This window comes from Ursus maritimus, unplaced genomic scaffold (genome assembly GCF_017311325.1).
Source record: "Ursus maritimus isolate PB19 unplaced genomic scaffold, ASM1731132v1 scaffold_16, whole genome shotgun sequence".
Lineage (NCBI taxonomy): Eukaryota > Metazoa > Chordata > Mammalia > Carnivora > Ursidae > Ursus > Ursus maritimus.
In genome coordinates this window covers 58504814-58576902 of record NW_024424008.1, presented here as the reverse complement: position 1 = coordinate 58576902, position 72089 = coordinate 58504814, and the positions used below count along the sequence as shown (strand labels likewise).

The window sequence follows — 72089 nt, the reverse complement described above, 5'->3', positions numbered from 1 at the left end:
TCAAGGCCAGAAGCATCCAGGAGGTGGACACAGCTGCATGTGTGCTGAGACCCCTACATGTTGATTCCTTCAAGTCTGACCACAAGAGCCATGAGTTCTAGCTCTCAGCGGTTTCAAGATGCCATAAGCAATATAGTCAATTTCACTATTCCACCTAAAACCATGTGGAGCATGGCTCCAACCCTGGGATCAGCAATGAGCAATTTAAAAATGTAATACACCTGGGCCTACCTTACACCACTACTGAGATCCTAGAAGTTGGCTGGGTTTTGACCAGCAAGGGAAATGATGTCATCTTTGTCTAGCCCAGCACCATCCACAAAACAAATGATATTCCCCTTTACTTTTATGTAGGTCATGTCATTTCCAAAAGATGCATTTTTTTAATTTGTTGTCCCTGGAAAATACGTGTTTTTATAGGTGACTCGAATTGTCCTGGAAATTTATCGTGGCATCCCAACAGATGACTTGTCTTTCCAGAGTTTCATCAAACGGTTTCCATGCAACCTAAGTAGCCTGGTTTTCATAGACCCATAGAAGCCTAAATTCTCTCCCATCCTCTAAACGTGACGGTCCTCAAAAAACAAAACAAAACAACCCCTTCAAAAATGTTAATTTGCTCCTTAAATATATTCTAGTATAGAAACTGCTACCTATTAAACGTCAATGCCCCAGCTCCAGGCTGACCATCAGTAAAGGTCACTGCGGGTTGGGCCCAATAAAATTTCCAAGTAGAAGCATCATCCACAGAGTCAGTCACAACACAGTCCAACTTTTATCTTGCTGTCTGACATGAGTTTCTTGCTCTTGGATTCCTGCATGATCCGCCATCTTTCAGAGATTAACTAAACTCCGTTGGACTTGGCTGACAAGAGTGGGGGCCTGAGCACAAGGACTCACAGATGGTTTTGGCCTGTGTTGTCACAGGGCAACGACATCTCAAACAAAAACCAGGCCCAGAGGAGTCTGACAGGGTGACTGAAAGGGGAGGAGAAAGAGGTTTGATAGAGATTTAATCCTGTATTAGCAAAAACCCAGAGAAAAGGCCCACACTTTGTGTGTGTGTGTGTGTGTGTGTGTGTGTGTGTGCGCGCGCGTGCGCGCACAGGTGTTTATGCTCTATGTGGATATGAGTTCCTCAAGATCACAGACAGTGTTTTATCCATCTTTGTCTCCCCAGTATCTAGTGTTAACACGTTATATACACTGCGTGTTCAATAAATGATTATTAAGTGGACTGCATTTTGGGCCAGGGTTTAGGCCTTGGAAAGCCCTCTCTGTACCATATCCTGAGAACTCCTGCCATGGCAGCAGTCTCAGAGCTCTAGTGTATTTGGTTTCAAGCATTCTCTAGCATGATGACTAACTCTCATACAATCCCAGGCACAATTTTACCAATGTAGATATTAGGAGACATATTGGGTCCAACTGCCATGTCAGTTTTGTACCCAGAACTCCACAGGCTTATAAAATCCATTCTATTGGAAAACAGAATGGCCTTATATTAATTTCTAAACTTTATACAACAATTCAGCAAAATGAGACAAGGCCTAACACGTCAAGCCTACAGGTTGCCTTTCCGGTCTCATGATGAAGCCAATAAATACAACACATACATCCCCTACTACCAATTGTTCAAGTCACAACATTAAGACCAGAGCTAGATTAAAAATAAGTAAATGGGCCACGACTTCCACCCCACCCACAAAATGATCCAGGCGGGAAACTCCTACTTGCCCATTGTGCAATTGAACCTTGCTAAAGATAGAAACCTCTGGGTGGGGAGGTTTTTATTCAAATAAACACCTAAGGATGATGTTCCATGAGAAATCTCCTGAGCAAGGCAGCATAGCAGCACACCCACCTGCCTGGGAAAGACCCAGACTCTGTGTCACCTGTAATGAGCTGCTGTGGACTCCCACAGATGACAGAGCACAGCACCCATCCACCCCAGCTCCACTGCTGTAACTGGGGCAGACTTTAGTGGCACAAGTTCCTCCTCTGTGGACCCTCTGCTCATTACATCTAAATGCTACATCAGATGATCTCAGTTCCTTCAGCTGCCACCTCCATTGATCCCATGGTAATTTGTTAAATACAAGTTTTATCCAAAAATAATGGAGCTCGAGTCATGACTAACATGTATCGAGCACTATGGGCTAGCCATGATGCTAAGCACTGTACAAATCATGCATTTAATCCCACCAGAAACACAACGAGGTAGACACTCTTACTGCCATCCTTACTTTAGACAGACGGCTGAAAACATCGAAGCCCAGATCCCTGAATTTCTAAGCTTGTGCTTTATCATTATGTAACATTGCTGTGGCAAGTGTCACCAAACACTTTACTTCCTTCATTGCAACAATTAATTGGTGCCAAACTACCTGGGCAAGGATCCCCATGATTGGGAAGCCCGTGAGGACTTCCTGGATTAATCCAAACAAGGTTATTACCTGAAATGCTGTACGTCTCTCTGTATGTCATTCCACTACACTATTAGTCATAGTGCTCCAGAGTTGATTAACTGGTGAGAAATGCTTTATTTGCCTGTGACAAAGCTGCATATCAGAGTAGTTTTCCTTGAGCAGTGCTTGGTTGGTACTCTACTAAAAGAAAACAGATGTCTGATGATGGAGATATTTAGAAAAGCTTTTTCAGTTAGCAGAGCATGAGGTCACACATCTTGGTGTACTTACAAGCTTGGCAGTCGTAACGGTAACCATGATGAAGCACAAAAGAAGTGCCTGGAGATGGGAAAGAGCCAACAAGGCTTCTTGAAAGAACCCCTGTGAGCGTCACACCAGACAGTCATTTTTAGACATCTTAAAAGGGCTTGGGTGTCAAATCAGGCTTCCCAACAAACTCTGGGTATGTTTATCAGAAGATGGAAGGTGGTTGAGAGAGAGAAGAGAAAGAGAGAAAGGTTGGTAACAGCCGGGAGAAAGTGAAGAAAATAGTCTACTGATATAGACTAGCACCCAAGAACAAAGATATTTACTCTGCTAAGATTGAAGAGGAAGAGGAGGGGGGTGGGTGGCATATTCACCGTAATGAGCTAATGCCTAGGGTGATGACCCTTGACGGTCTCTCTTCTCTGGGGCAGTGGGAGAGCCAGAAGCACATTGTTCAAAACATGGCGGGTAGGGGAGATGGAAAAGAGAAAAGTTTTACAGGTAGTCGCTGTGGACCAGAGGAAGCAAGAATGATACCGAATTACAGATAATAGGCTGTGGTTTTCATTATATCACACAAATTATTTAATGAATTAAGGTTTTCTTCAGAATGCTCTGTGGATGCTGAAGTGCAGAGATCTGTGGATTTGTGACAGGAGGGAAATTAGTAGAATAGAAAAGGGTGAAATTGAGCCAAATCGTAGGGGTAGCAGAAAGCGTAATTAAAAAAGAACTGTAGTCTGAGGGAGTGAGAAGAGTTGAGAACCTGTATACATTCATTCATTCATTTCACAATCTTTTATCGAAGATCTATTGGATAATAGTCATCTGCAAAGTGCTGTCTATGTAAGGGTGAATGAGATCCTGCCCTGGATTAAACATTAACCAGTGGCAAGGCTGTCACTAATTGCTGTGGAACACATATATACACATGTGCTTTGGAACAGTTCGTTCTAAGAGGTGCCAAGTCTGTCTCACACTCAGACAAGAGAATCAGAGAAAAAAGCTGGAGTCATTCTGAGAGCGGATAGATCCAAACAGTCCAATGACGTACAACAGAGATGACTACTGACATAAATAGAGGCCAAAGATCATGAGAGGGGAGGGATTGGAAGTGGTGCGTGATCCTGAAAGGTCTGGGACTCAGGAGAGCTGGGAATCCAGGTTGAATCCAGCCATTGGAAATGCCCTTCCTTGAATTTAGAGAAAGGATATAATTTGGTGTGGGGGCTAAACTCTCTAGCTTTACCCCATCCCCTTCCATTCCTCACATGGGATTGTAGGTACCTACCTAGAATGGTCTGGGATTAGGACTATTTTAGGTGAGGGAGTCAAATAAAAGGAGTAAAAATCATTGCTTCAGCAACAACCAGCCAGGGATCCATGTCCATGTAGTCTGGTCGGCCTAGTGCCAATATTAATATTATACTGATGTTCTTGGAAGGATGAATCTAGACTATGTACACTAATCTGAAGAATAACACAAAGACAAAAATATACATGACCTGTGTCCTTGGCGATTATCATTTAGGTGTTTATTGCCTATCTTCTTCCAACTAGACGATAAGTTACATGAGGGCAGGGACCCTGTCTGTCTTGTGTGTTGCTATCTTTCTGGTGCCTGGAACAGTGCCTGTACATAACAGTCGCTGGGGAGGTTGTTTCAGACGGCTTCGACAATGCCAGTAGATGGTGACACATGAAGACAGCAGAATGGCAGCAGGCATGAACTCTGCTGTGGGGATTGGGTAAGTCTTCAGAAAGAAGGTGGCAGTTGAGCTTGAAGAGTGGGTACGACTTTGTGAAGTGGAATGGAAAGGGAAGACTATTCCAGAAAGGGTGGGATACCATAAATAAAGGCAAAGTATCATAAAGAAAATGACATGTTCGGGAGATAATGAAAAGTTTACTTTTTTTTGAGAGAGAGAGAGAATGAGCAGGGGCAGGGGTGCAGAGGGAGAGGGAGAGAGAATCTTAAGCAGACTCCATACCCAGCACAGAGCTGAATGCGGGGCTCGATCCCACCATCCTGAGATCATGACCTGAGCTGAAATCGAGAGTCAGATGCTTTATGAACTCGGTGCTATGTGGAATTTGAGAAACAAGGCAGAGGATCATAGGGGAAGACAGAAAAAAATGAAACAAGATGAAACCAGAAAGTGAGAAAACCGTAAGAGACTCTTAATCTCAGGGTTGCTGGAGTAGAGGGGGTGGGAGGGATGGGGTGGCTGGGTGATGGACACTGGGGGGGGTATATGTTGTGGTGAGCACTGTGTATTGTATAAGACTGATGAATCACAGACCTGTACCCCTGAAACAAATAATACATTATGTGTTAATTAAAAAAAAAAGTCAGATGCTTAACCAACTGAGCCACCCAGGCGCCTTTGAAAAGTTTTCTTTTTGAACATTGATACTTCTTAAGAGTGGGCAGTATTAGTGCAGAGTAAACTTTCTTCCAGACCTTACTTTGTGCAATAGTTGTGAAACAAGGACCACAGGGAATGCGCATCAATTAAACTACTTGTAGAAGACTATGGAGTGAAATTCTTATGTGGATAATCCTGCCCATAGTGAATGGCTCCTACCTGTGGCCGTGGTCTAGCTTTTCCCCAGAGGTTTATTCAAGGAAGTAGGAAGAAACTGGAGAGGTGAGAGAAAAGGTAACAGTGGCTAATGTTTTTTAACAAAAAGTTAGAAAGATCCAAGTTAAAGGTTATTTAATGTGATGAGGCAACACCACAAATGTTCACCATTTCAAGATTAGCACAAACCCAACCTGTCATGAAAACGGATCAGTGGCCGTGGAACCTTCAGAGACCTACTTAGTGAACATCTGCTATACAGCAAGCACTCTGCCTACTTGCCTCACTTAATCCTCAGAACAATCCAGGGAGTCAGGATCGCCATTCTCCAGGCTACAGAGGCACAGAATGGCTAGGGAACCGGGGTGGTAGATAAGCTGAGATCGAGGCCGACCTGGAGGCTCACCCTCTTTCCCTGACCCCACGCTACCTCTAAGATAAGAGGCGTCATTCCACATGCAGCCCAGCACAGAGAGCGTTCAGTGCGTCACTCTGGGCCACTCCTGTTGCACTGTGAAGCAGTGCTCCCTGAAGAGCCCCAGACCACGGTGTGTATCATCCATCCATTACAATTAACCCCGGGGTGAAGATACTGTTTCCGAAGCCCTGGTTGAAACGCAGATATGTGACCTGGGAGGCCTGACAGCATCTCTCAATTACACCTAATTAAAGGGCTGGCTCTTGGAGAACTTGACCCGGCTGGTCCAGGAGTCGGGAAAGGCGGGCGCTGCCGGCGCACCCGGGAGGCTGGTCCCCAGGCACAGGAAAGCAGGTGGGGCGCGCGTGCCTGGATTTCGGGAATCGCTCGGTGAGGCCGCAAGGGCCGGAGCTGAGCTAAAGCAAACTTTGCCTTCTGGACAATTCTCTGCGGAGCAAGCGAGGCGCACACCTTGCCCCTCATTGCAGGGCTTGCTGCAGGACAGACAGGTGTCCGGGTCCCCGCGCCTCCCGCAAGTCTGCCCGGCGCAACCCAAGCGGGCCACCGCGGCCGCGCCCCCGCTCTGGCCCCCAGCAGCTATCCCTCCCCCGGCCCCGCGCCCGCGCCCCCGACTGGGGACTGGGCATGCTCAGTCGCCGCCCGCATCGCGCTCCCAGGGAAGCCTCCGCACGCCCTCCGCGGGCTGCTCTCGGTCGCCTCCCCGCCGCCAGCCGCCCGGCTGCCTCCCGGCTCGTTCCGCTCCCCGCGACCCAGATTCCTGGCCCGCCCCCGCCCCCGCCCCGCCCGCAGCCAGTGCGGCAGCCGCGGCCACCCAGTGCAGCCGCGGCGCGGGGGACGGACGGACCGCGTCCAGCGCCGCCGGCGAGCGCGCAGCACGAGCGCCTGCGGAGGGCGGGGATGGAGACCCGGCCGCTGCGCGCCGGGACCTGCTGAGCTTCCCGCCGCCGCCGGGGTCCGGGTGAGTCGCCGCGCCTGGGGCCGACCCCGGAGGTGCAGAGGGGCGAGAGGCGAATGCCCTTGGAGAGCTGGGAGGTGGTGATGAGGACGCGGCACCGTGCGAGCTGCGTTGCGTCTGGGGCGCAGCGGAGAGGTCGGGGCTGTGGCCAGAGAGGGGCTGGAATGAGAGTAAGCCCAGCCTCGGTGCAGGGCTTCAGGGGCAACCAGGACCGTCATCCTTTCCCCCTCCGCCCCCCCAGAACTAACGCCCGCGGGGCTGCGGGGCCGCGCGGGAGGCAGTTTGCGTCTCGGCCGGGACACGGGTCACCTAGCGACCGAACCGGGGCTCTGGAGGAGGCATCCCTGGCAGAGGCCAACATGGGAGGCGGGGACACTAAGGGCGGCCTGGCCCCGGCGAGTGACCGACCCGGGTCCTGCCCTCCACCCCAGCGCCGCGGCCTTGGGCCCCAGGGGCGGTGCGGAGCTGCGGGGCAGGGGGTCTTCCGCGCTGCGGTCCCCGAGGGGCTCCTGCAACTGCTGGGAAACTCCGCACTTGCGAGAGCACCTCTTTCCCGGGCAGGTAGAATCGAACAGGCGTGTGGGGAGCGACGGGCGGCGGAGCTGCTAAATGCGAACAGTGGAGTGTGGCGGTGGTGGGGGGTGCTGTTGCGAGTGCCTTTTTCCCCAAGTGTGGGTGCGGGCTGCTCGTACTCGGCGTGCTCCTGCTCCACCTCTCAGTGGCGAGTCCGGTAACACGCCTTGTGAATATTTCAGGAACGACCTCGCAGGCTCGCTTGCTTCAGATCAAGTTTAACGAGTGTGTGTTTGTCAGCCCCGCTGCTCTGCACAGCCAGGTAGAAGCCCCTTGCCTTAAGCTTTCCAAATTTCCTTCCTTTCTCGCGCCAACTAGGAAAATGCCGCTACTAACCCCCGGTGAGCTTTGGCATGGTCTCATAAATTGAGTGTGTCATTTGGAGAGGCCGGTTTTGGGCGGGCATCCAGGCATTGTTCTGCATCTCTGCAGTGTGTGCGTGTTGTGCCGGTAGCTTGACAACCGTCCTTAACCGGAGCTGCCAATATGGTGGAAAGCAGGTACTGTGCTTGTGTCGGGATAAACGTCTTAATTCATTATCCTCCTGTGACACCGGCAGTTAGGACGGACCTAGTCATTCTCTCCCTAGAAGTTGAAGCTGAGATCAGTCCAGTTGAAATTCTGAGGAAGGTACACCCGTATCCCTCTCCTTAGGGAAGTGTTTATCTCTCCCTAATGCTTTCATGGGAATAAGGAATGAGCAATCACTGTCAAGAACGCTGAAAGAACACATTAGTGTGGCAAACTTTCAGGACTGGAACAGGCTGTCCCTTGCACTCCCACTGCACCATCACCATCGGTAGACCCGCGCACACAGCAGTTTCCCTGGTGGTACTCCTTTGCAGAGGAAACCTGCGCTCCTTTCCTTACTGAGACAGGTATGTCTTGTAAAGACCTGTGAGGAATCCTTCGGTTGACCGAGGTTGCAAGCCTCCAAGATTTACAGGAAACTGAAAGAGGGGACTCTTTCCGCTTTCCACCCATTCACACTGAAGCTAACGCGCTTGGGTTTCCAGACGTTTCACATGTAGGGAAGGCTTCTCCCACAAAGACCCTCAGCAGTTACATCACAGGCTCCAGCTCTGCCTGCCACGCTGCTTCTCCTGGCCTGTGAGTGAGGACAGTGTGTCTCCCTGTGCTGGATTAGTGAAGGCAAGAAACCCGCAAATGAAAGACTTACTTATTTTCAATATTGTGTTTTGCGGGTTTAACTGAAAATATGAAAAAATTTAAAATTATTATTAACACATGTAGATAGGACTTGACGCAGGCATAGTAATAACGAATATCAGCTTTGTAAGAGATTTTGAGCAATGCTACAGTGTTCTTTCTGCTAAAATTATTAATAGATATTAGAAAGGAATTCTATAAATTAGTAAAATAAATGGAAATTATATATAGTAAACAACATTTCCTAAAGCATGTTACTGAGATGTTCGGAAAAAACCCAGCTGCATTAAAAGACATAAAATCTGCCCAACTGAGAAATTTGCAGAGCTGGGACACAAACCTCCAAGTGCCCTAAAGAAGCATCTTTAGAATTCTTAAGGAGTCACTGGTAGAATTGTCAGACTTAGCAAGTAAAAATAGAGGCTGCCCAGTTAAATGTGAATTTCAGATAAACAATGAATAATTGTTTTTAGTTTATGCCCCATGCACTACTTGCGACATACTTATTATTCTTAAAAAAAATTGTTTATTTGAAAATCAGTTTTGATGGAGCAGCTTGTATTTCATCTAGCAACTCTAGTCACTGGAAATTTCTCACTCCTCGTTTTTGGGTCACTTATGGGTTGAAAATAAAGTGGAGCAGGAATCATATGCTGTTCTGCAGACAATCTGGGACAAGCTCATTTCTGGTTCAAGCTATTGAAAATAACTCATGCTTAAAAGTTAGTAGTTTCAGTTCAACACATATTTGTTGAGTACCTCTGCTTGCTAGGCTTAGTGAGAGGTGCCAAAGCTGTGAAGATGAGTAGGGACAGTGTGTGTGAGGGGGAATCTACGCCATGAGACATGAAACTTGCTATGCCAAGTGTGTGTAGGAGCCTGGGAGCAACACTGAATTCTGCTGGGCAGCTCCAGTCACAGAGATGACCAGCACTTTTGACGGGTCTGGCCTTGAATAACAGAGTGAGATATTATCCTTATTCTGGGAGGACAACCACCTCTCGATTTATACCTAGTGGAGGGGAGCCAGAAGTTGAAGGGTTTTACTTGATGTCCTCAGTCAGAGGACAGAGTGGCCTGCTGAGGAGGGAAGTGAGAAGGAGATTCAAAAAGAAAGACTTTAAAGAGTTGCTGATGGGAGGGAACTGAGATGGGGCAAGTGCAGGGCCCACTAAATGGTACTTGGGTGAATGCATCTCACTGCATTTAAAAAAGAAGTTGGTCTGCCCTTTGACTAATACCCAATGTCCTGCTTCACTATTCTGCTACCATCCTGGTTTCCTCAGGTAAACAGTCATGAAGTAACACTGGAGTGTAACACTTATATAGTATTTTGTATGAAAGTATTTTGTATTTAAGTGTAATATTGGAGATGTTGATCAATATTCAGTTGCTTCTGGCACAACTTCTGACAGGACTGGCAGATGTTTTAGTTTTAGCAAATCTACTGCCTCAAGTAGGAAAAGATACTAACTTGCAATCATTTTCTGATGTCGTCCAGCTATCTTTAAGGAAGCAGATTCTGATGGTGGAAAGAATGTAGATTTTACAGAAATAGCACTATGTGAAAATGACCATATGCTCGTAGTACCAGAGAGTACCTACTCAGAATATTCCAAATGCAATTAATTCCAAAAAATAGCACACTGCTTACATTCGTGTCTTTGAAAGCCCAGCGGCGTGCCTTCACTATTAATCAGCACAGGAAGTTTGCAGAGAAGTTGAAGATCAAATCATTCCAGGCCATGTAGAGAACTCAAAGATTCCAGTTTGTCAGTCTCCAGCGAAGGACACAGAGTGCCATTCTAGACAGCACTTCTGGCAACAACCGTAGTTATCTGAGGGGCCATCTTCAGAAGAGGATCATATGTTTGAGTATCCAGATGGTTAAATTTCCACTTCATATTTTATAATAAGTCTCAAAAATCATAAAAATTACTCTATGCTAAAATGCATAATGAAGTAGTTAATTAGGGCCTTTCTTATCAAAGGATTATCCTTTAAAATAGGGCAAAAAAAAAAAGTTCTATTTCAGGTGTTTGTACCATTCCTCTTTGTAGTGTCTGCCAAACATGTGTTGCCTTATAATTCTGATAGATGAGAAAAAAAGTGATCTAGGACATACTGAACTTACTAAAATTTCCAGGCAATTAGAGCATAGGTTTTATTTTCAGCCAGATTTCCCATGGAAATGGCTTATTAAAGAAAGGCTTACTGCAGTGGTCTCTAATGACAGCTTCTGTGCACTATCACCCCGAGAGAGCTTTAACTGAAACTGTATGCTCGGTTCACATTCTAAGTCCTCAGTAAATACTCTGACTTTAAAGAACCTGAAGAGAGTGTGTTCTTGCATCCCAGGAGCTTTGAACACTCCAGCGCTCTTATGCTGACCACAAGCAAGTCTTATTTCACATCAGTTTCTGTGCTGTAAATTGAAAGATGGGCGCATTAAAAAAAAAAATTATGCCAACTCCACTCCTCTATGTCTATAAAATAAATGTTAGCTGTTACTACTCTTTTAAGGGATAAATAACTTCATTTTCAGGGTAATTAGACAATTTGTATATTGTCTATATACCCTCTGCTGTTTTAGACACCATTGAAATAATTCACAATTTGCTCTGTTTCATTTTTTGCTTTTTTGATACAAAGAGAGATGATTGTGGTAAATGCTTAAGAAGAGCTCATTAAAACCCTTTAAAAAAATCAGTCTCAAACAAGCTAATAACTGCAGAATTCAAAGGTCTTTACATAGTTTTTAAATGTAGTTTCCATTTTAATTATTGGTATTAGGACTTGGTTAATTAGAATGCTTAGTATAAGAGCTTATTTCAGCTGCTGTAACTCTCCCTCCCATTTCCCTCGTACAAGTAGATGGCAAAAAACTGCCATATGTTTTGAAGGTTTCATTCATGGTGAAACTAATAATTTATTTATCCCACAGTTGCTTTTTGGCTTAGCAAATATCAATGACATCATAAACTCTGTGTCCCCCCCCTTTTTTTTTATATCACGAGTTGGCATTATCAATATAAATCAATCTCTGCAATGAATTTACTCTACAAGTACATTTCTTCCGTTTTCCTTTAGAAGAAGAAGAAGAATGTTCCACCCTTTAGAATTAAGAAGCCAGATTTTCTGAAGATTCTACATTCCAGTAGAACACTTTAATTTTAATTAGATTTTCTTTGGTCTTAGAATCCATTTAAGTTAGCAAAAAACTTAAAACAATTGTTTTTATTCAAGAAGTTAAATCATACATTCTCTTACAATGGTAAGCATTTATCAAAGTTGTTTTAATTAAAAGGTGCGTTATGCACATCATTAATTTTTAAAAACTACATTAAAATGCCTAATGTAGAATTTTAACTTTCATATTGACTCACGTACCATGTGTACGTAGCCCAATAGTAAACCGTTACTGCAGCATATGAAAATCAAGACTTACAAAAGGATTGGGTGAGAGTTTTTGCTTCACTGAAGAGTTCTGTATGTATCAGAAATTTCTCCTACTACTCCTTTAAATTGTAGATAACCTAGAGTATTTAAAATAGAGCCAGACCATCAGATTTTTTTGCCTTGACCCTGACATTTCTACAATTTTATCAATAACTCAGGTATGCTTAGACTATTATATGTATATTAGGTTTGCTGATGATGCCAAGTTCAAAGCACTAGTGAATTTGAATGACAATCACTATTAAACTTGATACCCCTGAGCCCAGAGCAAGGGCTGAAACTAAGACTATGTTTAAAAAGAATAGATGTTGGCTTCATTAAGTTCTAAAATCAGTTGCCCAAGGACATGGAATGGAATTCCTAGTTTAACAACAGTTTGGGTTTTAAGAAAGTTTTAGGTCACTTGAGTTTTAACCAACAAGAAAAAGAAATTAATGCTATCCTTCGTGAGATTCATAGACGAACAGAGTCCGTATCAGAAACAAACAACATAACACACTATACACCAAACAGTGCATTGTGGACCCCTGTTAGGGATGTAATAAGGGGGACTGCCTTTTTGGGTTGGACGCTGGCTCACGTGACCTTAATAGCACCTCCTAAATCTTATTATGCAGTTTAAACTGAGCTCCCAGGCACTTATACATGAGTCTGCCAATGTCTAACTCAGCCTGATCCAGTAATATTTATGTGACATGTAACTATTATATATCCTTTTGTTGATTTATAGTGAATATCTATCCTTATTCTTTTCTACTTAATGATTATTCCCTAGATAATTAATCAATCATCACTTAAAGTAAGTGCATCTATTCTGTGACCACCACCGGGTTAAATTTAAAAGGCTATTTCCAGGTATTCATTCATTATCTAAGATCATAATTGAAATTCTTAGTTCAAAATGGTATGTATTGGGGCGCCTGGGTGGCTCAGTCATTAAGTGTCTGCCTTTGGCTCAGGTCATGATCCCAGCGTTCTGGAATCGAGCCCCACATCAGGCTCCCTGCTTGGCAGGAGGCCTGCTTCTAACCTCTCCCACTCCCCGTGCTTGTGTTCCCTTTCTCGCTGCCTCTCTGTCAAATAAATAAAATCTTTAAAAAAAAATGGTATGTATTTTGAATAGCCATAAAATAGGCATGTGTCCAGTCTTTAATATAAAATTGCACAGTACCCCTCATCAACTTAGACAAAGATGGATGGCAAACGTGTTCCCTCAGTGTACTTGCTGTGTACTCCATTACTCTGCGTTGTATTCTGGCTTTCAAAAGTATTTCTTTATAGAGTCGAGTGGACACTTGTTCTTTTTGAACGCTGCCATCTGAACCCATTTCCCATGTTGGGGGCTGTCCCACATTTTGAGGCAGTGCCCACTCCCCACTACAGGAGCTAAAATGCTAGCTACATCATGCTTCCATCTGGGGCCCATGACCCAGGCTCTGCCCCAGGTCAGACAGGTGTTCCAGACAGCAACAGCCCTTGCCCCCTGCTGGGGGATCAGCGGGGCCTGCTCCCGAGTCTGGACCTGGTGGCAGCAGAAGAGCTGTCTCTACTGGACCGGCTCCATGCCATCATTTTCAGGGTTATTTTTGGCTACATAACCTCTAAACCTAGTTCTCTGGCCCTCCTGGAGAGTCTATGGGTTACCTTCAGAACAAATTCCTTTTCGCTAAAATAGGCAGAGCTAGTTTCTGTTCCTTGTGATAAGAAATCCTGTTAGAGGGTGCAGGTCTGTGCTTATGCTGGCATGTTAGTCACTAGGACCTACTGAACATGATGCACTCTGAAAAGCACAAAAGGGAACGTTTGTTCATTTTCTGAGAATTTCTGGAATAAGGCACCTTGCTTGGCATTGGACAGAAGAGGCACATGAAGCTGGTGTTTTCAAATTAGTGCTATGGGGACAAGTTGGAGGAGGTTGTCCAACTGTCAAACAAGAGGGAGGCAGATATCATTTTGTGGGTTTCCTGATTCTGAAGATTGATTTAGCATGGGGATAAAGGGTTGGGATAAGAAAGGATGCTCTTTAGGAAGATACTGTGTTTCATCAATTCCAAGAGGCCATTTTTTTTCATGTTAACATTTCTGAAATTAGGAAACATTGTTAGAGTATGTCATATTTTAATTGCCACTTCTTTCTCCTAAACCCATCTACCATATTTCACCAAATATGTCATTGATATACACTAGCACATGTTTTAACCACTAAGAAACAAGCTCCATAAATATTTTAATTTTTTTTGAGAGAGAGAGAAAAAATGGAGAGGGAGAGAATCTCAAACAGGCTCCACGCTTAGCACAGAGCCCAACGCAGGGCTCTAATCATGACCCTGAGATCATGATCTGAGCTGAAATCAAAAGAGAGACGCTTAACCAACTGAGCCACCCAGCCCGCCCCTCAGTAAATATTTTAAAATGGTGACACCTAACACCATATGGAGGCTCTAAAGAATTTAAAATTCCTAAGAGAACTAAGTCAGTCATGGAAGTGGTGTGGGTTAGACACCAAACTGCTGTTCATTTTTGTTGCAGTCTCCCAAAGCTGTTAAAGAGTAATAAATTTACCTCTAACTTCTGTTATGAAAAAAGTCAGGTGCTAATCATCATTGCTTGGCTGTAAAAAAATGCCTCTTATGGTTACAGTGATTCTCAATTTTGTTGAAGGCACCTTTTTTTTTTTTTGGTAAGTTTTTATTTGGAAAATGTCAAATATATACAAAAGTAGACAGAACAGTATAATGGATCCCAATATTCAAAAATCATCAACTCATGACCAGTATTGTTTAATTTTTAACCTATTGTCTGCCCACCCCATTTTATTTTGAAGCATATCCTAGACACATATCATACTACTTGTAAATATTTGTGTATGTATCTGTAAAATATACTGACTTTTCAGAAACATAATCACAATATCATTACTACATTCCTGAAAAATTTATCTATAATTTGTGGAATCTTTTTTTAATAACAAATTTTGTATTCATTACTTAGGTTTTAAGGTGCTTTTTTTCTTTGGAGGTTTTTAAAAAGAAAACCAAATTAGGTTCATTTCCATGTCCATTGATTTCTTAAGAGATTAATATGATGCTGGTAGGTTATAGTGCAGCTTTGGAGTAGAACTGACCTTGACTTTCCATTCTGTAGCCTTCTTATGAATGTGTTTTCCAGTTGAGAATTTGTATAAATATACTGCTGTTCTTGCCATTTCCAAAGCAATCTTCAGAAAACTCATATCTATCCCTTTTTATTTTCATTCCTAAAAGGAGGGTTCATAATTACTGTATCAAATGACTTGGACATTCTGTTACATTACTGACCCATATTAGCATGTGTTAACGCAAACTCTGAGACTCTCCTGTTGAAGATTTCCGGTGCGTCTACATCTGTGTCACATCCAGCACTCAACCTGCAGCTGATGGCCTAGTTGGATACTGTTCTAGAAGTAAGGTGGCTTTTTGAATCCATCCACTTGTTGCAGGCAGTACTCTGGTTCCTTAAGCCTTTCTCTTTCTTTCTTTCTCTCCTTTCTGTCTGTCTGTCTGTTCTGTATGGGTTCACCGAGCTTAGGGCACTGGACCTCAGGAGGCTGGAAGCCTCTGTGTGACATCTTCTTTAAATTTAAGTTTTTGTTTCTATCAGAGTAATACCCATCAGTTAAAACATCATATAATTTTCAGTCAAATAATTTGTCAGTTCATTTTTTTCATGAAGACATCCTTTGCTAAGCCCCCACTCACCATCGTCCTGAGAATTCCTTTCACCTTTCTCAAATATGAGATCTTCTGATTCCTGGGTCCAGTGTCTTCTCATTCTCTACCTTCATTTTGATGGAATGCTTCCTTCGGAAACTCCTAAAAAGCCATGCTTGGGAGGTACATGAAAGGCTTGTGTGTCTGAAATTGTCTTCATTCTCACCTCATACTTAATATTTTGGCTGGATATAGAAATCTAAATTGGAGAGAATTTTTTCTCATAATTTTTATTCTTGCTTCCATGTTCCTACTGACAAACTGGATGATCTGATTCTTAGCTCTTTGTATGCGAACTGTCTGTTTTTATTCCCCCACTGGAAACATTTATGTTGTGAAATTTCATCATGATATGCCATGAGGGTCTTTTGTTGCTTAAGGAGCTGGGTATCTCTTGGGCCGTTTTGATCTGGAGGCTAGGGTTCCTCAGTTCTTGGAATTTCTTGTATTATTTCTTCAGTAATTTTTTCACATAGTTTCTCACTTTTATTTCTCTCTGGAATATCTGTTGTTTGAATGTTGAATCTTTTCCTCCCATTTTTCATCTTTTTGTCAATTTCTATTCAGCAGATTTCCTCAAATCTGGGATATTTCTTCAACTTTCATTTCTATCATTTTAAAAAAATTAAGAACATTTTCTTATTCTCTTAATGTGGATTTTTATTATTTCTTATGTCTTTCATGAGTGCAATATTTTTTCTAATATCTACGAAAGTTAATTATGATGTATTGATTGTTTTCTTCTCTTTGCATTGCTTCTGTTTCTTCCAAATTTCCCCTTTTCTCACCTTTCCTTGAGCCTCTATAATTCAGTCAAGTTAGAAACTTTTCTTAATTCTCTGATAATCCCTGGCTGTCTATTCATATTTAAGACTGAGGCACTAAAACACTGATTGGAAGCTTTGTATGCATCAGTGGGGCTCGTTGACCAGTAAGGGGCTGGTGCTTCACTGGGGGAGATCCACATGTGTGTCGGGTAAATTCCTGAGGGATAAATCCCCAGTAACCTGAGGAGTAACGTTATGGCTGCCTCTGTTCCAGAAGCTAAGTGGAAGAAGAAGCCTGAATAAATCTCACATTTACCATGTAGACTTTACTTAAGCTTCTTGTATTCGGTATGAACCAAAAGTTCAGAGCCTCTCTAGTTCAACCTCTTCAAGAGTAAATCTCATGTCTTCTGCTAGAACAGAGTGCTTATACTTGATTTCAAAGAACAGGGAAAGAGATCTAACTATTCCTTATGGAAAATGTCAACCAAGCCTCCCGTGTTGACTTCATTGTACACTACCGCTTTTAGAGGAACTAGGCATCACTAAGTCCTGAATATTAAACCAAGATTCTGTATTCTAAATTATATTGCCTTTGGGTCACCTCCCTCACTGCCGGCTTCATCAATTAGGCTAAGTAAATTACCACTTGTCCATCCTTTTCAAGCTCTAGAAATCTGCTGATATCTCATGTATGCCCCTGTTGCCCTCAGCCTTATGGATTTATGGCTTTTTGATTTCTTTACTCTCATGTCAGTGGGATATCACGTGTTTTATTTGTGATGTTTAAATGGAAGTCCATGATAAAAGTTTTAAGGGCACACTTAAAAGGAATTAAAGAGGTAAAATACTGTTAAATACATCAGCAATAATTACCGTGAGAGAATTACTATGTAGTTAAGGATCTCATGCTGCCTATGTAAACTCACACAATTGCCATACTTGTTTTCCTTACTCCTCTTGTCTCCTAACCCACAGTAAAATTTCATACTCTCTTAACCTGCTCATACCAACTTCTTAGCAAAATATTCCACCTAACACACACTACTGTAAATAATATGTACTCTCCCCTAAAAAGAGAGAATTTCACATTACCACTGATCAGAATCTTATCACACATCCATGAAGAGTTCATAACACTGACAGATTGGTTAGGAAGCCTTGCCTAAGAGGATAGTCTGGTTTAGTCTGACATGGCTTAAATGTATTTTCATTTGAGACGGCTCAGAGCTTCTGTACTGACTTCAGAAAGGCCCCAGACTCCATGTGTGAGACCTACTAGAGTTCCCACTCCCGGAGGGCAAAGTCTGTGTCCTGTTTATTTTGCGTCTCTAGTGCCTAGAAAGAACTGAACATAATAAGTGAACATGTTTATTGACCAGAAATAAGAGCTGAGGTCTTTTCCTACCAATTGGTTGTCTGGCCTTGGACAAGTCATTTGTTGGATCTGATTGAGGCCCCAAAAGAGAGGGTCACTTAGAAGAGGTGAAGGGGAAGAAAAGGGTCAAGGGGAACACTTAGGCTTAAAAGGCAGGCAGAAAAAGAATGTGAAATAGATGGAACCAGGAGAAAAAGGATCACAGAAGCCAAAAAACCGGCCCTTCAAGAAGCAGCATCACATGAAATCATATCAACTAAGATAAGGACAAGAAAATGGAGCTTGGACTAGACGGTGCTTGTCTTCAACCAAGCATTTCCATACTCATTCATTCACTCTTTGTGTAGATAAGGCGTGGTGCTCTCCACTCTTGAGATGTTTATGGTGAGAGATAAGATGGTAGCATAAGGAAGTTGTGTGAGAACATGTATGTGTGTGAATTGTGCATGCTGTGTGTATACTGGAGGGACTATGATAGGGAAGGACACCAGAGCCCAGAGACTATGCAGTAAGGGGTTGGGAGGATCTCCAGTGAGTTAAAAAGGACACAAGTTGCTCATATGTAATCAGCCTGTAACAGATCATGGAATTAGTTAGCCTGGTGTAACCTGAATAGAAATGTTTGAGTTGGGGAATAAGAATCCCCCAGTGTGATTTGCTGCAGGCCATTAGTGCTCTTTGTCATCAACCAATGGATTCTTCTGCAGAAACATCATAGCTTGGAATTTGGAAATAAGTAGTAGGCTTCAGTCTTACTATATTTCATTGATTCTAAGATTTCTTTTCCCACACCACTGAAATTAGGTTGCATCACAGTTTAATTAGCAGTATTTTATTCTTCCTTAAGGACACATGACATAATGGTGCATTTACCCTTGATGGCCCTGATGAAATACCATTGGAGAGAATAAAAGAATATTCACTCAGCAAACATTAATCAAGTCATGCACATCAAGTCATAGCTCTAAAGTGAGTTTGAAACTGTTGTGTTTTTTTTTACAGTACGAATTGTTGCAGAAGCCTAACGTAAAAGATCTACTTGTCATAAGTGAATGCTGTTGTCTCCTCTGTGTGATGAGGGTCAGCAACTGCCTTAGGGGCAGGATATTCTGTTTGCCCCCAGGGCCCTGAAAATGCTCCAATTTGCTTTCCTGTCCAACATTCCTAGCCGATGCCCTCACTGTATTTTCATTATACGAAAATTTTCAAAAAGTATCAGTTTAGATTGGCAAAGTCATATCCACTTAACTTTTATGTAGACATAAATTTACCATTTTTTAATTGGTTTTATTTAGAAATTTAACTTTCAAAACTCAAATATATAATTGAGAATGTATAAAATCTACATTTAGCATTTTTATGTTAAAATGGATTAATACTTAGATTTTGAACTTTGCTCTTTTATTTATTTAAAGATTTTATTTATCTATTTATTTGTCAGAGAGAGCACGCACAAGCAGGGGCAGGGCAGAGGGAGAGGGACAAGCAGGCTCCCTGCTGAGCAAGGAGCCCAATACAGGACTCAATCCCAGGTCCCCAGGATCAGACCTGAACGAAGGCAGATGCTTAACAGACTGAGCCACCCAGGTGTTCCATGAAATTTTCTTACTCTTTTAAAAATGAAAGACAAATTTGATCAATTCTGCTTTCCCCATCCTTAGCTCCCTCCATGAAAACAGTACAGACATGTAGGCAACCACAGTGAAAGCCGGAAAATCACTGTACCTTTAAAGCAGATCATAAATATATTTGCAGGCAGCCCTGAATTCTGTGGCTGGCATCGGCCTGCATTGCTATAAATCAAAAAAATAAACCCTGGATGAGTGTTTTATTCCCGAAGGAGAAAAAATCTTCCTAGTTGTCATTTTAGTGAGTGTCAGCAGAGCATCTTTCAAGCTAATTGCCAGAGGAGGAAAGTTCTGGAATGTGGCCTCTGGGAGAATGTTACACATGAACATTATACCTCTAATGTGGCATGCTGGCCAGCATGTGTGAAATGTAAATGCATAATCCGAAAGATTTTTCATTTCTTTAGGGTAGTAAATTTTCATATTGCTTGCGTTCTCCCTCATCTGCATACCTGTAATAAAGTCAAAAATGGCATTGTATACATGTTTCAAATGCTCAAAAGTAGCCTTAGAAAAATATTTCTTTCCCTTCTCTTTTCTCCCCTACCCTTCTCACCCCTCCCTTCTTATTCCACATGGTGAGTGACTGCATTATATCCTTTGAAGACTGAGTCCCTCATCTGTCTAGGGCTCCCTGACAACAGTACTTTTTAGGACTTGACAAAATAGGAAGCATGATGCAAGCTTTGCCATTCCCTAAACTTGCTAATCCGGACCCATTTGCTCACCTAATTTGTATCTGATACTTGGCCCACCAGATTTAAAAGACTGACCTCCCCCTTCTTGTGTTGCTTTGTGGGTCGGCTCAGCTAGAGCCCAGCCCCTCACATGGCAGGTGGCTTACCAGCCCCTCCTCAGCCACAGCCATCTGGACCCCTGCCTGTGTTCCCACAGACATGTGCTCCTTTGGGAGAGATTCTCAAGTAATCACATGCTAAAACAACCTTAGCTTCAAACATCTGTAAGGTTTAGCCTTTATCAGAGCAGCTGCCTCTCCTCCGTTTTACCTACAGACATATAGTTATCACTGATGAATGGGTGGAAGAAGAGGAGCCTGTATCTTTTCCTGCAAGAGTCCCAAATCTCTCCTTGACTGATTGAGGGATGTCATCACTGTGACTTCCCTGGAAGCTAGCAAGGGCACTAGGAACATACTCTGAGACTATTCCAGAGGGAAACTGAAACTGCCCCACAGGTTAAGGTTCACTTGGGTTTATTATTGTCTCAAATACTTTTAGGAAACATTTAAAGTGACATAGTATAATAAAGACAAAGAATAAATGGAATTGAACCGAATTAGCCATAGGCTTTCTTCTGATACCCAAAGCAGCTTTTGATCAAATGTATTTTTAGGGGAGAAAGCTATAAAAGTTATTATTTCTGGACCTTATGGTTCAACGTGTCATTGTTTTCTTCTTTCAAGTGAAATGAGAAGAAAATCTCAAAGTGAAGAAATTAAATCAGTGGCCAATCATTTCGCTACTGCTGACCTTGACTTTATCATCTGCAGAGTGAAGTTGTGGGTGTGCCCCCCTCTCTCAACTGCTAAGCGGACTTTTTTTCACTACCGCTAAAAACTGTTGCCCAAACTTTGTCTTTTGAATCCAGACTCAGGGGAGGTGGGAATGGAATGTGTTTTCATCTCCAGATTATAATTACACATTTTGAGATTGACCTGTTTTTCTCCTTAGTTTTGCTGTAGCATGAAAAGAAAACAACAGAAGCAGTTAGGGAAATCTAAAGGAGAATGGAACTTATTTTGCTTTTCAGTGACTTCAAGAAAACTCACTCAAGTTAATAGATATCTCCTAGGTAGATGTGGAATATTTTACCAGCCATTAGATATGTCTTATGTACAGTAAAAAAAAAAAAAAAGGTAATAATAATAGGTAAATATTTTCATTTGCACAGGAAAACATGTAATGTATTATGAAAACTGAAACATACAGAGGTGGACTGAAAGCAAGCCCAGAGAAAATGCTGATTTGAAGACGCTGTCACACTGATCAATGACTCAAAGAATAATCTGGGGAGAATGAAATCACCACACAAACAGCACTATGCACCTGGAGCTTGAATTTCACTGGATTTTCCCCAGGGGAGCACTAGATTTACATTGAGGAGAAGGGAACTTTTACTATTAGTTATTTCAGAATTATACTACCAAGGATTCATCTGTCCTTGGAAATGTGGCCTCAAGAGAAGATAAAAAACCCAGCCGTTGGGGCTCTGTTGTGTAACTTCCCATAAAATGTTCTTGTTTGGAAACTTAGAGATCTGCAGTGCATTTGCTTCAGGAAAGGAAAGAAGTTAAATTTTAGTGCCACAGTAACCCTTATTATGCAAGAGTCCCCTGGCTAGCTCCCGGAGGAACACTAAGTTTTCAAGTGCAGATGTACATCCAGGCCTTGATTATCCCCAGCTCTGCAGTTTAGTTTGAATTGAATACACTATTCATTTCTTTCAGTCTTATGTCAGTCCAGAATTTTACTTCAGTGGTTTCCAGAGGCAGCACAGGAGAGTGATTAACAGCAATGCCTCAGGAGCCAGGCTGCAAGGCTTTGAATCCCAGCTCTGCCAGTAGTAGCTGTGTGACCATGCAAGGTTGAGGAGAAGGGAACTTCTCCTCTGTGCCTCAATTTTCCCAGCTGTAAAATGGAGATAGTAATTATTATTCACTTCACAAGATGACTGTTAGGTAAGTTAATAAAAACAAAGCTCATAGAATATTGCCTGGCATATGGTAAGCATTTTACAAATATTAGTTATTATTCACAAAACTTTAGGCTGAGACTAAATATGTAAATTAAATTTTATTTTTTAAATGTGTTCCATATAACTTAAAAAAAAAAAAAACTAGGATAATCCCAAATTAGGAAAATTGTGAGAGGAGAACACTGTTTACTTTGTAGACTGTCTTTTATTTACATATAAACATTATGAGTCCACAACCATTTTGGTTGTTATAGGGTAAGATTTAGTCAGTTAGAATTTGAAGGGCTACATACAACATCGATTTTTTAGTCTCACGTAGGGATTATGATTTTATTGAAAGGATTTCTTTTCTCTCTAGTCGAGTGTCTAATTCATTCCTGGGATGCTCAATAGATAGTTTGGTTTCTAAGAGGCAGGGTCACCGGGAGGGACTCTACAAAGAGCTGTACGGGGCTTCTCACTCAAAAGAGGCAGGGGAGATTCCCTGATACCAGATGAGAAGATGAGTTCTCAAAGGAGCAGACCGCGCCTGCTGCCCCTTTCTTCCCAGCTGGAGAAAAAAAGTACAAAGGGGACATAACCCCACGCGCAGCACTGAAGTGTCAACTGATCTTGGATGTGTTTGATGCATCAAACGCAGTCATTTGGTCCTTCCCTTTGGAACAGGTCCGGTTAGTGGACTCATGCACATGGAGAGGAATCACTGCAGATAAACTGGAAGGATCAGGAAACCCACGATTATGATCATATTCTTTATTTTGGTTTTAAAAAAAAAAACCATCTACAGGGTTTTCTTTTTCTTCCAGTGGGGAGATTTTTCATTTGTTTTATTGATGCTGTTATGGAATAGTGCTGTTAATGAAGTGCATTGCTCTAGAAGGGTGCAGAGTTCATTCCAACAAATCCATACCGAGCCCCTAGTGTGCCTGGCGTTGTATCAGGCCCTGGGGCTTCCCTGGTGGCCTAAAGGAGCATGTTGTCCAAAGGGAAAGAAACAGGAAGCACATCACTTCAGAACAACCAGAGAGATTTAAAACACAGCAGGGAACTCTGATGTCCTGGTTAAAAACCCCCCTAGAGAGGAAGTTACAGGGAAGACACTGAACAAGAGCAGTCCCCACACTGTCCTTGCATGCTGCAAAGCAGGTGGCATTAGAGTTCCTGTCTGACCAAAAAAGGGTGAACTTTATATAAAATAAGACCCGAATAAATCTGAGTTAAACAAAAAGTTAGTATCAGTGTTTTTCAAGTAGTAAGACAGATACAAACAAGGCCAAGTGACTTAATTGAGTTAAGGTCAACAAGCTGGTGTGTAAAATACTTGAGAATCTATCCGGCCTACCATTTTGTTAAAATGCTGCAAAGAACAGAAGCAGCTGCAAATTCTCCCTGAACTCTGGCCCTGCCCAGTACTTGAAAAATGCTATTTTGGCCACAAAGGAAGAGATTAACTCAGCACCACTCAGGCGAAAAGCAACTCAAAATTTTAATTTTTTTAAATCATAGTGGCTCAGAGTATCACACTTTGCACACTATTTGTTGCATGTTCCTATCTTTACACAGATTGTCTAGTTAACAGCAACTAGGACATTGACAAATGTGCCTCCTTTAAAACAAAGCCAGATTTTAAAAACTTAGTAAGCAGTAATTTTTTTAATAGAAAACATTTAAAGAAGCTATTGAATGAATACCCAGTGAGCACTAAGTTAAACAGCATTTACACAGGCTTTCCACCCAAAGCCATTTTTGGTGTCTCCTCTTTGGGGGACAGATAATTAGAACTAATTGCTCTCTTTGTTTCCTGTTTGGGGGACAGATAATTGGAACTAATTGTTATTTTCCATCCCTTCACTTTTCCCATCCAACCAATAAGTCCAGTTGATGCTACCTTCTGAGTATTTTCCACTTCTATTCACTTCTCTCCACTACCACTGTCAGTGTCCCAGTTCAGGTCACAACTTGTCGGAATTTAAACAATCTCCTCAGTGATTCTTCACTTGACAAAATGACCTTTTATTTTAGAAGAGTCTTTAATAAGAATGATAAAATATTGATACTAACGAGTGCCAACCCATTTAGTGCATATTGTACACCTGTCACTATGCTAAGCATCTTACATGATTTGGTTCATCCAATCCTTAGTACAACCCTACAGGGTAGTTATAATTTCTTTCCCCATCTACCAGGGAGAAAACTACACCCTAGAGGGGGTAAACAACTTGTCTAAAGCCACTTGGCAAGTGGTAGATACCAGGTATGAACTCTCTGTCTCTAACACTTACGCTCTTAACCACCATGCACATAACTGCCATATTTGCTGAATTTTCCCTTAAGTAGTAAAGCTCCCTTGCAGTATTAAGCTATGTTATATTACCCAGCACGATGCTAGCATGTAAGAATTCAAAAAGGTTGTTTTTTTTTTAATGGATAGATTCAGGAATACTTAAGTAGATGACAAGAAGCTGAAGTATTACAATACTTCACCTACCCCACATCATTATGAAATTTTTTTAGATAAACCAGTTCTAGATAACAAATTAAACCATTTAAGGATAGAATTATTTTTATTTTGATAAAATCTTTCTGAAATGTATTTCATTCTTTATTGCCTTAGTAGTACAATTCTAATTTATTACCCTAATGACAAAGAACTATTGTTATGAGCAACAAATGTGTTGTATACACTATTTATTTTGTATTTCCTTCTGGACTGTGGTTTTAATTACCATCTATATGCTGAGGAAAGCCCAGATCTTTGTCTCCAATGGGATTTCTCTCCTGACTTTCAGATCCATGTACATCTACACTACCACTTGACCCTGCAAGTTCAGAATGCCCCAAAGACCTCCAAATACATGTAGACCCTCAGATCTGCATCTCCAGAATTCCGTATCTTAGTGGAAGATTCTACTGTCTAGCCACGGGGATAGGTATAATGTTTGACTCCTCCTTTTCCTTCGCTAATGTTCCCTAATCAGTAAATTAACAAAAGTCCACTTGATTTTACCTTCTGAATCTCTCTCAAATCCATCGCACTTCTGTCTCTGTCCATTGCCTTCTCTGGCCACTAAGCATCTCTGCGTGGATTGTTTTAACAACCCTTTAAATGGTGCCCCTCCCTACAATTCTAACACAATCTAACTAATTCTCCATACTACAATCAGAGTATATTTTTAAAACTAGAAGTCTGGTCACGTCACATCTCAGTCTGAAAACTTTCAGTAGTTCCCCATTGCTCATGGGATGAGGTTCAGATGGCTTTAATATTGCTTACAAAGCCTTCTGAGACTTTCTTGCCTTTCCATATCTTGCCATCCCTTTTTACCTGTCCCTCTCACCAAGCACAACTAGGTCAAAGAAAACATTTCCCCTCTACACACTGTGTATTCTCTTGCTTCTAGGACTTTGCATGTGCTATCTGTTAAAAAGACAACACAAAGAGTTCCCTTACGCTGGCACCCAGTTTTCCCTATTGTCAACATCTTACATTAATGTGATACGTTAGTCACAACTAATGGACCAATGTTAATACCTAATTATTAACTTAAGCCATGCTATTCAGATTTCCTTAGTTTTTTTTTTTTTAAGTTTAGTTATTTTTTAGTAATCTCTACACCCAATGTGGGCCTTGAACTCATTATCCCCAAGATCAAGAGTCACATGCCCCTTTGACTTAGCCAGCCAGATGCCCCCAGATTTCCTTAGTTTTTAACCTAATGTCCTTTTTCTGTTTCAGGATCCCATTCAGGATACCACATTCCATTTAGTATCGTGTCTCCTTAGGCACCTCTTGGCCTTGACAGTTTCTCAGACTTCCCTTCTTTTTGATGATCTTGAGAGTTATGAGGAGTAGTGATTGGGTATTTTATGGAGTATCCCTCAATGAGAATACATCTGATGTTTTTCTCACGATTAGACCAGGTTATGAGTTTGGAGGAGGAAGACCACAGAGGTAAAGTGCCATTTATATCACATCATATCAAGGATACAGAGGGTCAACATGCCTTACCACTGTGACATTAACCTTGATCACCTAGCTGAGGTGGTATCTGCCAGGTTTCTCTAAGTACAGAGTTACTAATTACCCCCCTTTCCATTTTGTACTCAGGAAGTCACTATACTATGTCCAGCCTGCATTTAAGGGGTTAGGAGTTAGGCTCCACCTCCTTGAGGGCAGAGTATCCACATAAATTATTTGGAATTCATTTGTACTAGAGACTTATATATTCCCCTTTGTTTGCTTGTTTGTTTATATCAGTATGCAATCGTGGATATTTATTTTCTACTTTGGGCAATAATCCAATACTACTTTATTTATTTTGTTACTTAAATAGTTCCAGCTTTGTCCATCGGGAACTTTTTTGGTTGGCTCCTGTGTTTATCTGACATATCCTTGACTGTCTGTCTTTCCAAGCACTTCCTTACTTTCTGACACAAGACATTTCAGGCTCACCTTGTATATTCCCTAGAATCAGCCCTTTCTCCAAGGAGCCCTGGTTCCCGTAATGGTAAACTCTATTGAAAACCACCATCTGGGCTCTGGGTAGGTACTAACACTTTTTAATACAAAACCAGATTCATTTTTAAAAACCACAAAAGCACAAAGACTAATGTATCTTCCCACCACCCAAAATGAGCAGATCTTTTTTCCCTTTGTTTTGCTTCAGATATATCTTAAGAAACAACACGCGAAGTCAAAGGCCATTTTCCCCAGTGGCCTTTTCCCCAGTCCTAATCCCTTCCCTCGCCTCCCAGAAGCAACCACAGTCTTAAGTTGAGGGGTAGATACTCTTTTTCAGGCATTCATGGAACAGTTACAGAAACATATGTATTACAGGAAAAACCTGGCTTTTATTGGGACTTAGCTGCCCACCTTCCTGGGCTGTTCTGGTTGGTAGTGGTGTCTGTGCCCCGAGCCACGTGTCTACACACTCAGCTCCCACCTCGCTCTCACCTGCTGGGCCTCCATTCATCTCTTCTCTCAGTCACCTCCAGCCACTCTCTCTTCTCTAGTCTGTACCTTTCCATCTCGTCCCAACTTGCTGCTTTGTAGGCAGCTTCCGGCAACCTCCTTGTCAGGAGGAAGACCAATAGCCAGTAGACTTTGCAAAAACAAACTATAAACTGGAAACTGCTAGGCAAAGAGAAATTTTTACTGTTTTGTTCACAGTGCCGAAAGGGGAGGGTGGTGGGGGCAAAACAGTCGTCCGTTTGGAGTACTTGGCTCTTTAACATCTAATTTTTAGCTTGAAGACATTAGTGGTTGCTTCTAGTTATTTTCGAGTCAGACTTCTGGAAAGTTGAGGCTGCCAGATTTAAGACCACCAGATATCTAGAAATTAGGATTGTTAATTTCATGATTCTTCATTTCTATTTTTCTTACAAATTGCTGTTCTTCAAAATATAGGAATAATACCCAAAACAGAGAAAACCCTTACTACTGAAGAGATTGCTTATGAAACAAATTCTTTCTCCAGCAATGAGAGACTAATTATGTAACTATGAAGTGAAAGCCTTTGGCTTTCCCACCGAACTGCAATGCTATGTGAGCAGTTTAGCTGATCATGTTCTGGGTGCACAGCACATTATCTGCTTACTAAGGTAAGCAGTAATCTTGGGTTTGGGACTTCTAGCGCCATTAATAGTAAATACATGAAATTTCTTCCCACAGCTTATACTTACTCTGACAAAGGCAAATTTGGAAGCAATTACTTGAGGACAGTTTGGATAACACCTAGATAATCAAAACGGGCACAATGAAGCACTTCCTGAGGTAAGTGTTTATGGTCCCCTGGTTGAGCCCTCTAAAAGGGAGAAACTTCCTTTTGAATTAGGAAAATAGTTCTGTTCACCATTTGTAATCCTATAACCAGGTCTCTTAGGATCCATAAAATAGCATTGTATTTTTGCTAAGAATAATTTGGTCACAAGTTTCCTCCGCTGCCCTATCTGAATACTGATGCTAAGAGAGCACTTACCAGTTGGAGATTACAAGAGAGTGTAAGAGAACACAGGCACAAAAGCATGGGGTAGGTGGACTTTGGACAACCTGGATGCCATGTGTCTCTAAAGCCTTAAGGTCAAGGTTTGAGGAATGAGCAAGTAAGTATTCAAGGAATCCGTATAATTTGTGTAGAATCATTTTCCTGAAGAAAGTAATTTTAAATATTCCTTAATTTAGATTTTGGTTGGCTGGTCATTCATACGGCATTTTCAAATGTTCCTTTTTGGTAAAAAAAATATATGTGTGTGTGTGTGTGTGTGTGTGTGTGTGTTCTAAGCTTTTGCTCTTCCTGCCTCCTTGATGCCTCTGAACTCTGCATTAATTGTTGGTTCCCTCAAGATTGTGCTGTGTAGAGTAACATATATGCTGGTGTGTTTTGTGGTGATATTGTATTGTTCTGAAAGCCATTTGCTGGACCTATAATTATAATTATTTTTAAGAGAATTTGATGGCCATTCACAATCTATTAATGAAATTTCCAGAGAAATTTTACATCATATTAAATATGACAAAACAGAGTTATTCTGGTTCCAAAAGTTAGAAAATAATACACACTTTCCAGAAGATTGAGTTTCTTTTCCTCAGGATAGCCTACCTCTATTACACATTCTTGCCCCTTGCTCTGGCTGTTTTCTCTAAGCAAGTAATTAGTAGGCTTACTTCTTTTAGGAAATGATTTCATTCTTTTAGTGGCTGCCATTTAAGATTTTCTTTTCCTCACTGATTTTGGTTGTTATCACTGTGTCTGAAACACCTAGATCAGTTTGTGTGGGATTCACTGTGTTTTGGTGAGGATTCTGGTCTTAGAATTATGGAAACCTCTCAGGTCATGTTCAACCGTTTACAGGCATTAGCTTTGGTTTTATTGTACAGAATACTCCTCAGCCTGTTTATCTCAGCTGTGTTAAAGGACAGTATTTGAAAAATCACTAGGACATCTGCCAGCAAAGTACTGACCTGACATGGTTGTGGTTGCCATGGTAATTAACCCATCTATTTACTTACACATTCATGAAAAATTGGTATTTACGAATCCCTCCTAAATGTAAACATGGTGTTTTTTAGTTGCAGAAGGTTTTAGTGTTAGATGAAGCTTAGAGGTCAGAAGTTCCTTTTGAAAAAGGGCTGATGGTAGTGGTGAAGTCCGGGGCAAGATTCGTACTACTGGATTTCCTCTTCAGAGTCTTCATTTAGAAAGACTTGAGTAGCCTCACAACTAACCGTTTAAGGAGAAAAGTAGCATTTGTTTCTGTTAGTCTTCTGTTAAGCTGAACAGCTGCAACACCATATCTAGTAGAGATGAGAACATTTTTGTAATGAACATGTATTTGGGACTGAGCACTGGTCTGGTAAAAACCTACTGCTGTGACTTCACACAGGCTAGCACCAAGAACAGAACCAGCACATCCCGATCAGTCCCGTGTTCTGATACAAACCCTTCTCTTTCAACTCAAGACACGTATTTTATAAATATTATTTGACATTGATCAGCTATATGAAACGGAAGCTAGGGTAACATTACATATCAAGAAAGAAATGAAGATTTTCTTTTTTTTTTTTTTTAAAGATTTTATTTATTTATTCGACAGAGATAGAGACAGCCAATGAGAGAGGGAACACAAGCAGGGGGAGTGGGAGAGGAAGAAGCAGGCTCATAGCAGAGGAGCCTGATGTGGGGCTCAATCCCATAACGCTGGGATCACGCCCTGAGCCGAAGGCAGACGCTTAACCGCTGTGCCACCCAGGCACCCCAGAAATGAAGATTTTCATCGACCATTGGTTTTGAAATAAGAAAAGGAAACTCAGTCACTGCCCCAAGTTGATTATTATTTTGGCCTTAGTTTGTGGTTTCAATGCTTTCTTCTTAAGTTATAATGTGTGTATATTCATTATATGTTGGTGTTTTTAATGTTTTTTATTAAGCTATAATGTACATATTCACTATATGTTGGTGTTTATGAAATGGGAAGGATAAGAGGGCAAAGAGAATTACCCTGAATTAAAGCTCTATCAGGTCATTTAGATTGCCTTTCCCTGCACCCCACCCCCCCCCCTGCAGTCCCTTCCCACAGATGTGGGACAATTTCGGCAATCTTTTCATTTGAGCCAAATAGGAGGTTATGTAAACACAGCTTAAACAAATTAGGTGTTTATTCCTGATCTCTGCAAATACATTATGCAGAATAAGGAGTTGATTCTGAAAAGAATTCAGTATTATTTAAAAGCCCACAGAGTGGTTAATCTGTCAACCTCTGAGTTGCTCTGGAATGAGACGCTTCATGTACAGCTCCAGAACAGATAAGGTTAATCTTAAACCGAGTTGGAGGAAAGAATGCATTTTAATCCATAGTTAAGTAACATGATACCCACACTCCACTCTTTCTAGCTCACTGCTGCCATCAGTGTAACTGCCATCAGTCTATTAATGGTGTAACTGTTCAGAGCATAGCGGAGTGGAGAAAATATTTGATTAAAAAACATTACATGAGATATTAGAAATAAATGCTACAGGATTAGTACACCCAGCTGAAGGGTGTATCTGAAATTGAGAGTAGATATGGGATACTGGATAAGTAGCCTGTAGTCATTCATTTAGCCATGGTCTGCATTAAAGGAATACAAAGATAAAATGCAGAAGAAAGTGTATTTATGTAGATGATCAGAGAAAGAGGGTGCACTTTTTGGGCCTCAAATAGAACTGAGGCTTAGGGTTTAGTTTATATATTCTAATAATTTTAATTAACTTGATATATATAATAGGGATGGCTTAAAACTTGTACTAAAATATTTTCCCTTGCTAAGATTTTTTACTGAAATTGTATTTTTTACAGTTATCAGAACATTATGAAATTTTCTAATAAGGGAATCTTTTAAGTCCCTCCATATAAATAATTGCTTCCAACTATCCCAGCCTCAGGATCTCCCTTTCTTGGCCATGAACTTCACTGCGTACCTTCTTCCTTAGGCAGAAGAGAGGGAAGGAAAGCATCTGTCACACTCACACGTCTGAGGGAGAAATTTTGAGAAAGAGAACAAACTTATACCCAAGTCCTGGCTATAAAGCAATGAAGGGGAAAAAAGTATTTTACTGCTATCATTAGGTAAATAAAGGCTTCCAATTAGCAAAAATATCTGCAAATTGTTTTTTTAAGTCATTCACACTTGATTAATATTTTGGTCCACTGATTCACTTAGTAGGCACTTACTGCTAGTAATTCCAGTAGTATCCCACATTTTTAATTTTTTTTTTCTCTTTATAACAATTGTAACAAAGTAGGGATTACTATCCCTTTGTACAGAGCAGGGCAAGAAAGCTTAGCAAAGTTAAGGAACTCATCCAGGGGCACACAGATATTTGAGTCAAGCCTGTCTGACTTAGAGATGTTTCTCATTATTTCTGCACCACATTACCTCCTCATTCTGTGCCTGTTGTGAGGTGTTCTAGGGGACACAAAAGCGAGTATGAGGGGACCTCTGCTCCAAACCTACCACTTGCTACGGAGTTAAGGCACGCACAAAACTCTGACGTAAGTAGTAATGTGCCTACTGATGTGCCACAGGCATTTTGTGGCAGAAATTTTCAGGGAAGGCTTCACTGAGGTGAGGCTAGGGAAAAGGGAGTGTTTATTCCTGATCTCTGCAAATACATTATGCAGAATAAGGAGTTGATTCTGAAAAGAATTCAGTATTATTTAAAAGCCCACAGAGTGGTTAATCTGTCAACCTCTGAGTTGCTCTGGAATGAAACGCTTCATGTACAGCTCCAGAACAGATAAGGTTAATCTTAAACCGAGTTGGAGGAAAGGATGCATTTTAATCCATAGTTAAGTAACATGATACCCACATGTGTGACCAACTGCCACAAGCAGCAGGTGGTCCAGGTTTATTGGCTATAGACCCTTTTTAGGGTGAGTAGAAGAGAAGTGGCAAAGATAAACTTGGGTCCGTTCTCAGAGACCTTTGCAGGCTGGGCATAACACAACCCAGAAGCATGGTAACATTTTCAGCCACATCTACAGTGGGACTTGAAGAGAAGGAAGTCTGATGAAAACTCTTGTTGCCTTGCAACATGTCTAGCCTTTTCTTAGAGCCAGAAAGCTAGTCCATTCCCTTCACCTGACGAATGAGAGGGCAGAGACCCAGAGAAGCCAAGTCGCTTGTCCAAAGTCACACAGCTCACAGTGGCAAATCGAGGATAGACTTGAAGTCAGGCTTTCAGACACTTCCCTATTTAATCAGGCAGTATTTCCACCAACCAATGTCCAGTATTTTAAAGGGCAGAAGGTATAGAGTCATGCATGTAGTTGTTGCAGAATTCAGTTAACATTGCTTGAGAGACGATGACTGAGCTTAGGAGATTCAGAGGCAGAGTCCGGAAAAGGGGAAGATTTATGGCCTAAGCATCCAAATACCTCTCTCACCGGAGACCAGTACTTTTAGCCATAGTTTTCTCTTTCTTAGGACACAAGCACGTGCACACGTAGATCATATGTATATACATACATGTGCATTTACACACATATATACATGAACACATGTATGTATATCTACACATACATATATTTTAAATTACTTTGTCCCCTGCACTCAAACAAAACAACAAAAAACTGTTTCCGTATGCTTGTTGAAATATGTTAACCTGAAAAATTTTCTAGGCAGTTTGCTGTGGGTGGCCTCACCATCCAGCTGCCATCAGAGGGTGTGTTAGAGCTCCACCGAAGGCAGCCCTGCTCTCCCACCCCTTTGCCTTCCCTCAGATTTTCAAGGCCGACTCTTCGGCCACTTCATTCTCGGGAAGCTCTTCCTCCAGAGCATGAGCAAGATAAATGAAAGCCATGGACACTCAATACGTGTTGGTTTGAATTTCACTCACTGAACTATTGTATGTTTCACTTTTGTTCTGAAGGGAGGAAGGAATGCTGATTTTCCATGTTGTTTCTGCCTCCCTGTTAGGAGAACCAGGTCACCGAGAGCTGGCTTTCCTGTCCAATCTCAGAGGAAGGTACTTTCTCTCCTCTGCCTCTCTAACACTCTGGGCCATTTCTTTTGTAGAATTATCACACTTTCTGTTTTTACTGTCATTTTCTTTACTAGACTATAAGTTCTTTGTGGACAAGGGATGGCATGGGATTTGCAGTGACATTAAGTTCTTGACTCCTATCCACCTCTTCCCCACTCCCTGTTCTTCTGTACTATACAATTTCTCATTTTGTATTTGTTCAGTTCAGTGAAGGAATAAGTAAACTACCTTCCAATGATCATTTTTCATTTTTCTCCCCAATTCATTTCAAATTTCTTTCCGTCAGCTACTCCAGGTCTTTAACTCAACAGAAATTAATATATTCATAATACCGAGAACATCCTCTATGTAGTGAATCTCTAAGAGTAACAGGCCCACTCCTTATCCCCTCTAGAAGATTCTGAGGCCTATTATGGATGATGACTTTACATACAGATTTGTTTAATTTGGGTTCTTTTAAAAATATTTTTGTTTACAATAAAACTTTATATTTGAAATTATGTTTAAATACTTCTTTAGTTTCTTTTTTAAAATACCTTTTAAATGTCAAAGTATAATGTGTTTATTGATTCCCTTATAAATAAGTCAATAAAAGTATTCACCAAATAGCAAAACAAAAAATCTGAATTTTAAAAATAAATCTTGTAAAATATATGTATTTAAGCGTCACGTTTTTGTTTTTCTTTTTAAAGATTTTATTTATTTATTTGACAGAGAGAGACGCAGTGAGAGAGGGAACACAAGCAGGGGGAGTGGGAGAGGGAGAAGCAGGCTTCCTGCCGAGCAGGGAACCCGATGATGCGATGCGGGGCTGACCTGAGCCGAAGGCAGACGCTTAAGGACTGAGCCACCCACGTGCCCCTAAGCATCACGTTTTTAATAGAGTAGTGAGTCATCAATAAATCAGAATAAGCCTGTGCCTCCTTTCCTTTGAAATAAAACAGATAAACCATGAATTTATTTATTGTTTTAGTTATCCCTCTGTCAGCTATTGCTCTCTACACCCTCAGATGAAAGTTCCCTGCAATATAAAAACAGTGCCCTTTGCTCTAGCAGTAAGATCTGGAATGGATCCAACCCATGGTAAATGTATACCACTACTTTTCAAAGGCACTGTGATCCTCATGCCCAGGCCAGTGGGCATGGCCTCACTGAGGCTCGATGGGGGGGGGGGGGGGGCTAGAGGCCCACAAATGGCTTCTTTGTGATTTCATATTATCCGTTCATGCATCAGGTCCTATCCAGCTTCTCTTAGTAGTAGCAAGCTCATTATAGAGAGGGGCCCATTTACTAAGCCAAACCCCTACTGACAAGTTAATTTCAAATTGATTGCCAGTGCCCCTAATTAGGAACTCCAATAGAACAACTAAAATTTTTTAAATATCATTTCAGAAAATGCATAAAATGCTGGAAACATTGAGAAGTTTATTGTTCTTTATGGCCACTTAGATGGAAAGTGTTTCATTTAGGCAACTGGTTTGAACCAAGAACTGTGATTATTTTGTATGTATCCTTCCTCACCAGTAGTGTACTTCTTATTTATTACAGGATTTCTTCAAGCAAGAATTAACTTTCATTAGCAAACTCATTGAAACTGTTCAAAATAAGCCACTTTTCTCTTATTATTCCAAACGAAGACATCAGTCACAAATTTAAGATGCTGGAGTAGTATTGCACTACAGGTACCTACACCCCCCACCCCGCAGGCAGGGGCCTGCATGGTTCTGGGTGATTCTCCCATTTCAGAGGCCCCGTCCCTGCTGTGGGGACTCCCCTAACAAAGCACCACAAAACAGGAGCTCGCTTTTATTTGGTGTTAGAGATATGATCCACTTTGAATAATTTACATTGGATGGCTATTCTGGTTCAAGCCAGAGAATGAATTAACATAACTGCCTGTGGAAAAACACTGCTGTGAACTCCACCATAAACCTTACTCTGCAGCATATTAATAAACAGTTGTAATAGAAAATGTTGGAAATAAGACACACATAAGTAGTTCTTATTATTAAATCAGTTTCTCCCAGTGCTTGTGCAAGGCATTCATGTTAGGAAGCCACAGTAAGTCCTTCTGGAAGACTATCAAAATACGGTGATTAAAAAAAGAAAGAAACAGAAATAAACATAAAAATTGCTGTCCATGCATGCAATTGTTAAAAAAGGCATAGTGATCAGTATTTTCTCCTAGTACTCTTGAGAATGTTATTGTTCCTACAAAATGTAGATCTTTTCAGTAGTGAGTTGAGAATCTTCCATCAGAACTAAGAAAATAAGTCTAGTGTTATAAAGAAAAAAAGCAAAAGATTCCCCTAATTAAAAGTAAGCCTCTTGTTTTGGTGATTTAGGCCAGGAGGAAAGACCAAGCAGAATTATAAAACCCCTGAATATAGAGTTCAGATGGTGGATAGGGTGTGGCTGTAATTCTTATTCAGAGTAGGAACTTCCTTCCTTCCCTTTTCTCCTAAACCAACCACTGCTCAACTTAAGAGCATTTAAAGATCCATTCCTTAATTTCTTCCTTTTCAGGGTGAACATGCCAAACGAATTTAACATTCTCCCAAAATATTTAATCATGTTTATTCTCCTCTGGACCTTCAACAGTTTTTTCATAAACCTTACAATTTAGGGACTTGAATAGGTTCAAAAATTTAAAAAGTAAGCCCCTGCAACACTTGATGGTGAAGAACAGCCATCCTGAGACGCTCATAGGGAGGCTTTGCCGATCTGGTCCCTTCATGAGGAAGCAAGTTGGATATTGTTCAAGTCATCAAAATAAGCCTTCCAATGTAAAGGGCAGCAATGGTGTTTCCATCTCTGACCATGCCTTCGATTATGATCTGAATGCAAAATAAATTATATCTGTCAAAACACTGTTTGATGATCTGGCTGGAAAAAATACAAAGTACCTAGCAAAGCAAAAAACATAGTGCCCAGCATAGCAAGCTGGCTTTTTAATGTAATATTTGTGGGTGTTTTGACCCATTAGGAAAAATAATTAAAATAATATCCTTAATAATTAATATTATCAGGACAACTGGCCCAGAAATTACAAAAGAGTAAAGAAGCAGTGTATAAATGTCACTCTCCAAGTGAATGGGCATTTCTTGTGCACAGTTTGTGACAGTGCTTCTAGGGCTGTGTGAGAGGGATGCGGTACACCTCAGAGAGGTGAGCCCAGAGGAATGATGCAGCATCTCGAACGCCTCATGTACGTTTCCACTGGGTTTCCCTGTCTTTGACAGTAGGAACATCCTCAGGAGAGTTGAAAAAAAGAAAAGAGAAGAGCAAACAGAACATGATGTCTTTTCTCTCCTTTTATATAAGGCTGTCTTAATGCAAAACAGTTCCCCAGGCATTTTCTTCTTGTGTGCAAGGAGGCCAGTGGGAGAAATTACGGATGGGCTAGAAGCCACTGTACACCTGGACACTCCCTGGCCTTAGGAGGCCCCTCCAAGCCTCAAGCCACATCTTTGTATGGATCTGATGTAGAAGTTGCATGGGGGAAACTTTCTAGTTTAATTTAAACGATAAAATGGTCTGGTGGCTTGCACCCTAAGTAGAATACATACAAAGATACTCCTTAAACAAGAATCAGAACCCTTTGGTCTAGGAAGATCTGGTACCACAAGAACCTGTCACAGGAGTCCTGACACATGAACCGAAGAGGCTTCGCTTGTGGAGCTGGAACACGTGCTAGGCAAACTACGTGGGCACCATAAGGACAGATCATGGAAAGCTTTTATCCTCCACTGAGTAACAGACATAAAGCCAACCTGTAATATCATTACCACTTGTGGTAACCAGTTAACAAAGATATTGCTCAATCTTTTCTTCTGGCATAGCTACCTACTAGGTGGAAAAACAGAAAATTTTTTCCAAAAGAGAAAGTTGACGTTTCATAAAATTTTTCACTCATCTAATTAAAACATTCCTCTAGGGGCGCCTGGGTGGCTCATTCGGCGAGTGTCTGCCTTCAGCTCAGGTCATGATTCCGGGGTCCTGGGATGGTGCCCCACATGGAGCTCCCTGCTCAGCGGGGAGCCTGCTTCTCCCCCCACCCCTTGCCCCCACTTGTGCATGTACGGGTGCTCTCAAACAAATAAATCTTTAAAAAAAAAAAAAAAAACAGTGTTCCTCTAAATTTATTTCTAGGTTAACTTTTTTGCAGGGAGGGAAGCTAATAACCTCAATCCTAATACATTTTAGGATGTATTTGACTAAAATAGTTGAATTCCAGATTTTATGATATAGTAAATCCATTTTTTATCTTTCAGCAGAATCTGACTTCACATAGATATTTTATATGCACTTTTGTAATGGCTTTTGATGATCATTTTATACATCTTGATTGTTATAACCTTTTTTTTTTTGAAATAAAATGTACTTATTATACAAAAGGGAAAATATACTTAGCCAAAAGTAAAAATTAAAAGTATTCATAATTCCTTTACCTAGAAATACCACTGTTAACATTTTTGTTGTATATCCTGCATCTTTTTCTCCTTGTTCATACATCACAATGTTTTGAGAGGGAGAGACGGGTGGGGAGAGACGGGGGAGAAGGAGAGAGAATCTCAAGCAGGCTCTATGTCCAGCGCTGAGCCTGGCACAGGATTCATTCTCAAGACCCTGAGATCATGACCAGAGCTGAAATCAAGAGTCGGATACTTAACCGACTGAGCCACCCAGGCACCCTATCACTAAATTTTTTTTTAAAGAAAAAGTAGATCATTTCATGTGTTTCTTTCTAGTTTTTTCTATTTGTTAAGCATACTATGACATCTTCTCATGTTATTAGATCTTCTAGAACATAATTTTATTGCCTACAAAGGATTCCATTGTGTTATCTTAGCGTAGCAGTTTGGTTACTTACTGTTTCCTCTGTTCCCTTTGCGTTTATATGATATAGATCCCATGCCCTTGTACAAATAAGCCTATTAAAATTTTTATTTTTAACACAGGCTGTCCAAGATATTAGGGCCAGAGCAATTAAGCAAAGAAACACAATCAAAGTGTTGGTTCATATTCATAGATGGATCACATCACTAAGGCTATTAACTACTCTCATTAATCTGAGTGACCCTGGATCACCTTATGTTAGAGTTGGAGGGAATTAGTGAACATTTGTGAAAAAGAAACATCTTTTAGAAATGACACCAATAGAAAGTTATATAAATAATTCTGCCTCCTAGGAATGCAAAGTAGGAAGAGAAGATGGGTTGAATATAAGTTCCTGGATGAGAAGTCCTCTTTACTTGTGTAGCCTGAGTCATTTTGAGACTCCAAACAGTACTGTGGAGTGGAAGACACTCACATATTAGAAATAAAAGTCAGCATAAAACACAAATCCCCTTGTGCCAAAGATGTTGTAAGTACATGATTGGTGACTATATACTTCATAGTTTGTTGAGGAATTATTGGAGTGAGATCGAGGGTGCTATAAAGAAAACTTTGTTAACAGGAGCCAAGAACAAACCTGTCAAAAGGTGGAGTTTGGGGAAGGTTTTAAATCAGAGAATGTTGGAGAAATAAAGGTAAACCCACTTGTTCAATGAACTGATGAGGAGCCTTCTAGCAAGTCCAAGAAGTGGTGGGACTGGGCAGCAGGGAAGACAGGTGCTACACAAGCAAGTCCTCTAGGGGAGCAACAGTGCCTAAAGGAAAGCAGAGAGATGGAGGGAAAGAATGAGAGCAAGGGAAGACTCAAAAGAGGGCCCCCTCCCAAAAGGCAGCAAGGAGGGGCTGGTAATGGACCAGAGCTAGCTGAGAGGCTGTCTACAGAGGCAGAAGAAGAGAGCTGCCATAGCACGTTCTTCCTCACGACCAAGGGAAAAACAACTTCCAAAACACAAGGATACTATTTTCAAGGTACTGATTTATTTTCAAAATGTTTTTAGGCAAAGGTAGGAAAAGTAAGGATTCTTGGCTGAGCCTCATCTTCAGTTTTTGGAATATCAAATTTGCTAGAATAGAGCATTCTGGAGTTACTTGCAGTGATAGATAGTGCATCCTCACAGACCTTGGGCTTCCCTCCCAATAATGGGTTTTGTAGATACGTCAAATAAAAATAACATGGGATTAGAAAAACAAAATATGCTTGTAAACCCAGAAGTCTAATGGTTGATTTTCTTCTGGGCTTTTCCTGCTGGTGGTGGCTGCTTTCTGTTCTCTTTCAGAATTCTAGTGGAAGGGTGCTGTCTTTTGTCTTTGACAGAATGTTCTTCCAGGTGTGCCTGTATTTTTACTGTAAATTTTTGTGGCGCTGCCTAAAATTTGTCATGAGGAAGCTGACTGGAAGATGTGAATTGCAACGGATCTGTTACAATACCAAGCCTGGGGCTTCTAGAACCATGAAAATAGGTAAGCATGAAACAAGAAGTAAGCAAAATGTAAGCTTGGTGGGATTGTGGACATACTGTGTTATATTTGTGTATAGTAATTTTAAGCCACTTGTAAAGGAAAATTTTTGAATAGCTTTTTCTAATTGTCACTTTTACAGAAACATCACTGAGGGATTCAAAAAGTAAGGTAAGTAAAATTGTTTCTACATTTTTCAGCAACTTTTCACTTGGAGGCTTACCTCCATCATCAAAAAATAAACACTTTAAGAAACAAAAATATACCAATGGCTGTGCAAACTGAGAAGAGTTGTTTGTCCGTCACAAGCCACTCCCCTTTTGACATGAGAGCAGCTGCAGTATGTGAATTTCTAAGCAGATTTATGATGCATTTATGACTTCATTGTTGAATTAATCCTTTTTTATACTTTCAAAAATCATAGAATAAATATTCCTTGAAAATAAGAGCAATGTTAACTCTCTGGCATTTCTTAATATCCAAATCATTTAATTTTATACTCAAGATTTCCCAAGAAAATCAGAGAAGCCACTATGCTAGCTTTTGTAGCAGTTAAGCATCCACATAAGAGAGAAAATCTGGGTTTTTTTTCCCACAACTCTTGAATATTATTATTTAATTTTGGCATCCTTAAGACTATATCCTCCATGTACTTCACTTAGTCATAGGCAATACTGCCCATTAACAATGGAAACCATGTATATTGGATAAGAAAAATAAAATAGTATTTCAATATAAGTAGCTTTAAAAAGATGAAAATAGTAAAAAAAAATTTATGCATTTATTTTATGTTAATTACCTTAATCAGGAAAACTGCAGTACCCCCCCACTATGAAAATGTCTAATTTACTAGAATTCAAATATGAAACAAATTTTTGCTTTTAGTTTAGTTTTAGTTTAGTCTCATTTAGGAGCTCTAAGCAAATACTTGAAGCCCCATCTAAATAGACCCCGCTCAAGGCACTGATGCTCTTGACAAGGGAACTGACTGAGCCGTGTCTTCCAGCTGCTACAGACTTCAGTGAGTGTTCACCCTGACGCCATTGAGAAAACTATAGAGGACATCATGGAACTGAAAAAAATTAACCCCGACATAAATCCACAGTAAGAATGCATGTATGCTGTTGAAAACACAGAACACGTGGCACGTACTTAGTATTTCTGTAGTGCTGAGCTCGCTAGCATGCTCTCCCTCTCTCCCTGCCACAATCATCTGCAATGTGTCTGATTTTCAGATGAAGGATAAAGAAAAAAAGGTGCCTCTTTCATATTTGTAAATAGCAGCAACTCTCTACTTCTGTTATGATTTATGCTTACGCTTCTGAGTGCAGTAAGAAATCTGATGGATGCCCTGATATCAGAAGATGAAATCAAAGGAGCCCGTTTATCCACAGTCGCTCTGTGCGATGCCTGTTTTACACTAACAGTAAATGTTCACGTTGTAAAGTGCTTAAGCTGATTCTGCTCCATCAAAAATATCCCTTCAGTTTATGACAGGCTGATAATCTTGGAGACGGTTCCTACTTGCTTGTCAAGAAGACTGGCATGTGTGGGAGGGAGAGATGGTTTTTATATGAAGACTTCAGAACTTTGTAATTTAGTCATCTCATCTTGGAAATATTAAAATGCATTTGGCAATGTACATGACGTTTAAAATTAGCTTTATATTTTCCAGGGTACAGGAGTTTTTCAGTAAAATTTTGGGCTAAGGATGTTGGGTAGAATAAATTCCGCAGGCAGATATATTTAGAGACAGTTTAGGTAGGTAACAATCAAACTGTCTTTTAGATGTGCATAGGCGAGAACTTCACGTTATTGCTGAGAAAGGCTTTTAATTTCCAAAGACAGGGAGCTGTAGTTGAAGGGACTTTCAGAGTGCATTTCATATAGGTCTGTCTCTTGGAGGGATTCTGGGTACTAGCTAATTGGGGCTCATCACAAAACTCCATTTCCACGTGGTCTCCACAGCATTCTTCTGTAGACACTTCAGCTAATTAGCTGTCTTTTCCTTATTCAGTCATTAAGGGTGATTTAATTATATGGCAAATGTCTTTTTGAAACCTCTGACATATATTTTATTTCTTTGGGAAGATGATAAGAAGGCAATTCATTTTAAATTAACTTGAACCAAAAATTTAAGACTGCAGTTGGGCATGAGGGATATATTAGACCCACAATCGTATTTGGAGATTGGATTCAATTTAATAGTAAATCTTTTTTGTCTCTTCTTTGAAAGTTATATGTTTCATTCAGAAGCATTTCCTTGCCATCTGTTCTTTTGCTTTCCTTTAGGGTGGAAAAAACCCTTACAGGCAGTAGATGGTGGTTTTACATCTCAATGTGGATTTCAGTGCTTTTTTTCTAGAGTGACATGACAAAATATAATTTTTAAAAATTAAATAATTTTCTGGAAAAAATCAGGAAATAGAGAAGGCTAGGGGAAATATTTTATAATTTATCAAGCCATTACTACTGTTGACCACACTGTTTTTTTTTTAATTCCAGTGTAGTTAACATACAATGTTACATTAGTTTCAGATGCACAATAGTGATTCAACAATTCCATACATCACCCAGTGCTCATCATAACAAGGGCACTTCTTATTCCCCATCACCTGTTCCCCTATCCCCCACCCACCTCCCCTCTGGAGACGAGCAGTGTGTTCTCTGTAGTTCAGCGTCTGTTCCTTGATTTGTCTCTTTTTTCCGCTTTGGTTTTGTTTGTTTTGTTTCTTAGATTCCACATATGAGTGCAATCATATGGTATCTGTCTTTGCTGACTGACTTACTTCACTTAGCATAGTACTCTCCAGCTCCATCCATGTTGCTGCAAAAAAACAAGATTTCATTCTTTTTTATGATTAATATTCCATTGTGTGTGTGTGTGTGTGTATATATATATATATACCACATCTTCTTTATCCATTCACCTATCGATGGACACTTGGGCTGCTTCCATAATTTTAACCACATTTTGTTTATATTTTTTTCAATTGCTGCTTATGCACTTGAAAAATTACTACAGTAAAAATAGGGGGGGAAATGGAATTGGCTCCTCTTGTTCCCTCCTGTTTTATTTCTCTTGCTCTCTTCCTCAAAATCAACTCTCTTCTCAGTCCTACATTGATTCTCTGGGTGATCAGTGCCACTCTGCCCTCTTCCTAAATTTAAGTATCTCATTTGGTTTTTTGGTGCTATGGTAACAGATAACTGTAAGGGCCATTTAATTGAACTTACGGTTTTATTTAAGTTTAGTATTTGGGTTATCTGACCCTGTGCTCGATGTGTGGAATAGGTATACAATCCTAAAACGTATAATTCTCTATGGCTCCCAACATTAGACTTAACCTCTAAACATCTCATTTTCTCCTCAAAAAAAAAAAAAAAAAAAAAGACGATCATGATTTTAATAACCACCACCACAACAAAATTCTCAAATTCAGTGTGAATTGGGAGTAAGAGCATATTGGACAGTAACTCTGAGTGGAATCATGAAATTGCCAATGTTCAACTATCTTACAAAAGTGAATGGCTATAAAGAAACAACAGGAATACGTAAATGTGAAATACTACCTTTAGATTTAAAAATGCCATCAAACAAGTACAGGAGAATAATCTACATGACAGTAGTTTATAAGAAAAAATGATCTTGGTTATTATTTAGTCACCTGTTTGATAAAGTTGTTATGTGACTACTTGAAAAGACTCTCTTTTATCTGCTACATTGTAGGAGAGAAAAACAACACTGAGGTCACAGAAAGTAGTGATCCTCTGTGTATCACGCTTGCCGCCGGACTGTTTTCTGTTCTGGTGATATGTTTTAAGGGGGCTGTTACTCAAACAGAATACATTCAGAGAAGACTGAGCAAGAGAGTAAAACATGTGAAACCCATGTCCCATAAATGGGAACTGAAGGAATCCGGGATTTTTTTTTTTTAACCCTGGAGATCAGACTAGAAGAAAGAATCACTATCTTAAAATAAGTAGTCACGGCAGGGGAAAGTTGGAAATAAATTTGCTGAGAGAACAAAATTTGAACCACTTGGTAATAAGGAAAGCAAATTTTGTTTCACAGTAAGAAAAAGCATTCAGACAAATAGAGCAGTCAGAATAGAATGAGAAATTTTATAAAGTGAGTTCTTTCTCTTGGCATTGCCTCATCTGTCAGGGATGCTCCCGAGCACAGGTGTTTTCGTATTTGTTTTGTTATTGTTGTTTTGAAATCTTCCTTCCACTGTGCCCCTGAGAGCTATCTCTCTCTCTCTCTCACACACACACCCCCCTGAGGTACTTCTCATATAGCCGCTTAGCAGGGCTAAGCCATCCCTCTGAACTCATTATCACCTATATTTTCTACATCTTACTTAAGTCACTGGCATAAAGAACTCCCTTGTTTTTTAAGCCATACTGTTCCAACTTGGCTTAAGAAAAGGTCAGAATGAAAGGTAAATTTTAGCCGAGTTCTACAACTGTCCATATGGAGCTTCAGTAAGAAACTGTGCTGCCTCCACTCAAGTAAGAAGTGTCTGTGAGACCAATGCAGGAAATGTTACATTGCTTTATTTTTCTAAGTAAACTAAATATGGTTCTAGGTCCATAAAAAGAAAAACTGAGCTTCGATTAAATACATCCCACATGAGCAATTTCCTCAATATTATATAAATATGGAAAGTTCTATTGTGCACACATCAAGTGAACAAATGCCAAAATATATGTTTTGTTTTTCCTCACATGCATTTCTTCTGTTTTTGAACACCTTAGGTTGGGAATCTCTCTTCAGGCTTGCCTTCTGCAAATTGTTGGCTACAGAAACCTTATCGCAGATGTGGAAAAACTGCGCAGAGAACCCTATGATTCTGATAACCCCCAACATGAAGAAATGCTTTTGAAGGTTAGACCCCGAACACATTTCAGTGCTTTTCTTAGGTCAGCTAAGCTCTGCCAAGTACCTGCTAAGTGCTAGACACTGCTCTGACAGGGAGGATACAAAGATGAATAAGACACGGGCGTATAACTGGTTGGTAAAGCCTACTTTGCTTGCTGGTTCAGATGTAGGAGGTAACTTCTTCATTAGAAAATTCACGTGGGAAGCTAAATGTAAAGCCAATTTTTTTTTTAAATCTGAGAGATCATCAGAGGTGATTTCCATGAGTGCTCATATTCTGGCTCAGGTTTAGGCTGTTTAACTGTATTGAAAGCCAGTAGGAGAAAGAGCATTTGTCAAAGAGTGACCTGGGATTTCCATTTATGACTTTTAATAGACATCAAAGAAGATTAAGTTGGTTTCTGCTTCAGCAATAGCCCTCTTGGGAAATTACTTAAGATCTTATTGCTGATTATTTATTCATGTAACTTGGAGAGTATCAGAAGAGGAGGTTAAGGTTTATATCTGGTTTATTAAAACTCTTGGAAGAACAATATGCACTTGTAAATACTTCTTCTGGCTGTTAAAGCAAAGCCTTAAAGATCTTATATGATCCGATGTACATTAAACACCAATAAAACTTGACCTCAAAACACTGAATTTGGAACTTAAGAAATTAAGACCCAACCTTTAGAACTATTCGTCTGAAATATTTTCTAAATTCACTTCTGAAAATAGATGCTTTTTAGGATGGAGTGCTTCCTTGTCCTTTGCTAGAATACAAAAGACACTAACAGAATCGGAAGGAAACATTCGTTTAGCTGCCGTAAGTTTATCTTATTGAAAAATGTCAATAGGAGCTGTAATTTTGTGTGAAGGAGTGCGTGCTTTTGTGTATGTAAATACTTACGCAGATGACTTGTCTCTGCTAATTAGTGCTACATCTGATGTGAATCCCTGAAAATGAAAGAAGGCTCAATCTTAGCAGTTTTTCTTCTTCCCTTTCTGCTCTGCTTAAATTTAGCTAATCTACTGGCTGAGCTTCATTTCCTGCTATTGCCTTTTTTATCTTATTTTCTGATAGAAGTAGTCGAGTTCAATTAAAATGACCTTAAGGTGAGAAATAAGAGGTGAACGAAAGAGAAAAGAAGTGGAAAAAATAGCAGAGTGGCCACAGGCAGCTGAAGAATTCATTAGAATGGCCGTGATGCCTTCAGAATGAGTGACATGCGGGTGCGAGCTGCACACCATCTTAGCTGACCTGTTGTATGGTTGCTGTACATAGTGGGTTTTCAACAAATACGGGTGAATGAATGAATTACTGTGGTTCATTAGATACTAAAAGTCAGGAACTTTTTTTTTTTTAAGATTTTATTTGACAGAGAGACAGTCGGTGAGAGAGGGAACACAAGCAGGGGGAGTGGGAGAGAAAGAAGCAGGCTCCCAACCGAGGAGCCTGATGTGGGGCTCGATCCCAGAACGCCAGGATCATGCCCTGAGCCAAAGGCAGACGCTCAACGACTGCGCTACCCAGGCGCCCCAGAAAGTCAGGAACTTTTATAATATACCTTTTATCTGTGGTCATGATTTGAGTTTGTTATGTATTATTTTTTACTGGCACAGCTGTAGGAGGTAAGCAGGGTGATGGCTGGTAGCTACAGTAAGCAAACTACAAGCATTTCAGTTCAGATTCTGATCCATATGGCTAGTAAGTTATAAAGCCACAACTGTCCACTGCTGCCTTAAGCACTGTGAGGAAAGGCATCTTTTCTGCAATCTAACTGGGGAGATACTATGCATCTACAAAAATCACTAATCCTTATCCATAGAACTCCCTCAAAATAGCTCTTGAATCTTTCCCAAGCCCACCACCTTATTCTAGCATTATCTCCAGCTTGGGCCATTATAATAGCCTTTTTTTTTTTTTTAAGATTTTATTTATTTATTTGACAGATATAGAGACAGCCAGCGAGAGAGGGAACACAGGCAGGGGGAGTGGGAGAGGAAGAAGCAAGCTCCCAGTGGAGGAGCCTGATGTGGGGCTCAATCCCAGGACTCTGGGATCACGCCCTGAGCCGAAGGCAGACGCTTAACGACTGAGCCACCCAGGCGCCCCTATAATAGCCTTTTAATTCTGCCACTAAGTATTAGCTTCCTCCCTTCCACCTACTAAAATACTGTGGAGGAATTAGTCATGTTATTGCCTAGGTTAAAAACTTCAGGTTCCCTGTATCTGACAGAAGAAATCCCATGCATCTTCACATGGCATTTTGGACCCTTTCCAATCTATTTCTCCAAGGTGTATCTCCTGTATCCTCCATGCTCCGTCACTCACCTTGACCCAGAACAGGCCGTGCCATCCCATATGCCCAGGTTCCCTCTATTACCTATTATTCTCACAGCAAAAGCCAGCTCTTTTTAAAATCCTTACTCATTCGATTTTGAAATCTTTTCTAGTTTCCCCAAGAACACTTAGGAGTGGGATCTTTATTCTCTTCTTTAGTTTATTCAAATTCCAAGTATGATAATGAAATCAGTAATAATAAAGCATTAAGTGAATATTTAGCACACGTTAATCATTACAGTAAATGTTTTACAGCATTATTTCATTTAACGGTCACAATAACCTTGTGGTAAGATATTGGTATTATCCCCATTTTCAGGGAGGAGGATGAGACCAGGCAGTTAAGTGCTGCCCAAGCTCACACAGTTAGAAAGGGCTCCATACTACTGCACTACACTACCTCCCAAGGGAGAAGCCATGTCTGTTCCCATTTGTATTTTGAGAGGCTGGCCCGTGGTTTGTGTTTAACTGCCTGATCTTAGGCTGCTTCATCTTTAAAATGGGTAGTAATAGCCTTGTTACCTACTTCATAAATTGTTTAGATCAAGCGTCAGCAAACTAAAGCCTGTGAGCCAAATCTGGCCTGCCATCCATTTTTGTAAGTAAAGTTTTATTGGAATATGTCCATTCATTGATGTATGTACTATCTGTGGCTGCTTTTGTATTACAGTGGCAAAATTAAGTAATTGCAGCAGCGACCGTTTGGCCACCAAAGCCTAAAATATTTACTCTCTGGCCCTTTACAGGCAAAGTTTGCCAACCCTTGATGTAGAGGCTTAGGTAATATATTGTCATATTGATTTAAAAAAACGGGAGACCATTATCAATGCTTATAGTGTTAAAGTATTTAAAAAAACCTGGATTTTATGATCAAATATAGGGTGAGATGAAACTGAATAACATTATGTTCATATAGCACTGTCTATAGGAGTTATTCAAATAGACAAGTCTATTAAACATTTGCTAACCACATTAATAATAAAGTGAAAATTCTAGGTTGGAGTCATGTACTTAACAGGAAAAAAAAAAAAAAAAGGAGTTCCTGGGTGGCTCGGTCACTTGAGCATCCAACTCTTGATGTCAGCTCACGTCCTGATCTCAGGGTTGCGGGATCAAGCCCCACGTTGTGCTCCGCACTGAGTGTGAAGCCTGCTTAAGATTCTCTCTCTCCCTCTGCTCCCCCCCATCTAAAACAAAACAAAACAATACAAAACCCAAAATTAAAAGATCCTCTCCTGAGGGAAGAGATAATCCCAAGGTGGCCTTGGTGGGAGGCTGTTTCTCCTTGAATGAATGGGTAGACAAATGGCCTTGCCCTTGCTCTTCCGCAGCAGACCTGAGACAAGGGGAAATGTTGAAATAAGCTTGTGGTAAAGGCTCAGTGCAAAGAGAACAAACAGAGCGTAGGCCATGATCGATGACGGTCTGACTCAGGGTGCAGCTTCCACACCTGTAGCTTGTCATCTGCCACAGGAATCACCCTTTCTGTCTCTGGTCTCCTGCCTCTAGCAGGTAACTTTGTAATAACTCCACTCCCAACAACATAGTTTAGATGGCTGAACTCCACAGAGCCCCCCAGCAGAGGCCCGCCACCTTTGTTCAGATTTCTGGTCAGCTCCATACATGCAAGAAAGGACCTCACCCTTCAGGGCCACCCTGCTTCCTCCCCTTACTTTTTCAGGGAAAAGCCTATCAGAAGAAAATCCAGTAGCTCATTTTTACAGGAAATGTACACGTGGTAGCACTTCAGATAGGCACTTAAGCGTAACTGACTTTCATTTTTTGAGAAAGTAACCCTTATTAAAGCAGAAAGGCTTAAGAATTAAGAATGGGATGGGGCGCCTGGGTGGCGCAGCAGTTAAGCGTCTGCCTTCGGCTCAGGGCGTGATCCCAGCATTATGGGATCGAGCCCCACATCAGGCTCCTCCACTATGAGCCTGCTTCTTCCTCTCCCACTCCCCCTGCTTGTGTTCCCTCTCTCGCTGGCTGTCTCTCTCTCTGTCGAATAAATAAAATCTTCAAAAAAAAAAAAAAGAAGCAAAACTGCTTTTAAAAGAAAAAAAAAAAAAAGAATGGGGGCGCCTGGGTGGCTCGGTCGTTAAGTGTCTGCCTTCGGCTCAGGGTGTGATCCCGGCGTTCTGGGATCGAGCCCCACATCAGGCTCCTCCGCTGGAAGGCTGCTTCTTCCTCTCCCGCTCCCCCTGCTTGTGTTCCCTCTCTCGCTGGCTGTCTCTATCTCTGTCAAATAAATAAATAAAATCATAAAAAAAAAAAAAAGAATTAAGAATGGTTTTTTAGGCATTGGTCTAGTCTGTCGTGATACATGAAATTAATACAATGGAATCTCTTTTTTAAGCATCATTCAAACTTCTTACCCCCCCAAATTATTCCCCTAATGAATGAGGTTTATAACCTACCTATAGAAATGAAATGTTCGCTGTTGCCATTTCACTCCACTGTGTAGGGCCCTGAGATTACTTTGAATTATTGGCCAAATGAGTGCAATGAGCTTTACCAAGTTTTTCCTTTCGTTCTTTTTTTTTTTTCATTGTGGCAGTAACCAAATCAGTTCCTAAAGAATTTTTAAAAAGAGGGCCTTTTCTAATTTTTTTTTTAGTGCTCCTCTGTTGAACTCAAACATTTTCTGTCCTGATGAATGCAAAGCACTGGCAAATTTTCATATGCATGATATAAAAAGAGATTTCTTATACTCACCTTTGCTATTTTGCTTTCAAGCAGGATAGATTTACTTTCTTCCCTCTGAATTTTTTCTCTCACCCTTTAGACTGCATTTACCTGTTGTGCCACTAACATATTGTATCCTTTGAATTATACCTTTTTTTTTTTTTTTGGTGTTTCCTGTCACTGAATATTTTCTTCTATACTGTGTCAGATGTGACAATTCACTATAAAGCAAGCTATTTCTGTATTACTATTCTCTGTAAGATTTAAAATCCATACAACACAGAATAAACAATTTAGAAGTTGAATTATGTCTGAAATAGTAACAAGAAAATTTTACATTTGTATTTGTCCCTGTCTATAATAAAGATTTATTATTAATAGTCTAAAAAGTAAATTTGCTTACATGCCCATCTCTATTTGTTAGAAGGAATAATTTGAGCATTATATATTTATGCAGTGGTGGGTCTCACTCCTTCTCAAGTAATAGTATGTGCTGAATCTTTCTCTAGAAAACTCGGGAAAATAGAACCCACATAGTGTTTACACTTTGTATCTGTCAATTAATATATACTGAGTGGAATTAAAATTCTTTTAGGTAACTCTTAAAAATGATCATATATTTTGAGGTTTATTTATTCATGAACACGAGTGATCCTCCTTTATCCAGCTCTATGATGCTTGTTTATTCTCACCTCTGCTACAGGTGAGAAATGAAACTCAAGTCAATCCACTTTTCTTTTTGTTGATAATGCTGTAAAAATAATACATGGCCTCAAATTTTTCCCTGTTCACCCCTTACCTTCTTTTGTGGGTGATTATACAGTTATATGTTTTTATTAGAAATTAAAACAGAAAGATATAAAACACTTAAACATACAAGTACACATTCCATAGCCTCCTGAGTAATGACATCGTCACGTCATGCAGCCTCTGGAAAATTCCACTGTATACTCATGAGAAGATCAGAGGGAAAAGGCAAATAACCTCCTAGTTTTACTATGGAATAGTTTTTACCTCCCAGGCCCTCTGAAAAGGTCTTGGAGTCCCTCCAGGGAGTCTTCAGACCATACTGAGAACTGCTGTCATAGATCACTGAAATATGATCAACTCTATATCCAGCTTTGTAAAGCTCCTCCTAATAATGTAGTTTACAAAATCTGCCATAGGAAAGAGGCTTTCTGTCTTGTCTTCCAGTTATGGAAATTCTTGAAGCCCAATACTCCATTGGAATCTCGGATTTCTAAGCAGTGGTGTGAAATTGGTTTCCAAGGTGATGATCCTAAAACAGATTTTCGAGGAATGGGACTTCTGGGCCTATACAATTTGCAGTAAGTAAAATGGAGAAGGGTCGAACATTAAAAAGTGATGTCCTGGTCATGTGGAAATGACAAAGTTGAGTTACTAGTTCCAAAAGCCACTTCGCAGAAAACTCCAAGAAAACACTGAAGTCCCCTGAGAGATAACTCAGGTTCCTAAAATTTAAAAAGCTCTTCCTTTTCTTTGGCAAACTTCATTGTGTTTTACAAGTGGATCTCAAATGTTTTTATTTTTAATTTTGTATTATGAAAAAATTTAAGTAGATACAAAAACAAATGGAAGACTGTAAGGAACTCCCTTATACTGCCCAGATTTTGAAACACCTGCAATAAAATCCTACATTGTTTGTCATTTTGCCCTCGCATTTCAATATGTAGCTCTAAAAAAAATCAATATTACCTTATATTAACCACAGTGCCATCATCACACCTAACAAAATTAACAGTGATTCCTTGGTGTCATCTGTATCCAGTCCATATTAAAATTTCCCAGCTCTCTCAAAAATGTCTTTTTATGGCTGGTTTCTTCCAATCCAGTTCCATATGAATATCTACACATTGCACTTGGTTATTATGTCTCTCCCCGTCTGCCTTCTCCTTTTGCCCCCTCCCCAATGTCATAAATTGTGCAAGATCCCAAGTCAGTTGTCCTCTAAATATCCCATGGTCTGGATTTTCTGAAAACTGGAGGTATTCAGAAAGGCCTGGGTAGGTTCAGGTTGACATACAAGGGCAGCCCGCAGTGTCCCCTTCTCAGTCCTGTGCTGAGAGGGATGGGAGGCATCACAGCCTGATAGCTCCACTGTAAAGTCCCCCATCAGCCCTTTATCCAACCATTTCATCCTTCATTGATCTTCACTGGACCAGTTAATTAATTGTACAAAAAGTGCTTTTCCAATGCTGTGATTCCTCCCACAAATGTTGGCTGGAATTCTGTAAAGACTTGGTTTCCTTCATCAACTATAGTTATTTACTTTCTTTAACATATAGGCAGAACAGATGCTCGATTTTTCTGTTTAGTTGCCAATTATCAGAGTGAGGAGTTGGTGCCCTAGTTCCCTTGTTAGTGACCAAAAAAAAAAAATTTTTTTTACTTTAACTATTTTTTAAATACCATTTTTAATTCATGGTTCTTATATGTTCATCATGATTCAAATAACTGTGTGCTCATTCTTTTTTTTCATGTTTAAATTAATTCATATGGGGGCGCCTGGGTGGCTCAGTCGTTAAGCATCTGCCTTTGGCTCAGGGCGTGATCCCAGCGTTCTGGGATCGAGCCCCATGTCAGGCTCTTCTGCTGGGAGCCTGCTTCTTCCTCTCCCACTCCCCCTGCTTCTGTTCCCTCTCTCGCTGGCTGGCTCTCTCTCTATCAAATAAATAAATAAAATCTTTAAAAAAAAAAATTAATTCATATGGAGTCACTATTTTTTAGGCCAAAGGGAGTCCTTTTCAGTTGGTTCTTTGCGCTTTGACACCATCCTATTAGTTAGGATAGCTATGTATTTTTAAAAGAAACAAACCCTGGGACACCTGGGTGGCTCAATCGGTTAAGTGTCTGCCTTCGGCTCAGGTCATGATCCCAGGGTCCTGGGATCAAGTCCCACACTGGGCTCCTTGCTCATCGGGGAGCCTGCTTCTCCCTCTGCCTGCCGTTCCTCCTGCTTGTGTGCTCTCTCTCCCTCTCTGATAAATAAATAAAAGCTTTTTTAAAATAATAAAAAATAAAAGAAGCCTTAGTCATTTTTGATGCACCCCATTTTTCTAGATTTTTGCCTTTATTTTAATTTGGGATGTTTAATAATCACCTATTCGTTTATGAAATGTTGTAAATACCACATTATTATACAACATGAATGAATAAAAAATAAATTTTGAGGACAAAGGTATTGTAATAAATAAGTAGATAACGGATGAGCTTTTGAATAAGTAGAGCTGAGGAAAAAAAAATAATAAAATCTCTACCTCTGTCTCAACCTCAGTTTCATAAATTGAAAGTCCAAACAAACTTTACAACTTTACAACTTCTCTGAAAGAGAAAATCTTTCAGATATGTAGGGAGGGATCCCTTAAAGACACACACACACACAAAAGCACAAGCTATAAAACAAAAATCAATACATCTCACACATTAAAAGATAAGCCACCATAAACAACATGAAAAGACAAGCCAAGTCTAACACTCACATAAATGATAAAGGATCCCCATCCAGTATATTATTCTCTATAGGGTTATTTGTCTTATTTGAAGACATTTTTAGATATGCTGGACCAAAAAATATAAACAGATAAGACACAAAAGACATCCAGGTTTTCTAGATGGTCAATGAAAGTATGAAAAGAGACTCAGTTTCATTAATAATCATGGACATGTGTATTACAACTGCTGACTGTGGTCTGAAATTTTCTGAGAGAAAATTTAAGAGCTTGTTTTATACTTCAGCTTTATGTGGGAAATATATACACTTCAAATTCAATAACACATGCTGATGTTTCATTTTGTTACTGTCTTTATGAAATACTTTTTGTGATATATTTTATAATGTATGTAACTGTATTTTTAAGAAATTTCATTGCCCTTTTTCCCCAGGATAGAATTTTGCTTTTAGCACCATATTTTCCATTCATCCAGAATTCAAATACCCATGAATATTGTCCAAGAAAAATGCACTTGAAGTACATCATCTCTCACCTCCTCTACTCTCTTCCTCTCTGTCCCTTGGCTGTCACAGCCCCTCCACATGTCCTCTCATCCAGGCTGCCTTCTGCCTTCTGACAGGCCTCATCCTCCCCCCTCATCTATAACCCTTCTTACTACAAATATCCTTAGCTCCCCGGGGAATGGCAAAGTTCATAACTAAAATTTCAAACCTGTGGCGCCTGGGTGGCTCAGTCGGTTAAATGTCTGCCTTCAGCTCAGGTCATGATCCCGGGGTCCTGGGATCAAGCCCTGCAACAGGCTCCCAGGGAGCCCGCTTCTCCTTCACTCTCTGCCTGCCACTCCCCCTGCTTGTGCTTTCTCTCTCTTTCTCTGTCAAGTAAATAAATAAAAATCTTTAAAAATAAAAAGCTTCAATAAAATTTCAAACCCACTCGATACATTCCTAGGTCTGTGTAGGTTTTATAACTGCCCTATTATACTGTCATTATATTTGGAAAAGTCTATTATGAAAAGCTGTCTGTTCTCTGGAGAGCTGAAACAAGTGGGAATCTTCTGCTGGTGTCTACCTCTGAATGCAAAATGGCCTGAAACTGGATTAAAATGAATGCATCCGACAGGTATGGAGCTGTTGTTTTCTTTCCTTCCAACTACAGGTATTTTGCAGAAAGGGATGCTGCAGCAGCTCAGCAAGTCCTCTCTGACTCTCTTCATCCAAAATGCAGGTAACTGCTGAAAATAAGGATGGATTAGGGTTTATGGATTAGGTAGGAGGAACTTCTCCTCCAAAGATATGTCAGTGGAATTCTCAGGAGCATCAACCCGCCAGAAGGGAGGCTTAAAGCTCTTTCAAAAGAGCCCTTTGGACAAATACTGAATAGGAGGGTTAAAACTGCAGGAACTTCCTACAGGATTCAGGATGTAAAGTGGCACCGTTCAAGTGAGAGGAGTATTTAAAGGGACTGACAACATCGCTGGAATCCAGAGGACTAAGGAGTTGGCCAGGAGAGGAGAAAGAGTCTCAAAGAAAGATTTCAGAGACAAGGGAGCACAATGGGGTAACAGAGGGGAGACTGGGAGCCACGAAGTCAGGGGCCAACTGAGAAAATCCAGAATGCTGAGGCTTTTTTATCTTCCTTGGTAAAAATCTAGATTCTAAATATTTTTCATTTTCATTTACCTTCCTAAATTTTTCTTTCTTTAACTGATTACATGAAGGGATATCACTAAAGAGGAAATAAGGTATTTTTTGTTTGCTTTTGTGTTTTGTTGCTTTTTTTTCATTTTAGAATAAGTATGGGTAAGAATTTTTACAGAAATATAAATTCGTGAAAATTTTTCAAAAAACAAACATTTTCCAACTTTTTATCTAATATACTTCATTATATTTAGGTTGTGTTTTAGTGAAGGAAAACCACATTAGACCAACCTAACAGAAAATATCAAAGAACCTTTGTACAGTCATGGCTGTACCTAATCGGAGAACCATGTTGAGCACTGCACCTAATGGCTGAACACGTCACCACACATGCTGTGACCTCATCTACTCCCCAGAGAGGGACATTTTATTTGGAAGTTTTGTTGCATAGAGCAATTTTGTTCTTCTATGTATTTCTAATTTCATTATTATAAGTAGTAGTTACTGTATATAAGGAGTTCTGCCATTTTGCAGTCATGCTTTTATATCACTTTTTTCTCTTCAGCATGCCAAGTTCCTTGCTAGTGTTCATATTTAATAAATCAACCCAAAATTATATCATACCATTCTCAAAAGTCAGAAACTGGTTAACTTTGTCCCCACCACCTTACTATTATATTTATTCAAGCTTCATTTGGCTTAGGTTCATTAAATTACACTATACTTTCTAAATTTGTATTTATAAGATTTCCATTTTCTTTACCTTTTATTTATTTGAGAAAAACAGTAAAATCACTTAGCTCTTTCTTGATATATATAGTACATGGTTGAAATCAAGCTATTTTAAGTTTTTTAACTCCATTTTCTGAATTGCATATTTCTGTAATGTAGAGACTCTGAACTTACTCTAATTAAAATTGTCTTGGGGAGTCTGTGTCTAAACTCAGGTATGCCTGGAAGAGCATCAGAAAAACACATGAACCCTCCATGGTCGTTGGCAAGTGACAATAAGCTTGAAATATTTTTTTGATTAATCATTATAGGGTGATAAATTTTAGCTGTGAGCCATTCTTAAAGCTAGGCTTTGTAGTTTTATTTCTCGTGTCAACCATCAGAGACAACATATTTGAGAGTTTATGTGTGAATACTCTTATTTAAGAAGAGACTACAATGTGTATGCGTATGTGTGCGTGTGTGTGTGTGTGTGTGTGTGTGTAGGCATATAGATAAGCCACCACGCTTTGTCCCTCAAGCCACTATAAAATTGAGTAGATGAACTTCAAATATTAATCACTTCATATTGATGGTAAATGTCAGTAAAAACAAATCAGAATGTTTTGAAAATGCTATTCTCCTTCACAACGTCTAAAATAAGTATCTATTGACCACTTGTGATAGCAACGTAGGTTCTGTCAGGCCCTGAATATTTCAGGTGTCAAGCAGCAATGTACACTAAGGAAACTCTCCCCAGTCTACCCAACAACAAGTATTATATACATTGCTGTTATTGCCCTCGTAAACTTCCATCTGTTAAGTCCTAAAGTAGCTTGAGGAACCTAAGTACATTCAAGCTTAAGAGGAGAATTTTGCCTGTTGGATTGTTTGTTGTTGTTGCTATTGTTGTGTGTTTCCTGAAGAAAGGGATTCATTCTATTTGGTACAGGATATCCTGTAAGTGATTAAATGAGTGGGGGTCATTTGGCCTTTTCTTTTATTTCCAATGCAGAAAGAGACTTTATTTAACAGATGCAAAGACACTATGTATTTATAAAGCTTTGTTAAGAGAAAATAGGTGCTTATAAATTTGTCTATTTAAAGTTTCTTAAATTTCACTCCTAACTCAGTTTAGTTCAGATATGAGTCTTTTAAGTAAAAATCTCCTAATGCCTTTTTGGCTGGCTGGTTGGTTAGTTGGCTTGCAGGCAGTTACACTTTAAAAAGAAGTGGCATATTTTAAAATGAATGAAAAGCAGTTACTTTGAATTACAACCAGTCATTTACAGAGTAGAAAGTACATATAGTTAAATATCAATTTTGCATCATGTTTTTGTGGTCTTTTTCTGCGTGTATCACATGTGTGTCTTTTAATGTAGTGTTTGCAAGGTATTATAAAGAACCCTACTTATATGGAAGTTAAATGTTCATAACTCTAGTTTTAAAATGTTATTTAGTTAAATGCTAACTACATTTTTTTTAGTGTAAAATGAGGATTACATTAGCCACAAAGAGGAGTGGAACATGGTTCCTGTTTACAAAACACTGGCAGTATGGAGTGGGGGAGAATGGGAAGGACTTGCAAGTCCACAAAGAAAAAGAATGCAAGGCAATACTTTCAGAATACTTCTATGATAGAGCCCTTTCTACAAAGTCTTATTCAGAAGCTCAAATTATAACATGGATTAAAATGGAACTGCTATGGTTTAGCTGTCTTAGCTTAGACAGAGGAAATGCCATAGCACTTGTCAGAACAGAGTTTTTAAGACCTATATATCCTTCATTCCTCTCTCCCCGCCCTCCTTCCTTTCACTAGTTCACTACTTTATTCATCAATAAACATTTATTTGGCATCTACAGTAAACCAGACATCACAAATAAGACTGAACAGGATAAATGCCATGAAATAAAACCAAAAGAAATGCAGTCAGGAATTATGAGCGAGCAAGGGAGCATCTGGTTAGAAGAGACATACCATGCAAAGGTTCTTGGAGAAAGTATTGTTTGATAATCAATGATCTCATAAAAAAGCACTTTAGCGCTTCACCTTAAGGACTGTCTCCCACTGCTACACTAAAGGGAACAGAGGATAAGTAGCAGGGCTTTAAATAATCCCATTTCTGAACTCCACATAAATTTTACTGTGGATTTTTAACTGATAAAATTTAAATTGATTAGTATTTGAGAACTGAGTTACAGACATCTCTGCATCTAGTCAACAGTTTTAATATAAACATTAAAAGAGAAAAGTACCGATTACAGATTAAATCTTATTTCTTTATTCATTCACTCAGCAAATTCAGCAAAGCAGAATGGGAGAAGAAAAGGATGGATAAAGCAATTGGGTGAGTGTGGGATTTCATACATAAAGGTTGTCAGTCAGAACCAGAACCAGAAAAAAAAATGTCCTAAGAACACTGTAAAAGATGACAAAGATGAAAAATGTCCTGATGGAAATATATAATCCAGCTGAACTTTTAAAAGAACCTGTTTATATGTTTTGGGATTTATTTGTGTGATTCTATGGTACTACTTTGCCTTTGACCAACTGACAATCTTTACAAAGTTATAAATGTATGGAAATGATTTTCAGAAATCATCACTCAGAATTATATTTGGTAGGGTAGGGCGGCTCAGTTGGTTAAGCATCCGACTCTTGATCTCAGCTCTGGTCTTGATCTCAGGGTTATGAGTTCAGGCCCTGAGTTGTGCTCCATGCTGGGTGTGGAGCCTACTTTTAAAAAAAAAGAACTGGGGGCGCCTGGGTGGCTCAGTCGGTTAAACAGCTGCCTTCGGCTTAGGTCATGATCCCAGGTTCCTGGGATGGAGCCCCACATCAGGCACCCTGCTCAGCAGGTAGCCTGCTTCTCCCTCTCCCTCTGCCTGCCACTCCCCCTGCTTCTGCTCCATCTCTCTCTCTGTCAAATAAATAAAATCTTAAAAAAAAAAAAAACTGTATCTGGTAGTTCTTTTTTTTAAGGATTTTGATCAAGCATCAGGCTATTAGATTATAAATTTACTTTATTAGGTTTTTTTTAATGCCCCATTTCATTCAAAAATATTTCTGAATGGAGAAGTCCTATTTTTTATGTGCTGGATTTATATTACCCAGAGACTTAAGACCTCAATTCCATTTAATTTTTGGTAGCCATGTAGAAAAGGAACTAGGAAATATACCCTGAGTGTCAAGATACTTAAATTTTGCCTCATTTAAAAGTAATATATGACTTATTATGAAAAATAAAGAAAATACAGGAAAGCAAACAAAAAAATCACCCCTGTCTCATTCCTCCAACATAACATAGTAATATTTGGTGGCACTTCATTCTCGCCCTCTTTTTGTGCACACCTGTGAGCATATAATAAAACCTAGATGGTTTCATACATAATGTTTCCAACTTAAACAGTCTATAGGAATACAGTATTTATTGGCTGTAATATATGAGATTACCAAAATTTATTTCACCAGTCATCTTTTTTTAGAATATCTGAATAGTTTCCATGTCTTTGCCATTATAAATAATGCTATAATGAGTATCCTTGAGTATAAAGCTCTTCGTTTCTGATTTTTTTTTCTCTCATATATTTGGAAATGAAATTACCAAATCAAAGAATATGACTCTTAATTCCCTTGGTTACCTTACTGGCATTTTCTAGTAAGTTACAACATTCAGGGTAAAGATTGGGAAGAAAGGGAATGGCAATCTGCCACTGGTAATTTAGCAGTAATTTAAAAATTAGGTTATTTTTAAATGCATACGTGACACACAGTTGGTTTTGTGGTTTGCACTTTGCAGGTACTCATTTGCAATTGTGGGCATCAATATAACTGATCTGGCATATAATCTACTGGTGAGCGGAGCTCTAAAAACTCACTTCTACAACATCGCCCCAGAAGCTCCAACACTGTCTCATTTCCAGCAAACATTCTGTAAGTGTCCTGTTGCTAAATTATCAATATAGTTTCTATGGAACATTCTACGCAAAGAGCAAAGCTGAGAGATCTTAGTGATTTGGCTGCTTTGGGATCTTTGAACTTACCCTTTGGTATTAATTTTGTTGTTGTTTTCTCATTTAAAAACGTAGAGTAATATTTTCAGGCATCGTGGATGTTTCTCTTTCCCAGTTCTTGCATAATATCCACTGTATCAACTTCTGATCTGGGTATCTCTCTCCCTCTGACCCAGCATGGCATAGCACGTAAGAGTGCAGGTTCGGAAGACAGCCTGAGTTGACTCTGAGATCTATGTTTACCAACCATGCCTAGGTTATGTCAGGTATAAAGAGTCCTTTCCTCAAAGAGTTGCTATGAAGATAAAGTGAGATCATGGATGAAAAGTTTTTATTAGCTCACTACATAGTTAGTGCTCAGTGAACATAAGAAAGAGGAGGTGTTGGTTTAGTGGGTGATACTGATGACGGTGGAGCTGTCAACAGCCTTACTTTTCCTACCACCCCTAGTACTGCTACAGAAGGAAGTTATTAACGAGGGGCATCCTTTGGGATTGCAGTTATACTGAGGTTTCAGAAGATAAAAACTGACACTGTATGACAGAGCCCTGGGATGGTATTTTCTATTCTTAGAGACAGAATCCTAAAATCTGAATGTCACTGTGACCCTTGTGGGTCCAGACACAACCTGGTTTGGAGGAACATGGAAAGACGTTCCAAGTCACTAAGCAACCCAGGCAATTTGAAGGAAAAATGTCATTTAAACCATGCTTACTGCTCTAAGGGCCTTATACCCAGGATTTCTTAGAAATTTCCTTAGAAAATTTCAATGTTTTTCTTCTTTAAATTTTTTCAGCTCTTCTCTTCTGTTAATTTGCTGAGCAGGTCTGCCACTCTAAGTATGATTAAGACACAGCTGTTCATCCCAAATCCACTGCAGGGAAACACTTGTCCCCACTTTATTTTTACAATGTGACAGAGTTAACAGCAATTTCTTTTATCTAAACTCCTAAATTAATAGTGATTATGTTATATAGGATTTTGTCTTTTTTAGTGTCTGCTTAATCAGGACTTCTGGTGAGAGATGGCATAATTAATGCATGCATTATGCTCCTTTTGAAACTTCACTAAAGTTAATGTAAAAGGATTTTTCCAAGAAAGCCTAAACCCACAAGAACAGGAAAGATCAGGAACGAGGCAGGAAAAACTTCATTTTGGAAGCTGGAAAACAGATGAAGTGATAACTGATTTAGTAGTCCTGAGAAAGCAAATCCCAAATAGGTAGCATGGAAAAGAAAGAAGCAACCTGATTTATTCCATGGGACCTCCCAAAAGGTTCAAGAATTGGCAGCATTGGGTGTCTCTGGAAATAGGGGTGAAGGCAGGATCAAAAACCACAAGACTGCTTGAAAATATGTTAAGAAACTCTTAGAGGCCCAAATTCCCCTCCCTAGGACACAACTTCTATCCTTACCTGCCCCCCAGGAGAGGCTGGTGGATTATTCTAGAGAGTTAAAAATAAAGGGTCTCTGGTCTGATGAGAATTAGATATAGCTGCTGGCCAACCATATTGAAAGTGATGATGGGGACTGAATCATGCAGGTGCCTTCTCCTTCCCCATTCCTCTAACTTTGGCAGCCAGTCACAAGATTCTCTGGGTTATTGGAGCAGCCCAACATTAAAGAGCTGAAGATGCTGACCTCTGGGGCTCCCCGGTGAAACAACCCAGCCATATCACTCTGTAGTCATGCTCACACTCAAAAAGCCCTACCTACATGCACAAAGCTTCCAATAAGCTTTTAGTCCCTGGCTTTTTATGTAGTAAAAAAATATTCAGACAGCCAAGGATTATCAGATGTCTTAATGTTAAAAACATGTCCTCAAATTCTTCAACACTCCTCCCATTAAGAGGTTGGGTTTATTGGTTCCTCTTACCCCTTGAATCGGGGCTGACCAGTTGGTTGGCCAGTAGAATATAGCAGAGTTAACACTATGTGACTTCCCAAACTATGTTAGAAAAGGTTTTTGCCTGGTTCTCAGGGACTGAGCTATTTTTGAAGGCATGAGCCACCATGAAAGAGAGTCCAAAACAAGCTGAAATAAAGCCACTAGAAGGAAAAGGAAACTATACAGGGAGAGGAAAACTTCAAAACTATGTATCATTAATATCCCCCAAGGAATTAAGAACAGAAATTGTAATTATGAAACAAGAACAAGGTGCTACAGAAAGAACATTCAGAAGACAAAAGAGCCCTTAGAAATTAAAAATCAGATAGCAAAAATGAAATCACCAAAAAGGATTAGAAGATAAAGCTGAAAACACTCCCAGAAAGTAGAACAAAAAGTATAGATGAAAAATAGAAAATAAAAGTCAAGATATTTAAAGGACCATTTTATAAGTCTTATATATGAATAATGGAATTTCCAGAAAAAGAACAATGACACTAAAGGGAGGGAATCAAAGAAATAAATCAAGAAAAATTTCCAGAACTAAAGGATGAGTTTTCATATTTAAACTAGTAAGCACCAGCACAATAGATTAAAATAGAGTCACACCAAGGTCCATATCACTGTGAAATTTTATGACACCAGAAAGAGATGATTCTAAAAATTTCCAAAGCTGCCACACGAAGAATTGGGAATCAAGATGACACTGGCATTCTCAATAGCAACACTGTATTCTAGAAGACAGTAGAATAATGTCTTCAAAAATTTAAGAGAATGTTTTTTAAAATCTAAGAACATACTATTTCAATTTAGATTTCTATACCCAGGCTAACTTCCAAATTAAGTTTGAGAGAACAATAAAGACATTTTTTTTAAATGCAAAGTCTTAAACATTTTACCTCCTTGTACCTTTATTAAGAAGCTCCTGAAGGATATGTTTTCACAAAGAGAGTAATCCTGAAAGGAATAAATGGGGTCCAGAGAGCAGGAAATCTATCACCAAGTGAAGAGAATCTTCAAGGATGAAGGTGAAGGGAAAGCCCAAGGTGCTATCTGTGCAGCAGGATGAGAATAATAAATCTAGATTTAGCAGGTTGGAAGGCTCTGGCAGAGACTCTTTGAAGAATATGAAATTGATGGAATATCTACATGTTTGAATACACTGCAAAGATGCTGACATAGTTTAGAGTTCATGGGTGAAAACGAAGCAAATAAACAGAGAGGGCAGTTGGCAATACTACACAAAGAAAATTGTTAGAAAATACGTGAGAATGTGGTTGGAATGGGTGAAAGGGAGCTAAATCTTCGTCGTCTTATAAAGGAAGTCCAAAAAATCAAGCAATGGCACTCATGTTATATAAAGCTATGGAGGTCGATAATCGAAAGTATCAGCACAAGAATTGTTATGTTCCTTTAGAGAAGCAATAATTAAGGCAGAAGGTGTTGCTGGTTATGTGTTTGTTTTTTGCAACAAGACTTGTTAAACGACATGACTCTAAACTATGTGCATGTACAACGTAGATAAAAATGAAGAGCAAATTTAAGAATACATATACTTTGTGACCTGTTAAAAATGGAAAATTAAAGTCCCTTACATATGTGATTATAGCTCCTACTTTGACAACTAGATGATTCTATTCACTCTGACCATTTCTGACAGATATTGAAGTTTTACTACAGATCAGGTTCTGTGCATCTAAAAAAATAATTAAAACATAGTGGAAGAATTTTGTGATTGGGAAGTAAAGATACTGTTTTTAAAAACTGAAAAGGCTTGGGGTTTCTGGGTGGCTCAGTCGTTAAGTGTCTGCCTTCGGCTCAGGGCGTGATCCCACCGTTCCAGGATCGAGCCCCACATCAGGCTCCTCCGCTGGGAGCCTGCTTCTTCCTCTCCCACTCCCCCTGCTTGTGTTCCCTCTCTCACTGGCTGTCTCTCTGTCAAATAAATAAAATCTTTAAAAAAAAAATTGAAAAGGCTTATGACTGGCACAGCTCACTTAGTCGGGGAGTTGAGGAAAACTTCCCAAAGCAAATGCCACTTCCCATGAGACCTGAGGGATGAGTGGCAGGAAATCAAGAAATAGTGGCTGAGTGGTCCAGCCACAGGGGGCAGCACAGGCAAAGGCCACAAGACAAAGAACATGGTGGACTCAAGGAACAGAGCATAGGGTTTGAGGAGGCAGGTGACAGAGCTGACAATAGTAAGAGCAGGGATGGGTGGTGGGGAGCACATATCTTGAAGAGCTTTGTAAACCATCTGAAAGAACATCAACAGTAGATAAATAAGTCCCCTTGCTTTGCTTCCCTACCCCTTGTACGTACCCTATTCTATATTTACCATGCTTTTTAGGAAAGCAGTTTTGAGGGAAAATAGAATGAGTTTTAGTTTCAGGCATACTGGGGGTGAGTTCCTTTTGGGAAATCCACATGGAGCTGAATAGGGGACATTCCAGTGTAAGGCCCTGGAGCTCTGAGGAATTATAAGGGCAGATTTGAGATTCATGAGCATTAAGGAAAAAAATCAGAGCCACACAGTGGGGGAGCTTTAACAGAGGAAAATCAAAATTAGAACCATAGGAACTGACTTTTAAAGACAGGCATTTTGTTGTTAGTATTCACTACTGTATCCTCAGCATAGAGCCTGGTACAGAATAGGTACTCAGTAAATATTTTTGGATGGATGGATGAGATGGATGGAAGGGAAGCTAAAATACTGGATAATGTCTTTTGTGGAAGAAAGGAATTCTAGTTCCTCGTGGAAAATTTAGCCTTGGCCTGAACTGACAGGCTTTCAAGACAACCCTAGCCTAGGTGAGTAGCATGCAATAGGGTTACTTATTTCCCAAGGCCCTCACCAGGTTTCAGAAAGAATAGCAATCCCCCTATGAATTGGGATGTACACAGAGGAACTCATGCCTCCCCAGAAGAAGCAAACCGTGCCCTGAATTCACTGTTCCTCCATCAGACATGATCAGTTCTGCACGTTTCCTCCATAATATTCTTGCAATTACCTGTGTCCTTGCTTATGTCTCTGCTGTCTACTAACTGAATGCAGTGAAGCAAAACCAAGATACATTCAAGCAACAACAAATACACTGCAGGCTTGGGTTGGAAAGCCAAATTAGTATTCTAAACAGGTATCTCATCTAGGTGGAAAAAATATAAGAAAATAATAGCTCTATCATTCTGACTTTATAGTATTATTCAGTGAATACCGCACTGCCAAGGCAGTATGCTACAAAGATTGCATTCAATCTAAAGCCCCACTGAACATACAGTTCCACTGAAATGAAGTAAGGCTAGGTGTAGTGAGCACAAGGAAAGTGTAATGATCAGAAGAGGAAAAAGAATTATCTTTCCTTTGGCCTTCAGAAGAAGGGACTGTTCAGTAAGAATAAGAACCAGAGGAAGAGAATACACTAGGAAAGACAGCAGGTACACTGGTGGAAAGTCAGCTGATTTCAAGTTCTTGCTTCCTGCCTCCAGCTATATTGTGTAACTGTACACTATTCAAATATCTTTTCTAAGCCCAATGTTCTCATCTGTTAAATGAAGATATATCTGCACTACCCACTCCACAAAGCTGTTGTAAGAATTAAGAGACTGTAAGCAATGACCTGGCCTCTAGTTCCTCCCTCTACTTTCCATGCCATTTTGTTAGCTTCCTTAGCTAATACATCATCAGCTGAAATTGTCTACCTGGGTGTCTCTCCCCAAGAGACAGAGAATTGGGGAGCACAGGAACTCAACCTTTTCCTTGTATCTGCTGCATATTTGTTATAATTGGCAGATGAGCCAACTGATCAATTGACCAAGTAGATAAAGGAACACTCTATAATGTTATAAAAATGAGTGGAGTTAAATTTTAGTGACCTGAGATTCATCTTCCTGCACTGCAGTGAATCTGGGATGGGAGGACTGCACTTTTAAAAAGTACCCCATAGCATTCGTGGGATACTTCTGGAGTTTGCCCAGTCACTGAAATGGACAGATGACTGAATTCTTTTGGTTAAATAAATTACTGAGATTAGAGGAAACCACTCTCTCTGGGTGTGCACTAAACCCAGCATAACAGTAAACAGACCCCTAGTCGCGGCGTGTGAGAAATGGTGAGGAGAAACAGGAATGCTTAACCTGGAAAAGGGAGCAGCTCAGAGCATAAAAGACACTTCAATTACATGAGCTGGAGAAGGACTGAATTTGTTCCAAGAAATACAGAGTAACAGATTTTGGCCCACTGTGAGGAAAACCCTTTAAGAATCAGGTTCTTCATCCATGCGACAGGCTAATGTCAGTGTTATCACCAGAAGAGCTCAAGGCTAGATGCTGCCTCCGAGACTCCAAGCACCAGACAGAGCAGAGATGGACTGGACAGCCCCTGGAATTGCTGATACCTGTGATCTGGGGCTTCCCTGATGTCATTAGGTGTCCCTAACAGTGGCAGTGGGCCCTGGGGTGTGGCCCAGAGGCATATGAGTGAGGGTTGGTGTGTGTCCCCATCAAGAGATATTAAAAACAGTCACATCAGTTAATACGTGTGGAGGGCCCAAAGATAATCCAATCCTTAAAAAATGCAATGGTCAAACCCCCAAAATAAGTTTTCTCTCTCCTTACTACCTTTCTTCCTGTAGTTGTAGAGAGACCATATACTTAAAGATGTATAAGCATATTTAGCAATGTAATGAATGAGACACCAAGTTTGTTTGTGGAAGTGGACCAGAATCTGGAGTGTGTTCAGGGTGGGAAAGAAGGTCACTTCTAATTTTGTATTACAGTGAGATATGGTAAAGATTTTTAAAAATACGTTTATGGACCTATGTTAAAGGTTTTCTCGTAAGTAGCTAGTTAATAGAAAAACAAATGGTATTAATTTCTTTCTTTTTTTTTTTAAGATTTTATTTATTTATTCGACAGAGATAAAGAAAGCCACCGAGAGAGGGAACACAAGCAGGGGGAGTGGGAGAGGAAGAAGCAGGCTCCTAGCGGAGGAGCCTGATGTGGGGCTCGATCCCATAACGCCAGGATCACGCCCTGAGCCAAAGGCAGACGCTTAACCGCTGTGCCATCCAGGCGCCCCTCTTTTTTTTTTTTTTTACTATTAGCATTGAAAATGTTTGTTACCAAATTCTCTCCCCATGCCCCCTGTCATTTCTGCTGTTCACTCCTTCCTGTGGAGGTGGAAGAGCTAGGATTCAAACCAGGTTTCTAGCTTCAGAATCCTTGCTCCTATATTCTGCAGCTTCTAATGCTAAAACCAAGAAAAGCTTCTGTCATGTTTGGTTTTTTTAACTAGGATTATTTCCTTAAGTGCTTTTTTCTAATACATAATGAGACACTTGATCTTGTAATAGGTTTACTACATACAAATATCTATTATTGTCTTTTTAAAAAGCTATTCATATTTCAATTTTGAATGTGGTGGGGGGAGGGTGCACAGTGGGGAAACAGAACACAGTGAATAGATTCAAATATTTAACATTTATCCAAAAATGTTGAATAGAAAACTCATAGATAACACTATTCAGATCACTCATAGATAACACTTTTGAGACACAGAAGTTTTGGAATATGACATTATGCTTCAGAGCAAGAAGGTCTTATTAACAATTTCATGTAGTTTAATGCCCAGTCTGTGTTGTTCAGAGTTGATTTAAATTTTTATTGTCTCATAAAAGACTGTCAGAATGCATTTGTTTGATTTGTCAGAGTAATTTAAAACTTTACTCAAATCAAATAGCAAGAGAAAAAAAGCTGAGTGGAGTAATTTTGAAAAATCAGACCATTATGTTAATTTAATCAGGAGGGGAAGGATGAAGTAGTCATTGTCGGCCTTTCGGATTATGTTCCAGATGTGATTCATATTCAAGAGATGGCGGAACTGATTTGTCTTCCTCCTTGGGAAGAGTGAGAATAATTCCAGGACCAGTTGCAAAAATCTTGCAGATTCCACTGCACTAGTTTTAAAGAATAATCTTTAACAGTAATATCTGCTGCATTTTGATCTCTTCTTTGAGCTCCATGGTTGCTGTCATTTGGTCTGACATCTCTTTCAGCATTCAGTGATTCTGAATGTAATTAAGGACTTTTTTTTTCTCCTGCATTCTTATCACTGTCTTATCTCTAACAGGCTATTTGATGCATGAATTTCATAAGTTTTGGATTGAAGAGGACCCCATGGACATAATGGAATTCAATCGTGTGCGGGAGAAATTCCGCAAGAGGATCATAAGACAGCTGCAGAACCCAGACATGGCGCTGTGCCCACACTTTGCTGCCTCAGAAGGTTTAATCAACATGTAGTCACCCACGCTGGTTTTAACGGATACCCCGGAACACTGCCTCATTGTTATGTTAGATCCCTGCTTAGCTCCCAGCTCACACACTGAATGCACAGTGATTGTATGCATGCCTTTTGGTACAGTATTTTCATCTCTCGGTCATAATTACCAGATCCCCAGATACCACTATTTCTGGAGTATCTGTCATCCAGTGACTGTTCATATTGTGGCATTATGCAGTGTTACATTTGCCTTGACACCCAGGTATGGAGAGAGTTTTCTATTTTTTTAGATTGTTTTCCTCCCCCTCGTAATTCAGCATTGAAGAACTGTATTTCTCTAGCTGTATTTTGTACGTGAGAGATTTAGCTGAATCTAGTTATGTGAAAGCCTTTTAATTTATTGATATGTTTCATGACTACGCTGCTAGATCTTCGGGCCAGGTTCACACTTGGATCTCATTCCACTAAAGTATATGACTTTCAAATAATACAGACAGACACATGATAAGCCAAACCATTCCTGCAAACACAGCCGCGCTTCGTGAAAATGTAACGAGGCTTACAAGAAGCAGATTTAGGTAGGTGCTGTTTTTGTTTGAAGAACCGCAGAATTATATTGTAACTTCCCCCAGCTGCAACTGTGTCATAGTCATATGGATACCAAATTATTTTATTCCCATAATTTTACTGGCTTGGATGCCTAAATATGTTTATGATGCTTGGAGCCTCAGAAAAGAAGTATGCATACTTCAAAAGCTGCAAAAGGTTTTTCACTGCCTGCCTCTTGCTGAACTCAGAGTTATACCCTGGCACTGTTCTGATCCAAGCATCTTTGCTTGGGGAACTGAGTGCTGACTGGTTTGTTTTCAATGTCAAGAGGTTATATCAAAAAACAATTTGCAAGGAAATGTGTTGCAAGAGAGGGACCTACGCTGTGTCCTTCTGTAATATTTCTTGAAAATAATGACCTTGTCTTGTATCAGTGAAAAAAGTAAATTGCTTGGAAGGGGAAAACATCAAATCATTCCAAAACTGCTAAAAATCATTTTAAAAACCATGATTTAGTTTGGAATTATGATTGTAGTCTGTTGAATAGTATTTACCATGGCATTTCATACCCATGGTATTTTATACCTTCTGACGATCAATTTTAGTATTATTAGACATTTGTGTAATCACTTGCTTATTTAAATGAAGTCTGAGTACTGCCTAACTGTCAGTTACATGAATAAATTACATGTCATTCTACTGTAATGTATGGTGGATTTCATTTTAATATTTTTGTGCTTGTACAGCTTCTGAATATGCAAATATTTGAGTGGGCAGAATGTCAAAGACAGACAACCAAGAGCTGAATATAAATCACGCCATCATTCAGAGTAACCAGGTGTAAATTAGAGTGTCATGTCTGAGAGACTTCTTTTATTTAATCTTGAGGCCTGATGGTGCTTTAATGAAAGAATAAGATCCAGCTTCTTCTTTGTAACTTCCTATAAAGCATGGTTTGTCTACTGCTAGACAACTGATAAAGGCAACATTAAGCTGCCTTTTGTTTCCTTGTCCCTTCTAGCTCCTCGGGGACTGTGCTATACTTTCTCTCTCAGCTGCTTACCCGGTGGCAGCATTTTGCATTGCATCTATTACAGCCCTGTGCCCTTCAAAAGAATGGAGAAGGGAAGGAGTTGATGAACACGTGATGTGTATCATGAGGAATGACAAGAATATAGATTCCTCTCCAGGGTGAGAATGTGTGAGCCTGCTAACTGGCCTGTCCTGGGAGCCGTGAGTGTGCATCGCAGCTGCCGCTGCCAAGCGTGCAGACAGCGCTCGGCTCAGTACAGCCTTTGTCAGCCACATGTGTGCCCTGTCTCTTTCTATCCACCACGGCCGCGTGTCACTGACGCGGCTTGATAGTATGTGGCATTTACACCAGCTCACGTCTCTTCTGCTCAGGTAGAGACAGTTGATGGTAACAAAGCTGGGAGTTTTCCCTCCCCGTTCCTTGCGTCTCTCTCTGTTCTATCTTAACATGGCTGCACAATTTGAGGATGAACCAACTGCCAGCTCCTTCTAGTTCTGAGTATTATTAGACTTCTTGTTCACACCTCTTTGTGAAAGATGCGTTCTACCCAGTAACATGAAGTGAGGTGAGAAAAAGAAGAGGAGAAGGTTTCAAAAGCATAAAAAAAAAATGTGTGATGTGTATGTGTTTTCCCCTTGAGCATTCTTAGCTTGCTTATCCTTATTCCAATGAACAAGGGTTGACCACTTAAAATGTAAATTACGTAGCAAGCCTCTTACAAGTTTTCCAAAACACTGCTTGCTATGATAAAAACACATTCCGGTTTGCACTACAGGAAAAAAAACTCTTTGAAGCACCATTTTTTAAAATTATGACTTCCATCTGACTTTCCTTATCACAGTTCTTATTATTGTAACTGAAAAAATAGTTTTTGCTTGATAACCAACCATCTTTTCCACTTGAAACAAAACTTAAATATATACCTATCCCAAAAGGTAGGATGACCTTACAATGTATCTTCCAAAGCTCAAGACACTTTTGAGAGAAAAAGAAGATGCTATTAATAATTTCTGTAGGGCAACAGTGTGAACTGGGACAGTGTAAGGAAACTGAGATATTAGGTGCCTGAGAGAGACCAAGAGTCAGACTTAAGTAGGGACTGTCTACCCACAGCTCAGACAAATGCAAACTGATTTCTTCACATTCATGCCTCTGGCAGAAGTACACCATAGGGATACAGACATTTTGATATCTGGGATATTACCCAACAACTTAAAGACCCATCAGATGCACAAGCTTCATCTGAGAAGCTCACATGAATAGGCTAGGCTTATTTATAGAAAGTCAGCAGTAGGGAAACAAAACCCAGCAATCAAACTCCATGGCCCTAAATTATCTTGATCTGTAAACAGATGGGTCCAGAACCAAACCGAAGAAGTATCAGGAGCAGACCAGAGTTGGTGAAGTGTCAGGATCTGGCATGAGAAACAGAAGGAAAAGGGGACAGGGGGAAAAAAAGTGTCAGCTAGGTCCGCAGCCATACCTAGGAAACTTCGAGCCACAGTGACATACTCTATCAAAGCAATGCCTCTAACTCCTCAGGAAGCTTGAAGTAACTGCTCCAATCTGGAAACAAAATGGCAGAAAAACAATCAAATATAACATCAAGTCCTAGAATGACAGAGATTCTAGTATGCATTCCATTTCAAGAGCGAACATTTACTGAGTGCTGATGCTCTGTGCCAGGACCATGCCAGCCTCTATTTGCATTAGTTCATCTCCTCAGTAACATACAAAGTGAAATTGCTTCCTTCTTTTTCTAGACAAGCGGCTTAGAGAATCAGATATATTGCCACAGGTCTCAAGAGAGCGAGGTATCACCTCACACAGCAAAATGTTGGTGAGGATGTGAAGAAAAGGGAACCCCGGGTGGACTGTGGGTGGGAATGCAAACTGGTGCAGCCACTCTGGAAAACAGTGTGGAGGATCCTCAAAAAGTTAAAAATAGAACACTATGATCCAGCAATTCCATTTCTGGGTATTTATTCAAAGGAAATGAAAGCACTAATTCAAAAAGCTATCTGCAACCCCAAGTTCACTAGAGCATTACTTAAAATAGCCAAGACATGAAAACAACTTAAGTATCCATCAAATGATGAAAAATGTATAGATATAAATATATCTATATCTATATGTATGCCATGTTTTCTTTATTCATATATTTTACACACACACATGCACACACACACACACACACACAATGGAATATTATTCAGCCATAAAAAAGAAGTAAATTCTGATATTTGTGACAACATGGATGGAACTTGAGAGCATTATGCTAAGTGAAATAAGTCAGAGAGAGAAAGGAAAATACCTTATGATCTCATTTATATGTGGAATCTAAAAAACAAACAAAACCTGAACTCACAGACACAGATACATACTGTGGTTGCCGGAGCAGGTGGCAGAGGCTAGGTGAAATGGGTAAAGGTGGTCAAGAGGTACAAAAAAGAAGTAGTAAATGGCACAGCTAGATCTTGAACCAAGGGCCTTAAGCCCTGACTTTTAATCATCATGTTGTCTCCCTAACTGGAATTATTCACTATTGCCCAGAGTAGATTATAAACCTAAGTACACAACCTACCCCCCAAGTGATAATATATTTGTAAATATCAGTTCTTGCTCAGGTCTCTTCAGGATGAATTCATTCATTACAGATCACAAATGCTCCATATTGTCCCTCAGGACCTCCCCCATTTTTGGTTAGATTTTTTTCCTTGATACACAAGGAACAATTTTGTCAGGATTGTAAGCTCCCTCTCCTGACCTCTAACCCCCCCACCCCCAAGAGTCTGGAAGCCTGCACACCACCTCCAGGTCCCCCTGTGGGAAACTTCAGTGAGGTTCCTCTGTGGGCCTGCAGGGCCGGGGCTGCAATATGCTCACAAAGATGTTTAGGAGAGAGGTTAGGGCAGGGTTACAAAGAATAAAGTGTTGACTCAGTGCCTTCCCATTATTTATCTATTATGTACACTGTGGCCTGCTTTGCAAAGGAGGCTATATAGATGAAAGTTTATGGTGGGGCACCTAGCTGGCTCATTCGGGTAAGCACCCAACTCTTGGTTTCGGCTCAGATCATGATCTCAGGGTCATGAGACTGAGCCCGTGTCAGGCTCTGCGCTCAGCATGGAATCCACT

At 40.1% G+C, this 72089-nt stretch overlaps 1 protein-coding gene and 1 pseudogene across 1 annotated transcript; one reads left to right on the top strand and one right to left on the bottom strand.

Moving 5' to 3' along the window:
* Positions 1-14878: 14878 nt before the first annotated feature.
* On the bottom strand, positions 14879-15666 carry LOC121102835 (annotated as a pseudogene).
* Positions 15667-39310: 23644 nt separating this feature from the next.
* Positions 39311-68606, top strand: ELMOD1 (ELMO domain containing 1). Its single transcript, XM_008690123.1, has 9 exons — positions 39311-39477; positions 39617-39645; positions 40481-40578; positions 44236-44365; positions 50562-50695; positions 53996-54064; positions 57486-57536; positions 58989-59122; positions 67217-68606. The coding sequence occupies exons 1-9, from the start codon at positions 39333-39335 to the stop codon at positions 67387-67389; spliced, it is 963 nt and encodes a 320-aa protein (XP_008688345.1). The 5' UTR covers positions 39311-39332; the 3' UTR covers positions 67390-68606.
* The last annotated feature ends 3483 nt before the right edge of the window (positions 68607-72089 follow it).

Bases quoted from the DNA above. Each gene is read 5' to 3' on its own strand.
- ELMOD1 (XM_008690123.1), top strand. From the start codon at position 39,333: ATGTTCTTCCAGGTGTGCCTGTATTTTTACTGTAAATTTTTGTGGCGC. The intron at 40,579-44,235 runs GTAAGAATGCAT...TGAACACCTTAG, and splicing joins AACCCCGACATAAATCCACA to GTTGGGAATCTCTCTTCAGG. The intron at 50,696-53,995 runs GTAAGTAAAATG...TTCCAACTACAG, and splicing joins CTGGGCCTATACAATTTGCA to GTATTTTGCAGAAAGGGATG.